Consider the following 72,089-nt stretch of genomic DNA (forward strand, 5'->3'; position numbering starts at 1 on the left):
AAAACCTTCTAACTTAGAAGACAAAGTAGAAATGAGCGTGTACCTCCTGGATAATGCATCTGCGACTACATTATCTTTACCTTTCTTGTACTTAACCGTGTAGGGAAAAGTCTCAATGAACTCCATCCATCTAGCATGTCTCTTGTTGAGCTTATGTTGTCCTTTGAGATGCTTCAGGGACTCGTGATCAGTGTGAATAACGAACTTCTTGGGCCACAAGTAATGCTGCCACGTTTGAAGAGCCCGAACTAATGCGTACAGCTCCTTGTCATATGTAGGATAGTTCAATGTCGATCCTCCTAGCTTCTCACTGAAGTAAGCTACTGGCTTCCTATCCTGCATCAAAACAGCACCTATACCCACTCCGGAAGCATCACATTCAATCTCAAAAGTTTTCATAAAATCAGGAAGTAAGAGAATAGGGGCAGAGATAAGCTTCTCTTTTAGGGTTGAAAACGCTTGCTCCTGTGCTTCCTCCCATCTGAATCCTACATCCTTCTTGACAACTTCTGTAAGTGGCGCTGCAATAGTACTGAAGTCTTGCACAAATCGCCTGTAGAACCCTGCTAGTCCATGAAAGCTCCTGACTTCTGCCACGTTTTTGGGTGTTAGCCACTCCTTGATAGCCTTGACCTTCTCATCGTCCACTCTAACTCCTTCTGCACTGACAACAAAACCTAGAAAAACAACCTCAGTAGTACAGAATGAACATTTAGAAAAATTAGCAAAGGGGGATTGAGAACGAAGAACATTTAGAACTTGGCGGATGTGTTCTAAGTGTTCTTCTAGACCTTTACTGTAGATGAGTATGTAGTCGAAATACACAACCACAAAGATGCCTATGAACGGTCTGAGGGCATGATTCATTAAGCGCATGAAGGTGCTAGGAGCATTGGTGAGACCAAACGGCATGACTAGCCATTCGTAGAGCCCTTGCTTGGTCTTGAAAGCTGTTTTCCATTCATCTCCTTCCTTCATTCTGATCTGATGATACCCACTCTTCAAATCTATCTCTGAGAAGACTGTTGATCCACATAACTCATCCAACATGTCATCTAATCTCGGAATTGGGTGTCTGTACTTCACTGTGATATTGTTAATAGCTCTGCAGTCAACACACATCCTCCATGAACCATCTTTCTTTGGCACAAGCAATACTGGTACTGCACATGGACTGAGACTCTCTCGGATATGTCCCTTACTCATCAGCTCTTCTACTTGCTTCTGAAGCTCTTTAGTTTCTACTGGATTAGTTCTGTAAGCTGGTCTGTTCGGTAAAGCTGAACCTGGTACCAAATCAATCTGATGCTCTATCCCACGAATTGGAGGTAAGCCTGGAGGTATCTCTTCTGGAAACACATCCTTATACTCCTCTATAATCTCTATCATCTCGCGTGGAAGCTCTCCTGCGGACTTAGTACTGGTGAGTGTTTCCTTGTACACAAACATGAATGTGGTCATCTCTGGATCAAATAGCTTGTTGAACTCGCTGTGATTGATGTACAGGCTGTGAGACACTTTCTCTGTATCCTTGCGGTTCATGTGAAGCTGGTCCTTGTAGATTTCACTGGGTGTAAGCGGTAGAAGAGTGACCTTGCGTCCTTTGAACTCAAACGTTTGCTTGTTGGTGTAACCATCATGGAACACTCTTCTGTCGAACTGCCATGGTCTTCCCAAAAGGATATGACTTGACTTCATTGGAATAACATCACAAAGCAGCTCATCCTCATACTTCCCAATCGCTAGTTTCACCATTACTTGCTGCGAAACTGTCAAAGCACCCTTGTTGTTCAACCACTGTAGCTGATAAGGTCTTGGATGTGAAGTAGTCTTAAGATTAAGCTTTTGTACCATCTCTTCACTAGCTGCATTAGTACAGCTTCCACCATTAACGATCAAGGTGCAGACCTTGTCTTGAACCATACACCGTGTGTGAAATAGGTTCTCACGCTGTCCTCTATCATCTGGGTGAACCTGAACACTTAAAGCTCTGCGAGCTACCAACATCTCTCCCATGACTGCTGGTTCACCTTCTTCACAGAGTTCAGACTCTGATTCACTCTCTGAACTGTCTACTGGCACAATCTCTCCTCCTTCTTGAAGAAGAAACATCTTCTTGTTTGGACAGTCTCTGGAATAATGCTCCATTCCTTGGTATTTGAAACACCTAATATGACTTGTAAAGGTACTACTCTTGGGCTTTAAGTCGACTTTAACCTCCTCTTTGACTGTGGCTGTCACGGGTTTGCTGTCCTTGGTGAAGGCGGGTTTGCTGAACTCCCTCGGCTTGGACATGTTAGGCGTGAATGTAGACCTTACTCCCTTTCTCTTGATCTGCGATTCAATCAGCTCTGCCTTATGTACCATTTCTTGCACATCCTCATAGTCCTGCAACTCTACCTTGTCTTGAATCTCTCTGTTTAAACCCCCAAGAAACCTCGACATAACCATGTCTTCACTTTCCCTTAGATCAGCCCTGATCATGAGTGTTTCCAGCTCCTGATAGTAGTCTCTAACAGACTTAGTGCCTTGAATGAGATGCCTAAGCTTGTTAAGAATCTCCCTCTGGTAATGAGTAGGCACAAACTTCTTTCTCATCTGCGTGACTAACTGTTCCCATGTAGTGATAGCAGGCTCTCTCTGTCGATGTCTAGTAAGCCCCAACTGCTCCCACCATAACAAAGCATAGCCATTGAATTCGGATATGGCTATCTTCACCTTGTTCAACTCAAAAGTACCTTGAACCTGAAAGTTGGACTCCATCTTTCTTTCCCAGTCTAGATAAGTTTCTGGATCATTGGTTCCATGGAAAGAAGGATACTGAATTTTAAGGTGCTTCAGCTGCTGCCTCAAAGGATCATAATCCCTGCCATGATCTCTGTTTCGGTTTCTCCTCATTGTCTCTTGACTATGATCTGAAACTTTTTCTTCTTCAGAATACTCCCTATCTGACTCAATGTAGATTCGATGCCCAGCTACTTGTTCAGCTCATCGTGGGCGTATATGTTCCCTGCCGGTTCTGCGTTGCTCTCTTTCTGTACCCTGAGTGCTTCTCCTCTGATTGAAACAAGTCTCTCTTCCCCCAGTAGGTGACTTAGCTGTTCTAATCCGTGTGTGCTTGGAAGAGGTTCCTACGTGAGCCTTTCCTTTAGCTAAACGAAGGGCTTCATTAGGACTAGGCGGTTCTGTAGAACTCTGTTCTGAAGCACTAGATGCTTGAGCTATGTCTTTGAACTGTTTCTCAAACTTGTTACTGAGCTGCTCCATCTGTTGCTGAAACTGAGTAGACATTAACTTGTTTGCTTCTGCTATTTGCTTAGACATGGCTTGATTCAAAGCTTCCATAGCTTCTGGAGATAGCTCCATTGTACCTGCAATCCAAAGAAGAAACTCGCAGTAACTTGTTCTTTGAATGAGTAAAACGGAAATAAACTCTAAGACTCTGAATTTTAAACAAGAAAGACACACGACTGCAGACCTAGTATCGAGCGACACCACAAGAGAATCGATCGACACCCAACCCTATAACGAACATACTCGAAATAATTAAACCCTAATTGCAGTCTAATTTCGAAACAACTCAAAACTAACTCCTAACTCAAACGAATCAACAAAAAAACTAAACCCTATTCGATCTAGACACAAACGAAACTCAAAAAATTCAAACCCTAAAACTAAACAAACGAAATTAAGAAAAAACTCAAGAGATTAGGGTTCTTAGAATCGCTTAGCCTTGGCACAGAGTTGGCTCTGATACCACATGATACGATTTCCCCTAGGATTGGACTCTGTTGAAGGCTGATAACCGAGTGACAGGTGATGTGGATGGAATGTGATGATGAACGGATGGTTTTGGGTGATGATGTGTGAAGATTGAAGTAAGAAAACAATGGTTTGATGGAGATAGATGTTTAGGTGGTTGTATGGAACGAAACAAGTGAAGAGTTTCTATGTCACAAAGTGTTTAGAAACCCAGAATTCAAGAACGCATTCAAGAAATCAAAGTGAGGAAGAAAGATCAACAATTCATGTTACAACATCATTCTTCGCTAAAGAATAAAAGAGGCGTAGCTTTGGGTTTTAAACACCCTAGGGCTCGACACTCCAAACAAAAAGAAGTGCAAAACCAAAACAACAAGACGTTTAAGGAAATAAGAAAAACAGCAAAACGTCTAGGCGACCTGTAGTACTACAGAAGTCGGCTGAACTAGTACAGAAGTACATTATTCCCCCTTTGGTAATGATTTCTAGATACCTCGACGTAGTGATCCATTTGCCTCATTGAAAACCATGCTGAGAAAACCCATTGGGACAAAACTCAGCTATGGGAAAAAGAGTACAAACTTCACACCTAAGTTACCTAGTCCTCATTACCGGGTGAAGTCTTCAAGGTGGATATGTTGAAGACTTGGATCCTTGGTAGGTTGAATGACCCGTCAACTATGAGTGAATGAGCTTCCTTGGCCATCTCCTTAGCTCTTGAACGAGTGATCCTTCCCACCACCTCCGGTTGCTCTGCAGCCTCTAGCTCCTTGCTTGCCACGATCATATCACTTGTGATCTGTAAACACCTGTACATTTGCACCATAAAGATAAGATCTCCAAATCTTCATAGCAAAAACTACAGCAGCCATCTCCAAATCATTAGTAGGATAGTTACCCTCATGCTTCCACAACTGCCGCGAAGCGTAGGCAATCACCTTCCCATGCTGCATCAACACACACCCCAAACCAACTCTAGATGCATCAGTATAAACCACATAGGGTTCTCCCTGCTCAAGCAAACCCAACAATGGCGTAGTAGTCAACATCTCCTTAAGGCTTGCAAAGCACTCCTCACACTCCTGTGACCAAACAAAAGGAACATATTTCCCTGTCAACTTAGTCATCGGGCGTGCCCTACTCCCAAAGCCCTACACAAATCTCATGTAGTAACCTGCCAAACCGAGGAAACTCCTGATCTCTGTGGCATTCTACAGTCTAGGTCAATCCCTGATAGCCTCAATCTTCTCCGGATCTACAGAAACAATATGACCAAGAAAACCCATCTCACGCTGCCAGAAACTGCACTTGCTCAACTTATCAAACAACTTCTACTCCTGCAGCTTCTCCAGAACTGCCCTCAAATGCACTGAATGCTCTTCAGGACTCTTAGAATATACCAGTATGTCGTCGATGAAAATAATGACAGACACGTCCAGAAACTCCTGAAACACGCTGTTCATCAATCTCATAAACGCTGTTGGCGCGTTAGTCAAACCAAAAGGCATCACTACAAACTCATAATTCCCATACCTCGTCCTGAATGCAGTCTTCCTCACATCTGCCTGATCTATCAGAATCTGATGATAACCCGACGCCAGATCTATCTTGGGAAACCAAGTAGCACCTCTCAACTGATCCAACAACTCATCGATCCTGGGAAGAGGGTACTTGTTCTTCACAGTGACCCGGTTCAAACCCCGATAATCAATGCACAAGCGGAAACTCCCATCCTTCTCCTTAACAAATAACACCGGCGCTCCCCACGGTGATACATTAGGACGGATAAATCTCTTGCTCAACAAATCCTCTGGTTACTTCCTCAGCTCTACTAGACTAATAATCAAGTATGCTGACATCAACTCACCACCACCCAAATATCAACCCCTCTTGTTCGACCAAGATTTTCTAGTAACTTGCCTCTAAGGGAAACTTCTACAATACAGCTTATTCCAACGTAGCTTCCCGCTTAGCAATTATCCACAGCAAATCATCAATACGAGCGTAATCAAACAAACAAGTACCATATGTTCGCATATTTTGGTTCACCGCATAAAAACAATATGCAGGCCGCCAACTCAAACCACTTGACTTATTTCCCCCAGCAAGCTTACCAAAACCTTAAATCTAGCAACCCTGTCCTTCTCCAATGAATTTCATCTAACATCGTCGCAACTATTAGTTTATCCTGCCATGAAGGTTTCTCCTGAACATATGTACCTGGCAACCATGCCCTTTCCGGCTCATAACTGCTGCAGCTCCCCTTCCTGGGACTCCAGCACCACCAGCCTCACAATCCTGGCGCATCAGCCACACATTCATGACCGCACCGGTCATAGAACCCTGGCCCACCGGCCAACACAACTAAAAATATAAGATTAAACCACCATCAACTCTCGAGGTCTACATTCCGTCATTATGTTTATACTCACGTCCTAGGCATTGCTTGCTCCCAACTCCTCCACTCTTAGGTTGCAACCTTCGAGCCATACCGATCTCACTCACAGACCGATCTCAATCAAACTTGATCACCCACCAATGGAGAAACATCCGCTCTAACTGCATCTGTCCACCTATCCGCCTCTCTAGGCTCGATACTTTTTGAGAAGAATCTCACATGTATCATCTAAAATTGCTCCATCCTCCTAAGATATGATGGAAACTGCTCAACATCCGCAGCCCTTGGTTGCACCCCGCTACATGCGGCACAACTGGAGCCTGCACTGGTACCTCTCTCGATAACCGCTCCAACAGCACGTCAACAGATCCGCCAAGCGATCATCTCGACTCTGGCCTCCACCTGCTGCAACCCTTCACTTGGGTTCCTAGCACCCCCGGCACGCTCACCGGCTAACCCTCTCTGGTCCCTCCTGACAAGCTTGCGACCCTCTAACGTACCTCCTTGTGGAACTCTGGGCCACCAACTTGCTGGCCTTGGGAACCTGCTCGACCTCGACCACGACTACGACCACGCCCACATCCACAACCAACAACTCAAACACCTTTAACCGCTGCTCTTCCAAGAACAAAGACTAACAAGCATAAAAACAAACCAAAACCACACAAAGAAACATAACATACCATGGAATCTCATTGAAGGCTCGAAGAGGATGTTCTAGGACTCAATGCCACATACAATTAACTAAATCAAATAATCAATCTAAGCATGCAAATCTCATACATCAGCAGCAGAAACACAATGAACCCATACCTAGAACCGTAAGGGCTCTGTACCAAACTGAAACGATCCGACCCGTTTTTTGTAATAAATAATAATAATATTAATAAATAATAATACATAATAAATAATAAATATATAACTCAAAAATATTTATTTAAATATTTAACCAATAAGCATCGGAAAATGCCAATAATAATAAACCAATAATTAACCAGAATCATAGACCAAAAACTAGCAACTTAAACCATGGTTTTAACTCCAACATTCCAATTCTAGCAACCTATAATACACCAAAACATAACAACTAAGTCCCTAGAACATCTTCCTCTTCATTTCCATGATCCCAATGTCACACTTTGCCTCTACCTGCACCACAAACACAATAAGATGCATGAGTATTACCAAAAATACCCAGTGAGGCGATTCTCCCATCTACGAGCAATACACACAAGCAAATCAAGAGTACAACTACAAATAAAATATAACAAACCAGCCATTAAACAGAACAACCAATAACACTTTCACCACACCTACACATCATCACACAAAACAAGTCATACAACTCAATCGCTTAGATAAGCTCATGGTCACGCACTCACCTTAACAAGTGATTCAAGAAACTAACTACAACCAAATGAGAGGCTCTCCAATATCGAAGAACAACCAAACTGGCTCCTACAACCAATAACAACAATAAACAAACACTGAAAACAAACTGCCAGAAAAAAACAGTAAAGAACAACCTCACAAGTGAAACTACGAAATCAAAACAAACCGTTAACTTTCTAATCCCTCCGGTGAAAAGCAAGATACGTCTAGACCCTTCCCACAAAATGTCAGCACGATCGGTTTTCAGATGAAACCGCTATCGATCCCGAAACACCCAATGGTCTCAATCCGCGAATGAGAAGAAATGCCCCACGAAACTGCCAATATCTCCTAGAATATTAATTCAAATTCACTTCTGTAAAAAGGAGAGTGTACGAACATCTCTTAGCTATATCCATACCAAAACTCAATACCTTTATAAACGATTTGACCAGTCGGATCCTCCTTCTCCCAAACTCTAACAATTATGTTTCTCTCTTTACTCTAAGGAAAAAGCTTGATCTCATTTTATTTCTCCTTTACACCCAATAACCAAGAGTTATCTCTCTTTCTCTCCCTCTCTCTGTTAACAATGTCGTCGGTAGTACAAAAAATAGAGGAGGCGTGACTTTTAGAAGGAGCTTAAGAGTTTTTGCTTTAATTAGATTAAAGCAGGATTTAATTAAACCAAAATTAATTAAAATCTACTTTTTAGGTTTACTTAACATATCACAAACACTATTCCTGAAACACGGATGTTACAATGTGTTAACAACTTAACATGTCTTATACACTTAAAATAAATTTGAATTTTTAAAACAAAAATATTTTAATTTATTAATTGAATGGGTAAACTTTATTGAAAGAGATTATAGTTTTTATTTACTTTAAACCTATAAAATCATCTAGTAGAACTTTTTAATAGTTTTTAGAAAAACAATTTTTTCTAAATAATGTTAATTTAATGTTTTAGAAAAAAAATCTTTTGGATTAATGAAGATCGTGTTGCTAAAGCAAAGAGGTGAAAAGATCAATGAAAGATTCCTTATGAGATATGGAAACTTAAGGTAAAACAAAGAGGAAACAATATCGAAATATGGAAACGTAGTCCTAAGTCATATCGACACTAGGACGTGAGTGTAACTCACTATATATAAAGAAATACTCAAAGCTTGTATATCATCACTAGATGAGGATCCGCTCGATGTGCGGATAAATTAAATTAAATATAACAAAAATTTACTAAAATTTATTTTACGTTATTTACAAATTTTATTTTTGTTATAATACACTGATTTATATCCATTTACAAATTTTTATGTATGTTATTATTAAAAGTGTATTTTTAACACCTAAATATATTCTATGTTACAAATATATCTTTATCACCACCTAGAAAATGTCTATATGAACACATTAAGCTAACTATTTTGACTTTCACTTTTACTTAGTTTTTTAATTACTAAAATTGTTGGCTCAAAAAATATTTTGAATAAAAAATATATAATATAATCTACTGATCAATGATGTATCATCACAATAATGTAATCACCATGGAGAAAACCTCGGCTCCACCCTCATCTCTTATGGAGAGAACCTTGCGTCCAACCTCCTCCACCATGGAGAGAACCTTGGTTCCGCCTTCCTCCCATGGAGAGATAACCTTTCGTCTAACCTCCTCCACCTTCCTTCCTTATGGAGATAACTTTTTGTCCAACCTTCTTCACAATAGAGAGAACCTCGGCTATGCTCTCCTCATGTGTGGAGAGAACATTTTCACATCTTTTTGCTATCTCAAAATGACTTGTTTCAACAACCAATGAAAGTAAAAACATTTTTCTAACGTCCCAAAATCTTTTGATATGTTCAATTTCTCAATGTATTCGTGGAAATGTCTTTCACACACCATGATGTAGCCTCTTTCTCTGTAACGCCTCAACCACCACCTTGCTTAGTTAGGTCATGTCCACTCTCAGTCCATGGGACCACCTTCCTAAGTGGGTCCAACATCTATTCCCATCCCGTGGACCCATACATATTTGATTGCTTTAAAAACTTGTTACCGACTCTACAAATCAACAATGATATTTTCCTGAGTTTTGTCCACACTTGCACAGTTTCGACAATCACTTCCAGGAAGGTCACTCATCATGAAGTTCCCTCAGGACCCTTGACCGAAAAATAAGTACATTTTGGTGACATATGTGGCCAAATTAATTCTTTTAAACCTTTCCGCAAACCATGGTGTCACAGTCTTTGAGCTCATATGGATCTATCAACAACGATTTTTTTTTCCAATCTATCTAGCTACATTTGTTGTAAGCTTGTGTTTGATTAGCCTATTTTATCCATCCATTAGGTTGATGAGCTTCTACTCGTTATCTCCCTTTGGGATTGAACGGATAATGGTAACAATTATGTTTGCAAAAAAAAAAAAAGTTTATGACCAACCAAATAACCAATCAAGGTTAGAGAAATTAGAAGAAAATTAACTTGACATAATTAAAGAAACAATAGAAAATTATAAGCACAATAATATATGAATCCCAAATAATAAAAAGATGAAAATATAAATTAAATAAAATAATAAAAAAATACTACATTAAATTTTAAAATACAGTATTAGGAAAAGAAGAGGCATATATTAATCTTTTTTTTTTTTTGGGTCAACATATTAATCTTACCTATTACCAACTGAAAAGGGATAAAATAGGAGAAAAATTTTGTTTAGAAAAATAAGAAAAATTTACCTTCCCTAAACCTTAAACCCTAAACTTCTATGTTTATAGAGAAGTGAGTATTTACAAAAATTTAGAATAAAAAATTAACTGTATATTTTCCTTAATCCTTTTTTCTATTTTTGTAGAATTAATAACTTAAAAATAAAATAAGTAAATAATATTATAATTTGGGCAATTCTCAAAAATAGCACAAAGTTAAGTTTTTCTTCCAAGCTTAGCACACACTCTCATATTTTCCAAAACTAGCACACATACTCTAATTAAATATTAAATACTAAAATTATTAATTCATCATCAATATTCTACGCGCTTTCTTAGCCCAAGTGAAAATCACATACCTCTTCTCCACATATCTCCGCCGTCTCATTGTTGAGTGCTTACATGAGATCGGAGCTTCGACAAAATCGCCGGCGATCAATTGAAGCATTCATGTCTGCTGACATCCGCAGTTCCAAGCTGTCGCATGTGATCAAATTGGAAGATAAATCTGATTTTGAGAAGCTTCTCTCATCGGATAATTGGATCTCCATAACAGGCTGTCTCTTTTAACCTGAAGAACTCCACAGTTTCCTGATTCAATCTACGCTCAATCTGCTTCTGATGCAGATGTTGCTTCCTCTCTTCCTTCAATTCGTAATTTTCTCCCTCTAATGGTGATAACAACGGAGAGAGTGAGAGGGAGATGATACTTATGACGTTTGAGATTAGGAGAAATTTGACAAAGGAGATTATCAAAAATATTTTAGAGAGGAAAGGCAGATTTGGGATTAAGTATACAAGTAATGTGACTGATAGTTTGGGTAATTTTGTTGTTCATGTGATGATTGAAGCTGTAGCGTTGAAGTGGTTGCCGGAATTTTCAGATTCAAAGGTTTATGAAAATTTAGGAAGGATTCCGCAAAATTCAGGAAAGCTTTCTTAAACTTCAAGGTAACTTTCATAAAAAGTTAGGATTTCATGAGGACACTAAAGAAAGCTTTCCTAAACTTCAAGGTGACTTTCATGTTAACGGAAGCAGGAAATTGGAGTCACCACCATGCTGGAGACTTTGAAAATCTCATCACCATGCTTAGGTTTAATTTTAGTAGTGTAATCCTCTAACTTATTGTTATGTAGTATCTCTTATGTTCATAACATTAGATTTGTTTTAAGTGCTATTAACAAGGATTTTTATTCTGTTTTTTCTTCTTGTTTAAGTTCTATGTATTTTTTAGAATCCTTTCTGATTTCTTGCATCTTGAAAAACCAGCATCCAACAACACTTTCCACGAAATTTAGGAAAGATTTTACGAAATTCAGGAAAGCGTCATTAAACTTTAGGATGACCTTCATTAAAAAATTGGAACTTAAGGATTACCTTCATAAAAAGTCTGGATATTGTTAAGTGATATCATTACCTCTCACTAATAGAGTAATCTTTCACATATTGAGGCAAAACACCAAAAACACATTTATTTAAATTTTAGGAAGGATTCAATAATATTTAGGAAGAAAACCTTAAACTTCATGATAGCCTTCCTAAAATATTTAGGAAGAAACAAAATCAAAATTTTTAATCTTTCATATATAGATAAAATATCATGATGTGCACAAAATAAAATCAAATATCACTCACCAAATAGAGTAATATGTGGTACATTATGGCAAAACATAAACTAAAAGATCCAAAAACTCATTTCTTTAGATTTAGGAAGGATTTCACGATGTCTAGGAAGACATTCTTGCAATTTAGGAAGATTTTCCTAAATAATCAGAAATCCCAAAAATGAAGATGATCATAACCAGAAGATGCTCCCCCGCTGTACTCTGCATCATCAACACTACTAGCCAACTCCATCATCGACGAAGTACAAGCCGAAGACGATGACAAACTTTTGTACTCTTTACCAACTGCTTTGTTATCAATGACATTATATCAAACACTTGGTATGCAACAACTTTGGTATCCACATAGGAGAGAGTAGCACTCAAATACACATTTCAGCTTCAAGATTACCCATGATTTTCCATTTCATTCACAGTTCAGATTCCAATACCCAACATTCAAGCCACCACTCATAATCAGATTTTATTCATTACCCAACATTTCCTAACAATTTCAATACCCAAACATTGGTTTAGCTCTGAGACCACCACTCTTAATCAAACGTACATATCGTAGAAGAATTTATTCTAGAATCTCAAAGAAGGTTCTGGCTGAGAACAGAGTAACGAGGACCTCGCGTCTCCGTTACACGGCAACGACGTGGCGTCTCCGACCAATCTTCGTTCTTCTCAAAACTCTTCCATCTTCATTCTTCATTTTTCTTCTTCTTCCATCTTTGTTCCTCCTTTATTTCTTCTTCCATCTTCGTTCTGCTTCTTCTTCTTCATCTTCTTCCAATAATCATCAGATCAGATTGACTGCAAATTTGTCTAATTTTTTAATTAAAAGCCATAAGAATCACGTCAGAAATCTCAAAATCTAAGATCAAAACTGATATATGAAGAAGAAGAAGAAGATCGGAAGCTTCACGTCAAACATCATTGGAAGCTTTACTTAAGCTTTCAAAATTGTAAGTAACAAAATAATAATTAATTTTATTATTTAAGAAAAAATCATAATAATGCTACTTTTGGAATATTTGAACTTGTGTGCTAACTTTGGAAGAAAAACATAAATTAGTGCTAGTTTAGGGTATTTCTCTTATAATTTCGAATTTTATGAAATATATATATATATATATATATCCTTATAATTATTTAAAAAACTTTGTAATTTTTTATATTTTTTTGTAATTTTTGATAATTATCTTTTTATATTATTAATATGTAAACAAATATTTTGTTTTTGTTGTAATCAAATTCCTCCTATTAAATATTAAATTTTACACATGTCAAAATCTCAGATTGATAACTTGGCACATGTCAAAATCTTGTTAAAGACTAATTTTAAAACCCAACTTTATATAATAAGATAATCTCTTCTTCCGAAATCTTAACCAAGTTCGTGTTCTCCGATAAAATAAAATAAAAATTACTCAGATATTATAGAAAAATAGGAATATTGCTGGTGTATTATACATTTTTAAAAATTATTCATATATTTAGTGTTATGGGTGTAATTACAATTATCATCCTGGATTAAATTTTCATTTTTAATTTTAAAAATATTAAGAAAATACACATTAGCAAACTATTCTACGTCATACAACAGCTGAGATATAATGTTTTGTCGCTGACTTATAACAAAAATAAACTGAAAGTAAACAGCTGAATTTTATTACTCTACGGCTGGGTTATAATACTCAAGTGAAAACGAAAGGTCTCGTAGATTCATATGACGGCTGAGTTATAATGTTTTGTGGCTGACTTATAACAAGAAATAAACTGAAAGTAAACAACTGAATTTTAGTACTTGACGGCTGAGTTATAATACTCAAAGGAAAATGAAAGGTGTCGTAACAAGAAATAAACTGAAAGTACACGACTGATTTATATTACTTCACGGTTGATTTATAATACTTAAGAGAAAACGAAAGGTCTCGTAGATTCATATGACGGCAGAGTTATAATGCTTTGTGGCTGACTTATAACAAGAAATAAACTGGAAGTAAACTGCTGAATTTTATTACTTGACGGCTGAGTTATAATACTTAAGGGAAACGAAAGGTCTCGTAGATTCATATGATGGCTGAGTTATATTGCTACTCGGCTGTATATAAATCACTCAGCCAACACAAACCTTGTTCGAGAACATATAGCTCAGCTTTAGCTGATGGCTCAATGCGTTCAATCCGTAGTCATCGAGAACCAACTTCACAATTTTGTCGTGCGTTGTTTCCGCATCTATCTACAAAACTCTACACCCTCTATCATTGGTGTTAAATATATTTATTTGTTTCTTTACCCAATTATTGGAAACAACAATTACCGGAACTGGATTCATGAACGAAATTGAAGAAGAATGAAGAAAATGAAGTTATGGATATCTCTGTTGATGTGAAGAACAAGTTGATGAACATGTAAATCCTTCACTTTTGAACCAGGTGTAGAAGAAGAGTCGAAAAAAGACATTTCATATTTCCTTAGAAGATGATGACATGGAATGATGACATGTAAATATGTGTGCGGCAAGTCAGCCACCAAATGAACATGTAAATCAGCCTAATTAAATCAGCCATCAAACAAAATTATAACTCAGCCGCAACATGAATACTATTACAATAATTAAAAAAACAAAAAAACGGCTGCCAAACTCAGCCGCTTAATGTCATAACTCAACTGAAAATCTGTAACTCAGCCGTAACGTTTAATAAGTCGGCCATAACTGAATGGTATTCTAGTAATTAATCTTTTGCTACTAAGTCAGCCGTAAAATGGCTGAGTTTTCCAATAAGTCAGCTAATGACGGCTGAGTTATAGTATTTAATCATAACTCAGCAGTAACGACATCTCATAAGTAAAAGCCATTGTTAATAACTCAGCCAGCCGGAGAAAGTTAATTCAGCCGTGTCGAAGTATTAACTCAGTAAAAATTTTGACGACTCAACCATCGAATAAAAACTTAGTCGTACTTATGGCTGAGTTATGCTCTTAAGTCAGTCATTTTCTCATAACTCAGACAGATTTCATTAAGTCAACCGTAACTACATGCTGATTTATGCTCTTAAGTCAGCCGTCCTTTCATAACTCGGCCATTTTCCATAAACGAGTCTAACACCGGAAGATCCGTGCAAGAGCTAAAGATCGCATACACCACAATTATATGTGCAATTGCAACCTTTGCGATTGTGATGATGGAGATTTTACAGCTCAAGAATAGATGGGATAGCTTGTTTGGAAAGAAAGCGAAAGATCTAAAAGCTTATTCAACAAATTCTATTGATGTGGTCTAGTTTTTATTTTGCTTTTAATGTCTTAGTTAATTATTATCATTTGTCCACTCTTCTTCTTCAGTAAAATTCTAGGCTTGTTAGTCATTTTCCCTTTTCTTTTACATAAGTCATTCTTTGGTTTTACTTGTAGAAGATGAGTTAAGTTCTTTTATTCATTAATTAATTTTCTCAATGGAACTAACTGAACATATAACTGGCCATTATTCGTTTCTTCCCCTTATGCGAGTTTGTAACGGTGTAAATTTTCTGTAGGAAGCTTACACTGTTTGTATATCCTTCAAAGTCCTCAGTAGATATACTAAAAAAAAAAAAATGATGTGAGAAATAAGATTCGGACATACTCAAAGAAAACATGTGAATTCCTTTGCATTAATTTTTATTTTAATGCAAAAACAATAAAGAATGTGTTTTCATAATATACATCTCTCTTTATATTATGAATAAATTACAACTCTATCTTTAATAAACAAAAACAATGGCTTACTTAAAATTAACATCTTTCATAAATTAAAATATATATATGAATAAATTACAACTATATCTTTTCTTTGTTCTTTGAGTTTATCTTCTCAGATAATAATTACCACTAGGCTTTTGGATATACATGAAACTAAAAAGAATTCCTAGTTCCAGAGTCGGTAGGAGAAGCCAATGTTTATATATATATATTGGAGGCAGAGAGAGATCATAAGAAGATCATTGAAGACACGAAGAAGGCGAATATTACTTGGTCTTCGTACGTTGTCGTTAGAAAGAGAAAGCAAAAAGTAGTACTTAGAAAAAGAAGCGTTAACACACATCGGATCTCGGAGGATAATCTTTATCATCGATGGAGGGGAGGAAGAGCCACGAAAGTGGAAAGATAGCGTCGTGTTCAGAGAGAGGAAGGAGAAGAAGTGAAGAAGAGAGACTGTCTCAAAGATGGAGGAAGAAGATAAGAGATGAATACTACGATGGTACATCATCATGGAAGAGGGACAGAAAACACAACATCTCTTGGTCGTCGTTGTCACAAAGAGGAAGAAGAATTGAAGACAAAAGTTGGAGATCAGATGATCTATCATCCATGGAAAAGGGAAAGATTGCACCGTCTTCATGGAGAGGAAGGAGAAGAAGAGATGAATATGACGGTGCATCATCATGGAAGAGGAAGAGCAACGGAAAAGACAAAATCTCTTGGTCTTTGTGGTCACGAAGAGAAAGAAGAACTGAAGAGTTACATCGGAGAAGAAGTGAAGACAGGCGAGATGATGCAACATCATGGAAGAGGAAGAGCAACGGGGAAGACAAATTCTCTTGGTCTTTGTGGTCATCACGAAGAGAAAGAAAAACTGAAGACTTACATCGGAGAAGAAGTGAAGACAGGAGAGATGATGCAACATCATGGAAGATAATTGAAAGAGCAAGCAAAAGAAAAAGAAGAAGGGAGGGAACTGATGAGATACTTAACCACGATGTGTTAGAACAAGTTATGTTGCGACTACCAGTGAAATCCCTGTTGAGATTCCAAACCGTGTCTAAACACTGGAGAGGTACGATAAGGTCCAAATCTTTTAAGGAAAGACACATGTTGCATCAGAAAACCCAGGAACCCAAAGTTGTGTGTTTATATTCTTATACAAGGTATAGAAGCTGGTATAGGAAAGTTGCTCTAAAGACTATGAGGTTGGAGTGGTCTTCCGCTTGTCTAGTAGAAGAAGAAGAAGAAGGATATCATATTAGCGATGATAAAGGGATACCTACTAGCGACGAATATGGGAGTCCTTCTGATAGTATCGATGGTCTTGTCTGCTTGTATGCCTCCACAAGAGAAATTACAGTGATAAACCCAGCCACGAGATGGTCCTACAAGCTTCCTCTTGCCAACTTTCAAATAGACAACAATGACTCAGAGGTCCCTTTGCCAGGATTTGGAAAAGACTACGTTACTGGAACACACAAAATAGTGTGGTTACATAATATTAACAAGTACAATACCACCTTATCATGCGATATATTCGATTTTGAAGTCAAGCAATGGAGGCAGGTGCCTCCACCTCTTCCTGAACATCGCTTAAACAACACCAACTTACCAACTTTTGCAAACGGATGGCTTTATTGGTTCCACCTAGACTTGACCAAATTGATTGCTTTTGATCTTCACACGGACATGTTTCAAGTCATTCCAAATCCTATTATTGAGACATTATCATCATCCGTTGTTGATATGAGCTTCGGTAGCATAGACGACGACCGTCGTCTTGTGTGGGCTTTAGAGACAAATGGAGATGGCATGCAACACGTTTGGAGGCTCACTAACCACAACACTGGTGGGGCATTATTGAAAATGGACAAGTTGTTCTCCATTGACTTGAACAAGATTAACCCCACTTGCTATACGCCTCATGATGAGACTTCACTCTTCCACCCTGCGGCAATTTCCAAGAATGGTAACAAGGTGATGCTCTTTAAGCAATTCCTGGAGCCCCTCCTATTTCAACCCCCAAACTCTACATATCACATCTTGTCTTGTTCTCCTCTTCGTGACAGTCTCCTTGTTCCTTTTTTTCCAAGTTTAGTCTCTCCCTTTATGAGTTAATTTCAAGTTCTTAAAATGGATTTTAATTAGTGTCACATTATATGACATCTTGTTGAACGTTGTCATATTTTTCAGTGCAAGTTTCAGACTTAATTTGGATTATTTTTGATCATCTATTAGTTCACCATGATGCTTCTTCAAAGGATATTAAGAAGAAGTGCTTGGATCTCATCCTACTTGTGTGGTTTTTCATTCTATTTTCCTTATCTTTTATTTATTTAAGTATTCCGTATTCGGTTTCTATTTGGAGTTTCCTAATATTGTTATAGTAGTGCATGGTTAGAGTTCTACGTCAAAGTGGATTTCACATATATATTCTGGAGGATAATTTCCTTGTAGCCATAGAATAATACAATTATCGATAATTAGTAAAATTACGATTTAGCAAATCTCTTTGTGTTCTAATTTGTTTGACGAGGATGGAATTGGAATACAACCACTACTTAACTTGTTCAAACCTGCTTAAGAGAGAATAGACCTCATGAACGACGACGATATCAAACATTGACGGTAACTTGTTTGATTCGCGGTCGTCAAAAAAAAATTCAGTCTTAGAAAAAAGTATTCTGCAGCTCAGAATCTTCGATAGTACAAGTGAGTATAATCTCGTATAAGGGGTTGTCCTTTTTATATCTAATATGAACTAGATAAAAAGCTGCGCTAGGCCACAGAAATATTTTTATAATTTGTATTAATTTATTCTTAGTCTAATACATTTTTATTTAGAATTATTTTTACTTTAGCTTATTACAAATGATTAATTTATTTACTTTAATAAAAGTTTTAAAACTATTACTGAGAAATTCATTTTAAAAAAGATTTATTTATTAGATAAATATATGCATTTATAAGAAAGTTTGAAGGATAACTAAGATCATGTTATTTCAACTTTATCATTTTTGGAAACTAAATATCAAACATTGCAGCTAAATGATATTTATATGTTTGCAAAAAAAAAAAAAAAAATGGAGCAAAATCTTATATCTCTCGACAGTAGTTTTCTAATATGTTAGGTAAATTAAAGGTAAAAGCTAGAAGATTGATCGTGAAGCTTGTATCATCATGTAGTTCCCTCATGAAACTGCTTTTTTTCCATGGATGCAAATGTGCTCATGTTCTTTATCTTCTCCCAAACCCAAATTATGTCACATATTGAGATAAATGACTAAAAATGATGATAAATTTTTTAAAAGGATAGAGACGCTTCATTCTTATTAGGCAATATCTTCTTCCTAAGGATGGATTAATCTAGTAAAAGGCTAAAATTGTCGGTAACACATAAATTGCTTAGAACCTTTTGATCCTCTCGTTTTTATATTCTTTATCTCCAAACTCAACATGATTACATTCTTTTTCGCTTGAGGTTCATAAATCACCTTCTAGCTGGTTATGAATATTTACAAATCAGACTTTATTACTCGGATGGACAAGTCAATTACATTCTGATTCCAACGATGACTGTTTTCGGTGGAAAGTCGATGGTAAGGATGTTCGAGTCCGACTTCAATTCAGAAATTTCATCATCCATCTGATTCTAAATCTTCACCTATCAGAAAAAAAAAATTAAATTGAAAATTGTTATCACATCTCAAATATGAGTATATGTAACGGAGGAAAGACTTTGGGGCCGGGTTTGGTTTTATCAGTTTATTCGGTTTTTTGGGTTATTTATTTATCAAACATTTTTCAAGAACTAATATTCTCCTCTCGAACTGATAAGGGTGAGATGCGTACACACAAAACGTATGCCGTAACATACACATGTACGTGTACATACATGCAATGGTGTGTAACGTGTTCGAAATGACTTGATCGAGAGCCCTTGAGATGCGGAAATAATAACTAATGAAAGTTCCCACTTCTTCCCCAAACATATTGTCCTTCTTTCTCTTTGGACAACTTCTCGTTATACCAATGATCAACTCGCTCAAATTATATTTTTTTATTCTTCTTCTTTTTTGTACAACCCGCGATTTGAAATTCGAACTAAGTCGGATGTATTAGATTTGAAGGAAACAATTATCTATAATAAATAAATAAAAAAGTGGAAGATAAGGTAACGTTTTGGTGCTTAATAATCGAAGGATAAGAAAAAAAAGATTAAAATAAAAATTTATATATAAAAAAAAAGAATGTCATCTCTGTTCAGAATTTGTATTAAGACACCAAAAACCCCACGCCAATCATATTACATCAACACATATACTTTTTGTGAGTATGTTTTTTTTTTTTTTTTTTTTTTGTCGAGTGTGAGAATGTGTTTATTATTATATATAATCACATCACAAGTATTTCCTTTTTTTTTTTTTTTTTTTTTTCGCTCTCTCTCTCTCTCTTTACCTCCTCTGTTTTTATTTTCTTGCTCTGTTCCAATGGCGGAACAAAGCTGGATAAGAGGACCAATCATTGGGCGAGGCTCAACAGAAACGCTATCAATTGCAATGGAAAACTCCGGTGACTTCTTCGCCGTCAAGTCCTTTGAGTTTTCTTCAACGGAGTTTTTTCATAGAGAAGAACCGGATCCTCTCAAAGTAGAGCTCTCTTCACATATTCAAGTACACTGGGTCTCATGTAACGGTGGAGTCCGAAATTTTCGGTGGAGAAGGTGAGAAGATGGAGAATAAAAAAAACTTAGTAAACGTTTTGGGTTTCGTTTACTACCTGTTCGACGAAATGCCTCTGAGGAGGTATGTATGGTTCCTTAGAAATTTTTGTTTTCAAAATTCGTCTTTTTATTTCGTGTTTTATTTTTTATTTTTAGAGTCATATATAATAGAGGATTCTAAATAGAATACCCCATACAATCTTAACTCAAAGGCAGGCACCAAGATTCAAAGAAGAAAACGAAGAGTTCAAGAAGGAGTTCAGAAGAAGCTAGAGAATATGGCTCCACGATGGTCCAAGAAGGAGATTGAAGAACTACTAAAGGGTTATAATGATGGATCCTCATTCGTATCTCTGAGTTATTCGACATTCTCCTGCAAACGCACTCCTTCCGAGTGCAAAGCCAAGATTGATGAGCTCTCAAGAAACGTATGTAATGCATCGTTTTCATGTTCAAGACTTTGGACTTGTTTGTTAAGTTTCCAGACTTTTAGCGTCTCTTTCTTTATCTTCTTTTCCAGCCATGGTCGAGTAAAGAACTTGATCAGGTCCGAAGGTCAGGGGACCTCATTTGCTGTAACCCTTATCAAGCCTCACTTCGGTTCCAGAGACCAATCTGTGTTCTTCAAAGGAAATACAAGTTGTTGGCTCTAGCTAGACGGAAGCCTCTGCTTCATTTACAACATACACCCATGGAGCAACGACAGGTTAGTTCTCGAGTAGAAACTCTCGATTGATCATGTGATTAGGTAGGATTTGAAATAAGAATGGAACCCTTCTGTGGATTAGGTCAATAAGATGTGTCCTGGGAGTGATGTTGAGAAGATGGCTCTGAGTGATGTGGATAATTTACTATTATCCGGCTTAGAGAAGGAGAGAAAGAAACTTAGGGAGCTACTCGGTCTACGAGGTTGCATAGCAATTGTGGGTCCTGAGCAGTCTGGGAAGAAGGTTCTTCTCCGATCTGTGTGTGAGGAATTAAATATCCAGATAAATGTTGTTCCTCACAAGGTAAACCAATATACCTTTTTGAAACACGGTATATATTAATATACAGTACAGTGCCTCACAGTAGTTTATCTCTCATAGTTTTCGTCTTGTCTTTTCTATCAGAACATGAACCTCAAGACTCCTACTTGGTTCATCATGCTTTTTCACAAAAAAGCATGAACTCGCTTCTCTTTTTTGATGATGAAACGCTCTGTAAATGGGGTGCTGCCCTTGTTGATTTTCTTTCTTACCCTCGGAGTAAGAAGGATATATTTGTCGTGCTTTGTTTAAGTAGGCCGTATGTGCTTGACAAGATGGTTATAAGATTATTTGGGCAGAGGTACAGTAAAGACTCCCTTAATAGGTTTTTTTCTAGTTTTACAAGGTCTCAAGTTGTGATCCAAACTAACTACAATCTCATTTGATCTTTATACAGATTGATACTCGTGAATCCACCTGCTGCTTTGATAAGGACGTTAATTTTGAAGAAGATTCTTCAGGAAAAGGATATTGAAGTCAGTGATAGTATCGATCTTCAAATGTTCGGTACCCTCACGTATGGCTATAATCCGAAGGAGCTTGAGGTATGCTTTAATTTTTTTTCTACAAGTCGAAGTACTGTACTATTCTATGTTTGCAAGTTTTACATGACTTTTGTTTTTTTTGCTTATGGTAGCGGTTGTGTGACCTGGCGAGCTCTGCTCGGTTAACTAGAGAGGTACATGACGAACCTAGCTCACATTCCAGCTTGTTAAAAGTCTCTCAGGGAGACCTTATTGAAGCCTTTCAAAGAGTAAGTGGTAAAAATATAATGAAAATGGGTGTAAGTAAAAGTTGTGCGTGTGTGTGTTACTGATTTTACTATTTTCTTCTGTTTGCAGATAGAGCCCTTGTCAAGTTTGCCACTGTTGCAAAGTATGAAAGACTGGTGTGAGAGTGTTGCCAGTGTCAAGAACGACCGAGGAGAATGTTTTTAAACTAGTGTAGTGGTTTATAAAACTAGCTTCGAGTTTCCACATTTAACTCTTTCATGGTTTTTCCAAAATTTCATTCTGTTTTCTATACTTTTGTTTTCTCTCACTATTTCTCTCAATTCGAAAATCCACCACATTTAACTCTTTCATGGTTTTTCCAAAATTTCATTCTGTTTTCTATACTTTTGTTTTCACTCTCTTTTATGGTTCAAATACAATTAAATAAAAAAACACATTGATTTCATTAGCCTCTCGATTAATTTCATTATTATATACATTGCTGGGATCACTTATTTAGCTATGTCATGTGTACACATTTATTTGACTAAAAATATTAATGTGATGTAGGATCAAGTATATAATCTTCGATTGTATAGAATTAAATCGTAAGCAATCTTTCATAATTCATTTTTTTTTTTTTTTTCTGGTTTTAGTATTTACCTGACCAACTAGGAATTGAAATCACACATTTGCATTACAGAAGGAATAGCGAACCAAAAGAGAAAGAAAAAAAGTAGCGAACCGGTGAATGAACCGGTTTGGTTCAATAAATGGTTTATAGGGATTGAGAAGACAAGACAGAGTAATGGGTAAAATAGATGCATGAATAATGTGAACTGTTAAGGTTGATTTTCACCTAAGCGTTTATAATATCTTTAAATACACACATGTACAGAGAATTATAATCTGTATAGAATCGAGATTTGGTAATTTCTTCTTGTCATAAATTAACAATGCTTAATCAGACTAATCAAAAATATATGTTTGATTATATATTTTAACAACAAACACATATAGGATAATATGGTTAACTTTTTTGTAAACCAAAAATTATTCTCAATTATTAGATGAAACGTGAATTAGCTATATATATTACCCTTCAATCATTGGCCTAAAACAAATTTCCTTAAATTTTATCACAAATTTCCATCAATTTATGTGGAATAAATTTATCTACCTAAAATTTTCATGTTCAAAACTGATATTTTTAATATATTTTAGAGTAAATTTTAATAAGTTATCCATTAGGTCTCATACAGCTATAAATATTTTAACTAGGGAAGTACCCGCGCTTAAAGCGCGGTATTAAGATATTAATAACAACAGTTTTGTTACTTCATGATATATTACTTTTCTGAAATAATATGTAATAATTGACATATTTAAATTTAGTGTTTTATCTTTTGAAAAAGTTTAAAATGTTTTATTGGATTGTTAAGAAAGTTTTGTATTTGCATATATAGACAAATAATACTCTCAATGTGAAATATTAATTGAGTCTTTTAAATAAACAACTAAACTGTGGTAAACAAATATTAAGATTCAATAATGTATTCTCAATTACAAACTAAAGATGAGAGTAATGCAAAGTTGGATTTCAAGTAGCGGTTAATACAAACATACTAAATTTTATATACATTCAAAAATAGACAAGTAAACGACCAACACCTCATTCTTTACATTTGATTGCCTGATCTTTCACCTTGTTGCTTCGTCACATGGTTTATGTAATAACGCCCAGCAAATTCAGACCTGTAAATATATAAAGTGTTTAAAGAAATTTTACTTTTAACATCATACAGGACTTGATTTCATATACATAATTACACCTTACATAGTCTAGTGATGTTCTAGTCCTTTGAACTCTGGTTTAGTTGTAGTTCGGACCAAAATATAGTAAATCTCTGTATATGTGTGAAACGATCCGACCCATTTTTTTGTAATAAATAAGAATAATAATAATAAATTATTACATAATAAATAATAAATAAATAATTCAAAAATATTTATTTAAATATACAGAACTCAAATCACCAAATAAGCAACGGAAAATGCCAATAATAATAAACTAATAATTAACCAGAATCATAGATCATAAACTAGCAACCTAAACCATGGTTATAACTCCAACATTCCAATTCTAGCAACCTAGCATACACCAAAACATAAAAACTAGGTCCCTAAAACATCCTCCTCTTCATTGCCATGATGATCTCACGGTCACACTTTGCCTCTACCTGCACCACAAACACAATGAGATGCGTGAATATTACCAAAAAAACCCAGTGAGGCGATGCTCCCATCTACGAGCTATACACACAAGAAAATCAAGAGTACAACTACAAATAAAATATAACAAACCAGCCATTAAACAGAACAACCAATAACACTTTCACCACGCCTACACATCATCACACAAAACAAGTCATACAACCCAATCGCTTATATAAGCTCATGGTCACGCACTCACCTTAACAAGTGATTCACAAAACTAACTACAACCAAATGAGAGGCTCTCCAATATCTAAGAACAACCAAACTCGCTCCTACAACCAATCACAACAACAAACAAACATTTAAATCAAACTGCAAGAAAAAAACAGTAAAGAACAACCTCACAAGTGAAACCATGAAATCCAAACGAACCGTTAACTTTCTAATCCCTCTGGTGAAAAGCAATGTCTATACGTTCAGAAGCTTCCCAAAAAATGTCAGCACGATCGGTTCTCAGATGAAACCGCTATCGATCCCAAAACACTCGTTGGTCTCAATCCGCGAATGAGAAGAAACGCCCCACGAAAATGCTAATATCTCCTAGAATATTAACTCAAATTCACTTCTGTAAAAAGGAGAGTAAACGAAGATCTCTTAGCTACATCCATAACAAAAATCAATACCTTTCGAAACGATTTGACCAGTCGGATCCTCCTTCTTCCAATAACCAAGTGTTATCTCTCTTTCTCTCCCTCTCTCTGTTAACAATGTCGACAGAGGCGTGAATTTTAGGCGTGAATTTTAGGAGATGAGGCGTGAATTTTAGAAGGAGCTGGGTTTTTGGTTTAATTAGATTAAACTAGAATTTAATTAAACTAAAATCAATTAAAATCCACTCTTTTAGTTTACTTAACATATCCCAAACACTATTCCCGGAACACGGATGTTACAATTCTCCCCCACCAACATAGATTCGTCCTTGAATCTTGAATAACTGTCCGCCAAGAACTACAGTGCAACCGTCTCCACGGCCCACAGTTCCTCCAATCGATCTACGAAGGTTACCTCTAGGCGATAGACTCACGCTCCAGGCGTTATTTGCTCTCGACTTTTGGACTTTCCTTTACTCATAGGTCTCGACCTTGAGTTTTTATTGGCTCCTCATCAGGCCGAAACCTGCATGCCATAATATTGGCTCCTCATTGGGCCTAAGTCCGCATGCCATAATATATAAAGGAAGTTCAATATTTGTCTCTCGGGTTGCCACCCTACAGCGCTCCCCGGATTGTCATCCGAAGTCGATATACCAACCATACTCCCAAGCCACAAAGTCTCAGAATATGGCAGTACTAGGAGAACTAAAGTCCCCCAAGAGTCGCGAGCAAACAATTCTGAACACGTCTGAGTCCTATCCCTAACCAATTTTGCTTCCCGTGGCTCGCGTAAAACATCACAATGTCCTTCCAACCACATATCCCCTCACTGGAATACCTCATGACCGCACAAGGATCATATACAAGCCACAAGAGCCGCCAAAAAGGCCAAACAAATGTCCTAAACAGGACCGCCACCAAGGCCAAACAAATTGTCCTAAACAGGACCGCCACCAAGGCCAAACAAATGTCCTTAAAAGGACCGTCACAAAGACCACTTGTCCCGAAGGACCGTCACGAATACCACTTGTCCCGAAGGACCGTCACGAATACCACTTGTTTCGAAGGACTGTCACGAAGACCATACATCCCGAAGGATCGCCTCAACAGGCCACACGTCCCGAAGGACCGTCACGAAGAGTCCTAATCAAAAAAGGAAAACGAATTAAGCCCTCTCTATATATATAACAATAATTGGAAACAGTACTATTGAATCTCATCAACAACAACAACATGGTATCATCCTCTCTGTTCTCGTCTCCTTCGTCTATAAGGAAATCTAGAAAAACAAGAATTTGCGTCGATTCTTTACCGGAAGATCTTCTTGTGGAGATTTTGTCATGTATCTCTAGAATCTCACAAAGTAGAACTCAAAGATCAAAAGAAAGAACTCTTCTTATTATTAAGGAAAATAACTCAAAACCTTAATCTCTCAAATCTCATAAGTTGTGTTACACCTTAGCACCTCCTTATATATAAATTATATTTCCAAAACACTTTTGGACAACTAACTTTAGATAACTCCTAAAGAAAGTAAAACTAACAAATTTGATATATATTTAGATCCTCCTCATGCATCATCAATTTTTCAGCTTCGTGTGTATCTTCTTCCTCTTTGTCAACTACTTCTTGAAGCTTGAGCAGCCTGTCAGGACAATTCGAGGCATAGTGGCCCTGTTTATCACATCGATAACATGTTATTGTTCCTTCTCTCTCTTTATCTCGTTCCTGTTTGTATGATCCGTTCTAGTTGTAACTGAAGCGACCACGACCTCTTCCTCGCCAATAAGATCGTCCTCCTCTTCCTCTGTTATTCCCAAAGAACTCTTGTCGAGGATTCATGTTTGCATACATAAGCTTGCCATGATCTTCTTGTTGTTCTTCCTCTTCTTCATTGATTCTTTCTTCGTATGCCTTTAATCTTTCGACGATATCCTCAAAAGTTGTAGTATTTAGGTTGAGAACTTGTTCAAGAGATGCAACAATGTGTATAAACTTCTTTCGCGAAAGGGTTTTAAGAAATTTCTTCACGAGTTTTGATTCATCAATCGTTTCTCCAAGAGCTGCAGATTTTGAAGAAATTTCAGAGAGTTTGCCAGAGAAAGCATCAATCGTGTCTCCATCCTTCATCTTAAGCTTATTTAGTCATAAGTGTTTGTAATCTAGCTTCCTTTACTCTTTCAGCACCAAGATGTCTCGCCTGTATTGCATCCCAAACGCCTTTCGAAGTATCATGCTCTCCAACTTGTAGTATCAATGATTCTGGTATCGATTGAAATAACAGAGCAATTGCCATATCGTTTTTCTCCTCATATTTGATCCCCGGATCTATTGTTTCCCATACCTTGTTAACCTTGAGAGCTATCCTCATTCGCATAGTTCAAACTGTGTAATTTGTAGAGTTTAGCATAGGAACTTAACAGAGGAAGGTCCGACATCCTTGGTCTTGATCGTCTCGTCTTTCTCGTCGTCACTCATCTCCTTCTTAAGGGTTATTTTCTCCAACGATGGTGATCAAGCACAAATCGTGCTCTGATACAAAATCTAAAATCTCACAAAGTATAACTCAAAGATCAAAAGAAATAATTCTTCTTATTATTAAGGAAAATAACTCAAAACCTTAATCTCTCAAATCTCATAAGTTGTGCAACACCTTAGCACCTCCTTATATATAAATTATATTTCCAAAACACTTTTGGAAAACTAACTTTAGATAACTCCTAAAGAAAGTAAAACTAACAAATTTGATATATATTTCGATCCTCCTAAATATACTTAAGCTTGATCTCCAAGCTACTTCAAGCTTATAGCAACAATATTGTAACATCCCCAATTTTATAATTGGGAGTTGGGCCAATTTTCGCTAATAAGTTGCAGCCAAATAAGGTCCAATATTCTTTAAAGAAGAAAACGAAAAGGGTTTGTGTATTCGTGTGTTATAAACACTCGCCCTCTTCGTTCAACATAGAGGGGGAGAGAGAGATGTTGTGTTGAACCGTAACATGGCCGCAAGAAGGAGAGAGGGGAAGAGAGGTAGACGTGAGGAGAAGAGAGAGAGAAGGAGACGTCGCGGAGGTGGTAGACCTGGTAGTCATTACTGTGACTGTGACAAGCCACGGTGGTGGTGGTGGTCTGGTGGAAGAGAGAAGTCGGAGTAGATCAAAGAAAAAGAAAGAAATAAGAAAGAGGAAGAAGGGAGGGAAAACAGTTTGGAGGAGGCATCTTTGGAGGTTCGTCGGCGCCGGAGGTGACATCGGTTTGGGAATCTAAAAAAATCAGCGTGATAAACATCAAGCCATGAGCTCGTAGCAAGTGACGGAAGTCCGATCGGAGTTATATTCAAGAAGTTATGTTCCTTGCTTCCTGCGCAAGGAATATCTGAAACAGTCCGAACCTTAGAAATTAGATTCGAGGTTGTCTCTTTGGATCGGCGTTTGGTGGTCCAAATATTACCTGATCGAGCTGAGATTTTGTGGGGAGCTTCACGGTACTGTAACATAAATATTCAACGGTGGGATCGGAGTTTTAACGGTTAGTTACGGTTTTACCCGTGTATTTATGAGGCTCATTTGTATAGAATAAATGGTGACATTGTAATGTTTGGTTTGGCAACGAGGTTGGATGGAGCTGGTGTTCTTGAATATTGGTTCTGACATGGAAAAGGAGAAATGAGTTTCAAAATTTAAGTGGCAAAGGTGAGGGTGGTAATCACGGAAACACAATGATTATTTTCTAAGCATGTTCTTCATGAATTTGCTTGTATAGGCTTGGAAACTATTTGATTGGATATGTCCATTGTTTGATATTGCGTGATATGATTATAATGTATGATGACATGGTATGATAATATGACTCATGATAGAATGAGTTGAAGTATTGTTGAATGATGATATGAAATGAGATTATGTGATGTGGGCGTGAACATGAGATTCGCGTCTCGTGAGGGTGCGAACATGAGATTTGTTTCGTGACTCGTGATGGGCAAACCTGAGATTGGTTTTGTACATGGTAATTGGATTGGACGAACATGAGATTTGTTTCTTGCCATGCTAAGCTGATGAGATTTCGGTTTAGCGTAGTTTATGAATGTGTGTATTGATGAATGTGTGTAGCATAGAATTTGTTGGTGTTTAAATATGGTTTAAGAAATATTATGAATATGCTAGGTTGAGTATTATGTGAAACCGTTATGTTTGTTGGATGTATGTCAAGAATGTGGAGTCTGATTATATGCTACACATTGATTGTTGAATGTGATTAGAACGTCGTCATTGTGTTCACCTTTTATCTTTTCCCTTAGGTTAAAGGCTTTGTGAGTTGTGAAGAGTTTTATGATTGAAGAATTTTATTTTTAAGAAAGAAGCATTTTGGCGGAACCATTTGAATAACACATTGTCTTGGCCGATAAGGCGGGACGGGTGTTATAAGTATCGCAGCTTCTTCCTTGTACAGAGGTTCGTAATCTCAGATTAGTTTCGAAACCATTTCGACATATTTGCGATGATGGATATGTTCTCCGGCGACTTTCACTCCAAGAAACCCCTCTATTGCCATGGCATCACGACCATGAAACGTTCTCCAATTTTTTCATAAGATGTCTCAAGAATGGAAACCCCGAAGCTTTGTATCGCAAAGGATTCATCTACTACTTTCTACAGAACCGTGAGCACAAAGGACTCAAATATTTAGCTAAAGTTGCAGAAAAAGGACACAAAGAGGCTAAATATGTCTATGGGCTGATTCTGATCTGTCTTGGAGGCCAAACAAAACAAAAGGGTTTTAAGATCTTGTCTTCTGTTACAAAGCCGTTGGTTTCAACTACGATGGATGAGCTGCTGGAACTTCGATACAAGTTTGAAAAGATTAGAGACAGCGAATGGGATCGTGCCAACCCGGTGATGGAACAACTCAAAACAGCGTACCTTCGAGAGAAGTGCAAGTGCGATGGTAAAACCATGATGTTCTTAGCAAGGAACCGTGGTTGGCATCCATTCGATGAGGTCAACGACATGAATACTTCTTCTGCTTGTCAGTTTTGTCTGTGGCATCACGAAGTTGAACTTTTCTGTTGGAGGATGTAGTGATCGATCAATAATGTTAGAAGTTGACCGGGGAAAAAGGTTAAAATACTTTTCCATTGCGAAAGTACTATTCCAAGTAAACACAAACAAAACAAAATGATTTGATTTTGACTTTCTCGTGGCAACGTGTATCTAACCAAATTGTCCACATGAACCAAAAATAAAATAAAATAAAAGATAATACTTGTACGTTAGCAATCGGTTAGTTGTAGTTCCGACCAAAATACAGTAAATATCTGTATATGTGTGAAACGACCCGTTTTTTTGTAATAAATAAGAATAACTAGGAGAGTTACCCGTACGCTTGTGCGGGCAGGAACTGAATAGAAAAAAACTAATTTAATTCTATAAAATGTTGAATCAAAATTTTATTATATTTTAAAAACCTGTTTAATTTTTTTAATTTTTATAGTAGTTTGTATGTTCAAATATAAATTATTTTTTTAAGTTTCGTATTAAATATTATTTTTTCACTTTTTAAAATAATAAAATGAATAGTTAATAAAATGTTTATAGTATTAATCTACATATGCAAAATATAAATTGAAATTTTAAAGTCCATTTTTAAAGTTTAATTGAAATTTTAAAGTCCATTTTCAAAGTTTAAACCCAAATTTACCGTAACAAAGTTTTAAATGAGCCAAATACAATTGTTACGGTCAATTTTAATTACCTTGATATAATAATTTGGGACAATATAATATGTAATTTCGTTTAGACCATTAAAATAATATTTTAAGTAACCCATAAATGTACTTCTATTTAGACAATTGTATTTGGTACTATATACATTCAAAATTATACTAAAGTTTGCATATACAAAAAGTTCATTAAGCCACCGTATCTTCATTTCTGAGTCCATTCTTTATGACTGAGTCCCTGAACTCTCACTTTGATGCTCCATCACATGGTTTATGTAATAACGTCCAGCAGACTCAGACCTTTAAATATATAAAGTGTATGAAATAAAATTATTTTAACATCATACATAATCATATATAAAGTATATAAAGTTATTTTTACATATTCAAATCTTACATAGCCTGGTGATGCTCTAGTCCTTCGAACTGTGGTTTTATAAAGATCTTCGAATAGGCCAATGTGTTTTCGATACATGGTGCACCTATAAACATTTGCAGTTTAAAGTGAATATATTGGTTACCTTATGAAGATTATATCAGAACTATTTTATGTTACACACCTTTATATTCTCCGACTTTCACAAACCGTATTACACAAAACAAAGGTTCGGATTTGTATATGAGATGAAACCCGTTTGATTGCCATTTAGACATGAATTGAGAAGCGTAGTTGTCTTTAACACGACATTTCACAGTTTCATTCCTACATGTTTATCAAATTCATAAAAAAATTTAACAGAGACAACTTTAAAACGTAACTGTCCTAAAGGTAGAGTAAATGTCTTTTACCTACCATTCAACAACGTGAGAACATCATTACTATTATTGGCACTCTCAGGTCTTCTTTTATCTCCCACATCTACTATACACTCACATACATCTAATTTGGAAAAAGACAGAATTTAGCTTTCCAAAGTATTGCAAATCTATATTTAGTAAAATTTTGATTCATACTTTTCTAAGGAAGGGACCAATACACAAAGTTACAACAAATCCTATAAAGATTCTAGATTCCCGAACACATTACAATTAACTATACTCACATATTGTACCATATCAATATTAAATTAATTAACAAAACACTTACCGAAAGAGATGGGATGATTTATTTTTCAACGATATATATCATCCAAATCCTTGAATCAAAAGTAATTCTTTGGACTCAATTGTTGGGCCAGCGTCATAGTGGTATCGTCCGTGAATTTTATTTGATAAGGATGATAAGTATTCCTCTCATTCAGGGTTGGATTGATTACTTTGAAAGTTCTAATATCATATCATTCACCATCGTCGATATATTTCCGGAGTTTAGCGAGTGTATTTGGTAAAAAATTAGTTTCGATTGTGTTACTCTTTACAGTTCAATAACAATTGTGTAGGAAGTCGTATATATAAGAATTGTTAAAAATTGAACTTTAAATAAGAATGATGTTCAATTAGCGACACTAACCTCTACTTCCACAAGAAGCAGTACTATTTTTGTAAAGAACTCGCTGATACTCCAAGAATATAAGACCTTGGCGTGTATACGTCAATTAGTTCTTCCGGGAAGAAGATCAATTAGACTTTGACCTTGGCGCTAATCATAATCTCATGATTTTCTCCAATTAGGGTTTTTCCTGTTTCTTCTCTGTTATTGAAACCGAAAAGGGGATTCCAGATTTGTAAGAATACAAACAGTCACGATTAAACGTTGCGTCTTAATCGTTTTAGTGTCTCACATTTTGTTTGACTATTAAATATTTTTAATATTTATTATTATTATATATAATTACAGATTAAAGGTAAAGTTTGTAGTTAATAGAAATGATGTAAAATTATATATACATTTTATGACACAGCTAACAATTATATGTTTTTAAACAACATTGTTGAAACCAAATAAAATATAATCATGTGAAATTTTTTAATAAAATGTTCTTAGACCATCTACAATGTATTTATCTATTATTTTATAATATAGAATAAGTCAAAATTAGAAAATAGTTTTCTCCAATATGAAAGTCTATATCTGACTATAAAATAGAGGTAGTGTTAAAGATATTAAAAATCACTTTATTTAAGAGAAAAAATATAATTCAAGTCTAAATATCCAAAACAATTATCCAACTACACAACATAATTATACAGTCTCAAATACCTCTTTGAAAACAACATTAAGTGTTTTATTCTGGCATTTCCCATCTTTATCTGTAATTAATACCTTTAAGTATTTTCTGGTTGTGACTTGAGAGAAGGCAACATAAAGCTGTCCCTGTGTAAAAACCAGTTTCGGTAGAAACAATCCAACATGTTCTAGCGTCTGACTTTGACTTTTGTTTATAGTAATTGCAAACGCCACGGTAACAGTAAACTTTCGTCGCCTCATACGAAAGGGAAACTTTGCATCAGGTGGACTAACATACATCCTAGGGATAAGTACTTTATGACCAACCTTTTTCCTCTCACAATTCTTGCTTCGATTACATGATTGGTCATCTGAGTAATAATTAACCTCGAACCGTTACGCAAACCTCCCTTAGGATCTATATTCCTTAGCAACATGACAGGTGCTCCTATTTTCAACGTTAAAGCATGACTTGGCAATCAAGAAACTTATATACTGTTTAGGAAATCTTGAGTGTAGATCATATTATCATGAACACTTTTATCTGACGTTTCAATACTATCAGAGTTAAGATATCGTCTCTCCTCACCTGTAAATAAAAAAATAAAGATGGAATTTTAGATATGTGATATCTTGTTTTTTGTTGGGTTTTAAGCCTTGTTTTTGGTTAGTTTTGTTGCATAATCTTAACATTCTAGGTTGTTTTAGGAGCATATGCATCTAGTGTGCTACCTCTCAGGTTCTTGGAGTAAAATCATCACATTTGGAGCATTTGGACTTGTTTCGATGCAAAGAAGCAGAGAAGAGTGAAGTGGAGAAGAGGCACTTGATCACCACCATCAGCGGCCAAGACCACCGGCCAAACGGTGACCGAGTGAAGCAAGTGCTCAAGACCAGCAGCCAAACACAAGCCGATGGAACAGGAGACGCACTTGATCGCCACCATCAGCGGCCACCTCCCGCGGCCAAACCTTTTCCGCGTGAAGCCAGCGGCCACATCCCGCGGCCAAACCATGCCTGCGTGAAGCCATCAACCACCTCCCACCGGCCAAACGATGGCCGAGTGAAGTAAGCGGTCAAGACCAGCAGCCAAACACAAGCCGATGGAACAGGAGACACACTTGATCGCCACCATCAGCGGCCACCTCCCGCGGACAAACCTTTTCCGCGTGAAGCCAGCGGCCACCTCTCGCGGCCAAACCATGCCTGCGTGAAGCCATCGGCCACCTCCCACCGGCCAAATAGTGGCCGAGTGAAGCAGGCGGTCAAGACCAGCAGCCAAACACAAGCCGATGGAATAGGAGATGCACTTGATTACCACCATCAGCGGCCACCTCCCGCGGCCAAACCTTTTCCGCGTGAAGCCAGCGGCCACCTCCCGCGGCCAAACCATGCCTGCGTGAAGCCATTGGCCACCTCCCACTGGCCAAACCGTAGCCGAGTGAAGCAAGCGGTCAAGACCAGCAGCCAAACACAAGCCGATGGAACAGGAGACGCACTTGATCGCCACCATCAGCGGCCACCTCCCGCGGCCAAACCTTTTCCGCGTGAAGACAGCGCCCACCTCCCGCGGCCAAACCATGCCTGCGTGAAGCCATCGGCCACCTCTCATCAGCCAAACCTTGCCCGCGTGAAGCAAGCGGTAAAGACCAGCAGCCAAACACAAGCCGATGGAACATGAGACAAACTTGATCGCCACCATCAGCGGCCACCTCCCGCGGCCAAACCTTTTCCGCGTGACGCCAGCGGCCACCTCCCGCGGCCAAACCTTTTCCGCGTGACGCCAGCGGCCACCTCCCGCGGCCAAACCATGCCTGCGTGAAGCCATTGGCCACCTCCCACTGGCCAAACGGTGGCCGAGTGAAGCAAGCGGTCAAGACCAGCAGCCAAACACAAGCCGATGGAATAGGAGATGCACTTGATCGCCACCATCAGCAGCCACCTCCCGCGGCCAAACCTTTTCCGCGTGAAGCAAGCGGCCACCTCCCGCGGCCAAACCATGCTTGCGTGAAGCCATCGGCCACCTCCCACCGGCCAAACGGTGGCAGAGTGAAGCAAGCGGTCAAGACCAGCAACCAAACACAAGCCGATGGAACAGGAGACGCACTTGGTCGCCACGATCAGTGGCCACCTCCTGCGGCCAAACCTTTTCCGCGTGAAGACAGCGCCCACCTCCTGCGGCCAAACCATGCCTGCGTGAAGCCATCGGCCACCTCCCATTGGCCAAACCATGCTCGCGTGAAGCAAGCGGTCAAGACCAGCAGCCAAACACAAGCCGATGGAACATGAGACACACTTGATCGCCACCATCAGCGGCCACCTCCCGCGGCCAAACCTTTTCCGCGTGAAGCCAGCGGCCACCTCCCGCAGCCAAACCATGCCTGCGTGAAGCCATCGGCCACCTCCCACCGGCCAAACGGTGGCCGAGTGAAGCAAGCGGTCAAGACCAGCAGCCAAACACAAGCCGATGGAACAGGAGACGCACTTGATCGCCACCATCAGCGGCCACCTCCCGCGGCCAAACCTTTTCCGCGTGAAGACAGCGCCCACCTCCCGCGGCCAAACCATGCCTGCGTGAAGCCATCGGCCACCTCCCATTGGCCAAACCTTGCCCGCGTGAAGCAAGCGTTCAAGACCAGCAGCCAAACACAAGCCGATGGAACATGAGACAAACTTGATCGCCACCATCAGCGGCCACCTCCCGCGGCCAAACCTTTTCCGCGTGAAGCCAGCGGCCACCTCCCGCGGCCAAACCATGCCCACGTGAAGCCATCGGCCACCTCCCATCGGCCAAACCTTGCCCGCGTGAAGCCATCCGCCACCTCCCATCGGCCAAACCCTGCCCGCGTGGAGCCGCCAGGCTCCTCACTTTTTTTAGTTTTGATCCGGGTTTAAACCGGTTTGAACTGGATTGTTCCGGCTCCCTTTTATCCTTTATCTTATATTTTGTTTAGCAGCCACTTAGGGTTCTTAAGCTTATCTACTCTTGGTTTGTTGAATGATTTAGTACTTCTAAGTTTTTAATAGCAATTTCTCCTTTAAATCTCTTAATCTATAATCTCTTATTATGATTTTACAAAGATCAAACTCTTTCCTTTGTGTGATCATGATGATGAGTGAGTAGATCCTTAGAACTTTGGGGTAGGTAGATTAAGGAGATAGATGATTGATCTTTGATATCTAAGGCTTTATTTATGTGTTAATTATCTAGATTAGTGTTAATAATGCTAGATAGCCTTGATCATGCTTGAATCTAGACATTAGGATTTCCATGCCCATAAGATGTTTGATGAAATTCCTGACCAAATTAATCAAGAGCTTTGTATTCCTAGCCAATGGAAATTGATGATTAGGGTGCTTAGTGGTATTTAGACTTGTTCTTAATGCATGTTTGCCTTGTGATTGCCTTTGGAAATTGTTGATTATCACTTGATTAGCATAGGAATCTCTATAACGGAAATGAATTGATTTGCATAAGTGTTCTTAGCCATAGGATTGTTCTTGATTGTTGCTTAGACATCTAGGATTGGTTAGCTATCTCCCAAGTCAATTACCTTGCCTAAGGTTCACTTGTTTAATCTTGACTTAAAGTTTGTTGCTAGTTGTGTTTTGTTTCTTTGAGTTTGCATTGTTTGAATTGTCTTGTTTTCTTTCTTTGAATCAGTTTGTTAGTTAAGATTATTACAAAAGAACCTTTTCCTTTTTAAGAATAGATTAAGCCTATTTGTGTATTCTTAGTGAGTTGATTAATGCAAATTGTAGATTGATAATTTAATTGATAGAAAAATACTATATCAATATGTATTTAATATTAGTATTTTTAAAAATTATTACTTCAATATGCATATTCCATATCCTATTTAATTTGCATACCTGGTAGCTTGCTAAGCATAAATTGATTTATCTTATCAACATCATCATTTCTTGGACTTAGAATAGCTCTTTCCCTATAGAACGTTGGATCAGTTCTGCTTGCAAAATTTTCACCTTAGTTTTCTTTAACTATTGCTTGAATAGGATTTCCACTTGTATTCATTAATAAATCATCCGGAATTTCTATCTCCATATCTCCACTTTGTTTTGTTGCTTTTGCCATCCCCGATATCAAGAAGCCATTTTGAAAAAGTGGCGAGAGCACCCGCATCCATACTATTATGTGCCTTGCCAAGTCTCAAATTTTCGGTAAGTTTAAGAACCTTACAACTATTCCAAAGAACAGATGAGTTGATAGATGCTAAAACTGTCGTTACTCTTCCTCCTTCTGTAATAACATGTAGAATCTGTCTAAAATCACCTCCTACCACAACAACTTTACCTCCAAAAATCTGGTCACATCTTATGATATCTCGCAAACTCCTATCCAAATTTTCGTAACAAAGTTTGTTCATCATTGGAGCCTCGTCCCATATTATGAGCTTTGCTTCTCTAATTAAGTACCAGCAAGATCAGATTCAGCATCGATCGTACACACAGAATATTCATTAAGATTGATTGGAATACCAAATCTTGAGTAATCCGTTCTACCACCTTTCAAAAGCAAAACAGCTATACCACTTGAAGCAACATTCAGAACAATATTACCTTTAGACCTTATATCAGCACCAAGAATAGTCCACAATAAAGTTTTCCCAGTACCACCAAATCCATGAATAAAAAACATACCACCTTTGTCGTGATTCACAGAGTGAATGATTTCTTCATAAACATGTCTTTGTTCCTCAGTTAGCATAGGTAACAACTCATTGTACAATTCCTGTTGTTTATGAGGCTTATATATTCTCTTATCTGCGATAAGCCTATTTACACCTGTGTTCATCATACTATTATCTGGTTTAGGCATTTTCTCGAAGGTCGTAAGATACGTCCCATTCGATTGCAACATCAGTTCTATTTCAATTAAACATATATTTTCTATCTAAGCTCATGTCAACATTAGACCTACAACAGTAAAGTTAAACACTTATTTATAATTTTGTTTTGCGGAAAAATAAATTACATTCAATTAACAAAATAACAATTTGATGTACCTGGATCGTTCATGCGTTTTCTCAATATTTCTCATGATTTAAATTACCCTTTTCAAACTGTCAAATTTGTTATAGTTATCTCAATATTGCATACAATTCTTTATTAGAACTAAATTAACACCCAAAAAAATCAAAATTATATGTTTAGCTTAATGAATCTGACTTCTACTGTTTTGGCTCGGCATGAATTTATAGTTTAGATATATTTCAATTTTTATTTTTAGATGTATAGCTTTCTTGTAAGATCCAAATTTGCATGCTTCAGTCACGTAATTGTTCCACACATACATGGAAGTGTCGGTTCTAAGCATGTAATTAGGGTGCAAAGGCATAACGTCTACTTTGTTTTTGATAAATTTGTACATAACTTAAGGTACATTTAATAAAACAATTGTTTTTTATATATACTTGTGAAATTAAATTATTTATAGTTTTGTACAGGATAAATAATATTAATGAGACAGGATTGAATCCTAGTTAAACACCATTAATATATATATATATATATATATATATATGAAAAATTTGAATCTAAATAAATCGAGCTCTGATAAAGATAGCTACTTAGGAGGCACATGAATAGTTGGGATGGATTGATCATAGAAAAGGAAAAAGATTGAGGGAAGCTTGAGTTGAAGGAGGCGAGATGGAGACAGCGTTGAACTACTGCAACATAGTCCATCACCACATGCAGTTTTCGAGAGGATGTCCAATGTTATTTATCTTCCTTGATGGCCAACTTGAGATATCATTTTCAGCCCTTTTCTTGCGTTTTCAGCTCTCCCGAGAGGAAGAAGAAGAAAATAAAAGCGACTTTCCCTTCGGCTCTGAAGGTTGTTTCTTGGTTGCAATAAAAAGGTCTTTCAGCTATTTTTTGGCCTTGAGTAGATGGGGCTCTGAACAGGCGGCCAGGTAGCAGGGGATGTCTTGGTCAGCAAATAAGAGGCGGAGATTAGAGCCAGAAGACAGGATGAGTCATGCCTTGGAGATTTTAGGCCACTATGTGAAGGTCATTCGTGTGCGGCTGAGGAAAAAAGGACACCACTGAGAGATTAATATTTGAGAGAATGTCCAACTGAATTAAGATAAGGGACTTGAAGAACTGACCTTGAGAAGGGCTAAGGAACGATGGAGGGGGTTGGTAAAGTCTGGAGATCGAAGGCAGAGTCACGACGTAAGCATCTTTATTAAAAGTCGATTGATGGAGAGCTTTGGTTTTATCAAATTTGTGACTCTAATTTGGTCTTGTTTATTCAAAGTAACGTAAGCAACGGATGTTGACCATTGAAGCTCTCCAAATGCTGCTTACGTCAACCAAAACCGCGTAATCCCATCCTTAACCAATAACAATGATCCAAATGATTAAATATCGCAAGGTGTATGAGATCAAGTGATCAACTATACATATATGTAGACTGCATCTTCATATATATATATATATATATATTTTAAAAATATTAGTTTGTAATATACATAAAAAGGTCAATACTTTAACTTTAATCTAATTAATATAATAGATAAGTCACACAATCAATTCATTTTTAGTTTTGACATTAAATACATCTGACATGAGCATTAGATGGTAATTTTTGTTTGTTATTTTTGTAAATAAGTCACACACAAATAAAAAAGAGTTAGCAAAAAAAGAAGAAGCACATCTATACACAAAGGGAATTAAAAAAAAGAGTTGCAACCGTGATAGATAAGTGGTAAATAACATACCTTTTACCTTCACATGTGAGATCACAAACCGGCTAGAAGATGGATTGTTAGGGTTTAGGAAAACCAAATTGAAAAAGAGAAACCTTATTGATAAAAAATTAAAAAATTAGATTATTTTACTTAATCGTCCGAAAGATTCAAACTATCATTCCAATATCAAAACTATTGTCCCATCAACCATGCACCTCAAATACTATAGTACTTGGAAATTTTGAATTCATATAAAATTCCAAAAAAGAAGAAAAAATACAAAAGGAACCAAAAATTAAACCTAATAATACCTTTTTAATATTATTTTTATCTCTTTGTATATAGATATCTTCTCAAACACATCAAGAACCACGATGATTTGTAGTTCCAAAATCCCACGGTAAACCCTAAAACAAATTTAAAAAAAAATCAAGTCAGTAAGATAATATTGATCTATAATCGAATCAAAAGTTTTTGAAAACTAAATCAGAAAATCATTAGCACCTTAATAGAAAGAAAAAACAACAATAATAATCCTGTGATATAAACAAACAACCACTACATAGAGAACTAAAAATTAAAATAAGATGCAATCAAATCAAGGACCAAAATTATAATACAAATATAAATATAAATTTGAGAACATGATAAAAGATTAGGGTTTTTTCTTGTTTTGGAGTTATGGAGAATGATTAGAGAATCAAGTATTTATAATAGTAAACCGCTTATGATTTTAGGGTTTTGAGTAAGGAGGTGTATATTACGGATTTTATTTACAAAAGCCCATTTACATATATTCAGATTATATTGTCGATTATATTTAGAATCCAATGAAAATCGTCATAATTATCTTTACCTATTTTAACATTTAAAATAATAGAAATTTTCTTTAAACGGATATTCATAATATATTCTAATATTTATCTTCTATTTTTTTAAAGAGAGATATTGCATATAAATATATTAGATTCCCATTTTTATTTTTAATTTTCGTTTTTTCTAATTTAAAAAAAATTAAAACTTAGAAAAAGGTAAAAACGTCCAGTTTTGAATCTCATTAATGGTAAATTAGTAATCTTAAGTCTGAGGATGAATGTGGTGCGTTTCAGCAACCTAAATAAAGAGAAAAAGCTTCTCCGAAATATTTTTAGGGGTATTTTTCATTAAGGGCAAAGGAGGTCAAATTTTGTGAGATTGGCTGTGAGCCATCTCGACTTCTCCTTTAATATATTAGATAAAAATAATAATAATAAATTATTACATAATAAATAATAAAAAATAACTTAAAAATATTTATTTAAATATACAGAACTCAAATCACCAAATAAGCAACGGAAAATGCCAATAATAATAAACCAATAATTAATCAGAATCATAGACCAAAAACTAGCAACTTAAACCATGGTTATAACTCCAACATTCCAATTCTAGCAACCTAGCATACACCAAAACATAACAACTAGGTCCCTAAAACATGCGCCTCTTCATTGTCATGATGATCTCACGGTCACACTTTGCCTCTACCTGCACCATAAACACAATGAGATGCGTGAATATTACCAAAAATACCCAGTGTGAGGCGATGCTTTCTTCTACTAGCTATACACACAAGAAAATCAAGAGTACAACTACAAATAAAATATAACAAACCAGCCATTAAACAGAACAACCAATAACACTTTCACCACGGCTACACATCATCACACAAAACAAGTCATACAATCCAATCGCTTATATAAGCTCATGGTCACGCACTCATCTTAACAAGTGATTCACGAAACTAACTACAACCAAATGAGAGGCTCTCTAATATCCAAGAACAACCAAACTCGCTCCTACAACTAGGGCTGGGAAAAATAACTGGTAACCAAATAACCGACCGAACCAAACCAAAAAAAATCAAACCGAAACCGAACTGAAGTTCTTCAAATAACCAAATGGTTAGTAATATCCTATATCCAAACTAACCGAAACCAAACCGAACCAAACCGACAATTAAATGGTTAACCGAAATATCCAAAAACCTAGAATATACCCAAAATAATATACTTAATATTATGTAAAGCTATAAAATAAACTTAAAATATTAATTATTTCTATATTCAAAATAATTAAGTACTTTAAATAATCAATATATTTAAATGTTATTATTATGAATTTACAAAGTTAAATACTATGTTGTAAAATCGGATCAATATTTCCCCCTTTTTATATTTTTGTAATGTAATTTTGGTTAATTTCAGTTATACTTGATTATCTTTGGTTACTTTTGGTTTTATTAGGTTTATTTGGTTAGTTTCAATATAATTTATGTTAGTTATAGTTATCTCTTCAACTAACCGAAACAAAATCGAACTGAAAGAAACCAAACCGAACCAAACCAAAATTTCTAAAATATCCAAATGGTTATTATATTACTATATCCAAATTAACCGAAACCAAACACAACCGAACCAAAACCGAACGGTTAACCGAATGCCCAGGCCTACCAAACACCACCTCATCTTGTTACTTAGTCCTACAACCAACCAACCCTAAGCGACCAAGTAAACAAGAGAGATGGGCTGGAATACTCTATTCCCGGTCCAGCCACATACTACATATGGGACCAGGCTAGACAAGCTCAAGTCGCGGCTTGCTTCTCATACCACTCCTTAAACCTAGCCTTCATCCTCGCCGCTGGCTCCCAAGTCGGCTCCTCAACACCAACACAGTCCCAAAGGACTCTCATCAAAGGAATCTTCTTCTTCTGAAGTTCCTTGATCCTCCTCTCGAGAACACTCACTCGTCTCGCCTCCAAAGTCATGTTAGGCTGAAGATCCTCAGGAATCTTAGCCAACAACTGATCATCCTCACGGAGACACTTCCACAACATAGACACATGGAAAACCTTGTGGAACGCACGCATAACCTTAGGCAACTCTAGCCTATATGCTACCGGTCCCACCCGCGCTCAATCACTCTGAATGGACCCATATACCTCGAACTCAACTTAGTCTCTATCAATGACCTGTTCGGACCCTGCAACATGGCCATCTTGAGGTACACTCTGTCTCCTACCTGAAACTCAAGATATCTCCTCCTCTTATCAGCATAAGTCCTTTGCCGATCCTGAGCTTCCTTCATGTCTAGCTTGAGAACATGGATCTTCTCTGAGGTCTCCTGAACAAAATCCACCCCAAACATGCTCCTCTCCCCCACCTAAGTCCAGCATAATGTTGTACGACATGGCCTCCCATACAAAGCCTCATAAGGAGCCATCTTAATACTCGCCTGATAACTGTTGTTGTAAGCAAACTCTACGAGGTTCAGGTGATCTGCCCAATGGCCACCCCAATCCAACACACACATCCTCAGCAAATCCTCCAGCGTGTGGATCGTCCTCTCTGACTCTCCATCGGTCTGGGGATGATAAGCTGTACTCATATGCACCTTAGTGCCCATCTCTGCATGAAATGCCTTCCAGAACACTGAAGTGAACTTAGAGTCCTGATCAGACACAATACTCACTGGCACCCCCATGCAACTTGACTATCTCTTTCACATACTTCTTAGCCAAGACCGCTGCTCCATCAGTCTTCTTAATGGCTATAAAATGTGCTGACTTAGTTAACCGGTTCACAATGACCCAAATAGCATCAAAGGTCCGAGACACGGGCAATCCTACCAAAAAAATCAATCGTGATCATATCCCACTTCCACTCAGGAATGGGTAGACCCTTTAGTAACCCGCGTGGAACCTGATGCTCAGCCTTCACTAGCTGACACACAACGCACCTCGCGACCCAACTAGCTACATCCTTCTTCATCCTGATCCAGTGATAGTATCTCTTGAGATCACGATACATCTTAGTCGCTCCTGGATGAATAGAAAACTTGCTCGCATTAGCCTCTCTCAGGATCTCCTGCCTCAACTCCTCATCCTTTGGCACACAAATCCGACCGTGCACCAAGATAGAACTATTAGCTGAGACCTGATACTCTGAATCAACATTCTTAGAGGCATTCACCAGCCCCAAATCCTTCTCCTAAGCCAACCGCACCCTGCTCAGAAGATCTGCTTCCAAACCCAACGGTTCTTGAGAAACATCACACAACCTCAAAGCACTGATCTCTCCTACCAGAGACTCCATCTCTTGCTCCTGAGCTGAAGCTACCCTCTTCCGACTCAGAGCATTCGCAACCAATTTAGCCTTACCAGGGTGATAAGCTATCTCCAGATCATAATCTGCCACAAGCTCCATCCACCGCCTCTGTCTCAAATTCAGCTCAGGCTGAGTAAATATGTACTTAAGGCTCTTGTGATCTGTAAACACCTGTACCTTTGCACCATAAAGATAAGATCTCCAAATCATGAGTAGGATAGTTGCCCTCATGCTTCCACAACTGCCGCAAAGCGTAGTCAATCACCTTCTCATGCTGCATCAACACACACCCCAAACCAACTCTAGATGCATCAGTATAAACCACATAAGGTTCTCCCTGCTAAAGCAAAACCAACATTGGCATAGTAGTCAACATCTCCTTAAGGTTTGCAAAGCACTCCTCACACTCCTGTGACCAAACAAAAGGAACATCCTTCTCTGTAACTTAGTCATCGGGCGTGCCCTACTCCCAAAGCCCTACACAAATCTCCTGTAGTAACCTGCTAAACCGAGGAAACTCCTGATCTCTGTGGCATTCTACGGTCTAGGTCAATCCCTGATAGCCTGAATCTTCTCCGGATCTACAGAAACTCTATCTGTAGAAACAATATAACCCAGAAAACCCATCTCACGCTGCCAGAAACTGCACTTGTTCAACTTAGCAAACAACTTCTACTCCTGCAGCTTCTCCAGAACTACCCTCAAATGCACTACATGCTCTTCAGGACTCTTAGAATATACGAGTATGTTGTCGATGAAAATGATGACAGACACGTCCAGAAACTCCTGAAACACGCTGTTCATCAATCTCATAAATGCTGCTGGCGCGTTAGTCAAACCAAAAGGCATCACTACAAACTCATAATTCCCATATCCTGTCCTGAATGCAGTCTTCCTCACATCTGCCTCATCTATCAGAATCTGATGATAACCCGACGCCAGATCTATCTTGGGAAACCAAGTAGCCCCTCTCAACTGATCCAACAACTCATTGATCCTGGGAAGAGGGTACTTGTTCTTCACAGTGACCCGGTTCAAACCCCGATAATCAATGCACAAGCAGAAACTCCCATCCTTCTTCTTAACAAATAACACCGGCGCTCCCCACGGTGATACATTAGGACGGATAAATCCCTTGCTCAACAAATCCTCTGGTTACTTCCTCAGATCTACTAGACTAATAATCAAGTATGCTGACATCAACTCACCACCACCCAAATATCAACCCCTCTTGTTCGACCAAGATTCACTAGTAACTTGCCTCTAAGGGAAACTTCTACAAGACAGCTTATTCCAACGTAGCTTCCCGCTTAGCAATTATCCACATCAAATCATCAATACGAGCGTAATCAAACAAACAAGTACCATATGTTCGCATATTTTGGTTCCCCGCATCAAAACAATATGCAGGCCGCCAACTCAAACCACTTGACTTATTTCCCCCAGCAAGCTTACCAAAACATTAAATCTAGCAACCCTGTCCTTCTCCAATGAACTTCATCCAACATCGTCGCAACGATTAGTTTATCTTGCCATGAAGGTTTCTCCTGAACTTATGTACCTGGCAATCATGCCCTTGCCGGCTCATAACTGCTGCAGCTCCCCTTCCTGGGACTCCAGCACCACCGGCCACACAATCTTGGCGCATCAGCCACACATTCATGACCGCACCGGTCATAGAACCCTGGCCCACAGGCCAACACAACAAAAAATATAAGATTAAACCACCATCAACTCTCGAGGTCTACATTTCGTCGTTATGTTTATACTCACGTCCTTGGCATTGCTTGCTCCCAACTCCTCCACTCTTAGGTCGCAACCTTCGAGCCATACCGATCTCACTCACAGACCAGCGTCTTCGAGTGATACCGTTTCACTCTTGGACCACAATCCTCGAGATCTCGGTATCAGGGGAACTATTCATCCCCTCAGGGGAAAACCATCCCCTCTACCACTCTCTGGGCTCACAGCCATCGAGCTATCAGTATCTAGGCGAATCACCATCCCCTCAGGAGCAACAAGCCGTAACGTCTACAAACATCTCTCGACCCTTAGTACCTCCCGTGGCCTGATTATAACATTACAATGTCACACCTGTCCACTAAAGTTCCAATTTCAAACTTGATCACCCACCAACGGAGAAACATCTGCTCTAACTGCATCTGTCCACCTATCCGCCTCTCTAGGCTTGATACTTTTGAGAAGAATCTCACATGTATCATCTACAATTGCTCCATCCTCCTAAGATATGATGGAAACTCCTCAACATCCGCAGCCCTTGGCCGCACCCTGCTACATGCGGCACAACTGGAGCATGCACTGGTACCTCTCTCGATAACCGCTCCAACAGCACGTCAACAGATCCGCCAAGAGATCATCTCGACCCTGGCCTCCACCTGCTGCAACCCTTCACTTGGGTTCCTAGCACCCTCGGCACGCTCACCGGCTAACCCTCTCTGGTCCCTCCTGATAAGCTTGCGACCCTCTAATGTACCTCCTTGTGGAACTCTGGGCCACCAACTTGCTGGCCTTGGGAACCTGCCAGACCACGACCACGACTACGACCACGCTCACATCCACAACCAACAACACAAACACCTTTAACCGCTGCTCTTCCAAGAACAAAGGCTAACCGCTGCTCTCATTGAAGGCTCGAAGTGGATGTTCTAGGACTCCATGCCACATACAATTAACTAACTCAAATAATCAATCTAAGCATGCAAATCTCATACATCAGCAACAGAAACACAATGAACCCATACCTAGAGTCGTAAGGGCTCTGTACCAAACTGAAACGATCCAACCCGTTTTTTGTAATAAATAATAATAATATTAATAAATAATAATACATAATAAATAATAAATAAATAACTCAAAAATATTATTTAAATATTTAACCAATAAGCATCGGAAAATGCCAATAATAATAAACCAATAATTAACCAGAATCATAGACCAAAAACTAGCAACTTAAACCATGGTTTTAACTCCAACATTCCAATTCTAGCAACCTATCATACACCAAAACATAACAACTAAGTCCCTAGAACATCCTCCTCTTCATTTCCATGATCCCACTGTCACACCTTGCCTCTACCTGCACCACAAACACAATGAGATGCATGAGTATTACCAAAAATACCCAGTGAGGCGATTCTCCCATCTACGAGCAATACACACAAGCAAATCAAGAGTACAACTACAAATAAAATATAACAAACCAGCCATTAAACAGAACAACCAATAACACTTTCACCACACCTACACATCATCACACAAAACAAGTCATACAACTTAATCGCTTAGATAAACTCATGGTCATGCACTCACCTTAACAAGTAATTCAAGAAACTAACTACAACCAAATGAGAGGCTCTCCAATATCCAAGAACAACCAAACTCGCTCCTACAACCAATCACAAAAATAAACAAACATTGAAAACAAACTGCCAGAAAAAAACAGTAAAGAACAACCTCACAAGTGAAACTACGAAATCAAAACGAACTGTTAACTTTCTAATCACTCCGGTGAAAAGCAAGATACGTCTAGACCCTTCCCACAAAATGTCAGCACGATCGGTTCTCAGATGAAACCGCTATCGATCCCGAAACACCCGATGGTCTCAATCCGCGAATGAGAAGAAACGCCCCACGAAATTGCCAATATCTCCTAGAATATTAACTCAAATTCACTTCTGTAAAAAGGAGAGTGTACGAACATCTCTTAGCTACATCTATTCCTTTCGAAACAATTTGATCAGTCGGATCCTCCTTCTTCCAAACTCTGACAATTATGTTTCTCTCTTTATTCTAAAGAAAAAGCTTGATCTCATTTTCTTTCTTCTTTACACCCAATAACCATGAGTTATCTCTCTTCCTCTCCCTCTCTCTGTTAACAATGTCGACAGTAGCACAAAAAGGAGAGGAGGCGTGACTTTTAGAAGGAGCTTAGGAGTTTTTCCTTTAATTAGATTAAACCAGGATTTAATTAAACAAAAATTAATTAAAATCCACTTTTTAGGTTTACTTAACATATCTCCAACACTATTCCCGGAACACGAATGTTACAATGTGTTAACAACTTAACATGTCCTATACACTTGAAATAAACTTGAATTTTTAAAACTAAAATATTTTAATTTATTAATTGAATGGGTAAACTTTATTTAAAGAGATTATAGTTTTTATTTACTTTAAACCTATAAGATCATCTAGTAGAACTTTTTAATAGTTTTTAGAAAATCAATTTTTTCTAAATAATATTAATTTAATGTTTTAGAAAAAAAATCTTTTGGATTAATGAAGATCGTGTTGCTAAAGCAAAGAGGTGAAAAGATTAATGAAAGATTCCTTATGAGATATGGAAACTTAAGGTAAAACAAAGAGGAAACAATATCGAAATATGGAAACGTAGTCCTAAGTCATATCGACACTAGGACGTGAATGTAACTCACTCACTATATATAAATAGTGCGGAAATACTCAAAGCTTGTATATCATCATAATCTCTTCTTCCAAAATCTTAACCAAGTTTGTGTTCTCCGATAAAAAAAATAAAATTACTCAGATAATATAGAAAAATAGGAATATTGACAAACTTCACAATTTTGTCGTGCGTTGTTTCTGCATCTATGTACAAAACTCTACACCCTTTATCGTCGGTGTTAAATATATATTTGTGTTTTTTTACCCAATTATTGGAAACAACAATAACCGGAACTGGATTTATGAACGAAATTGAAGAAGAATGAGGAAAATGAAGTTATGGATATCTCTGTTGATGTGAAGAACAAGCTGATGATCATGTAAATCCTTCACTTTTGAACCAGGTGTAGAAGAAGAGTGGAAAAAAGACATTTCGTATTTCCTTAGAAGATGATGACATGGAATGATGACATGTAAATATGTGTGTGGCAAGTCAGCCACCAAACGAACATGTAAATCAGCCTAATTAAATCAGCCATCAAACAAAATTATAACTCAACCGCAACATGAATACTATTACAATAATTAAAAAAAAACAAAAAAACGGCTGCCAAACTCAGCCGCTTAATGTCATAACTCAACTGAAAATCTGTAACTCAGCCGTAACGTTTAATAAGTCGGCCATAACTGAAGGATATTCTAGTAATTAATCTTTTGCTACTAAGTCAGCCGTAAAATGGCTGAGTTTTCCAATAAGTCAGCTCATGACGGCTAAGTTATAGTATTTAATCATAACTCAGCCGTAACGACATCTCATAAGTAAGCCATTGTTAATAACTCAGCCAGCCGGAGAAAGTTAATTCAGCCGTGTCGAAGTATTAACTCAGCCAAATTTTTGATGACTCAACCATCGGGTAAAAACTCAGCCGTACTTATGGCTGAGTTATGCTCTTAACTCAGTCATTTTCTCATAACTCAGACAGATTTTATTAAGTCAACCAGAACTACATGCTGAGTTATGCTCTTAATTCAGCCGTCCTCTCATAACTCGGTCATTTTCCATAAATCAGCCGCAACATACCGTAACGCAGCCGCCATTACCGCTGTAGCACTTTACGGCTGAGTTATTTAATACACGTCAGCGATTTATAACGTGCAATAATGATACTGTGGGTATAGAAAAAGACCTAAAATATGATAGTAATAAAAAAAATTGTATGGTTCTAGTAATATTACCTAAAATGTATGACACGTGAGTAAATCTTCCCAAAAAGAACCACAACCATAATCATCATCATCATCATCATCACGTCTTTGTTTTCAAGAGCCGCTTTAGTTGTTTTGTATTGCATGTTCGTGTTGATTCCAGCTTTTATTACAGCAGCAACAGATCAAGGACTTCATGCTAGATGTGAATCTCACAGCTTTAAAAACGGAAAGACCTTTAGCTCTTGCACGGATCTTCCGGTGTTAGACTCGTTTCTACACATCAACTATGTTCGAGAAACCGGAGCTCTTGAAGTTGCTTACCGTCACACCAATCTCTAGAGTCTTCTAGTTGGATCGCTTGGACCATAAACCCGACGAAAAAGGCATGTTAGGTGCTCAAGCTATTGTAGCATACCGTAACTCAACTTCTGGCGTTATGCATGCATATACTTCCTCCATTGATAGCTACGCGCTATGCTTCAAAAAACTTCTCTTAGCATCCGCTTGACACAAGTATCTGCTGAATATATTGATGGGGAGATGACGATATTTGCAAATTTATTTTTGTCTCCTAACACAACCGTCGTGAATCACTTATGGCAAGACGGCCCGTTAAAGGAAGGAGATACACTTGGAATGCATCCAATGAGTGGAGATCATCTCAAAGGGCGGATCTAGAGTGTTGGGAGGTGGGGCACGTGCCCCATGCTCTTTAATAATAATCGTTCAGTTGTTAAGCTTGATATAAAGATTATTTAGTACATTTTGTGTGACGTGCCCCATGCTAAACCCTACGACCAGGGTTCGATGCCCCATTTCTGTAGTTTTTGTATTCATTTCATTATTTTCCTCTCAATATTTTAAATAGTGCCCCATACCATTTTTTCTTCTAGATCCGCCTATGGCTTCTTTGGATTTGCTCTCGGGACAAGTCAGATCCACAAAATCAGTTAACAGAAACATATTGTTGGTAAAGAAAATCCATGGAGTTGTAAATGCAACTAGTTGGGGAACACTCATGCCAATTGGAGTTATGGCCGCAAGGTATATGAAGACATACGAAGAATTAGATCCAACATGGTTCTATGTACACATAATTTGTCAAACCATCGGTTATTTTTCCGGTTTAATTGGAGGATTAGGAACAGCAATCTACATGGCCAAACATACCGGAATGAAGAGTACGGTGTAATGACCCTCACCATGAGGTAAATTACAAACATGAAACTCTAAGGTCGAAGGACAAAATTAAGAAGCCAGGAAGGAGCTTAGAAGAATTGCTGAAGAGAAGTCCGAGGAAATTTCATCCGATCGACCAATGACCGCAGTGGCCGTATCGCATCGACCGATCGACCGAAGGATCGACCAATGCCGATGATGTCCGACTAACGAACCGCGAACGATCAAAGACCGCGGATCGACCCAACAAGCAAATTTGGGAGATAAGAGCTTTGTCTCATCAAGGAATTAATCAAGGATTAATTTCTCAAAGTAAAGATTAAATAATTCTTAGTGGAGGATTATTTTAATCAGAAAAAGTTAGTGGAGATTAAGAAGTGGTGATTAAGGTGGCCAAGTCTTATGATTTTTCACCAAATAAATCATAAGGAAGAATAGGTGTTTAAGAAGGCCAAGTCACACCATTCTACACCATAGAAGAGAAGTGAAGAAGAAGTGAGCCAAGTCTTATGATTTTTCACCAAGTAAATCATAAGGAAGAAGTGGTGTATAAAAAGGCCAAGTCACACCATTCTACACCATAGAAGAGGAGTGAAGGAGAAATGAGCCAAGTCTCATTGTTTTTCGCCAAGTGATTTAAGGAGAAAGAAGTGGACCATATTGAGACAAGTCATGAGCGCCTATGCCTTACAAAATTTTGTGGCAAGTAGAGGACCACTCGCTCAACGTCTATTGGAGAGTTCCACCGCCCAGTTTCTCTATAAATATCACTCTCAACTCTCTCATTTTCGGAAAATCATAAGGGGGTAAGGAGAGAAAGTCTAAGAGAAAAAAAAGAGAGAGTGAAAGAAGAGAAGAAGAAGCGAAGTGCTGCGCGAGCGAAGAGAAGAAAGAAGTGAGGACGCAAGACTAAGACTATCGACTACTGACCAAGGTTGAATCGAGAAGGAACTCGATCCCAACCAAAGGAGGGAGCCAAAGGTGCCGCGACTGGAGCTTCATCAAAGGAGATCATTCGTCGACGGTTTACTGTGAGTTCAGGCACATGATTGCATCGGCTTAGATGGAGAGTTAAAACATCCATCTAGTGCGCGGTTTTGCATGTTGCATGTAGATGCATTTACTTGAAGTTCTTTTATGATTTCTTGTTTAAATGCATGCGTGGTGAGGTTGCGCTAGTTGCTAGATTGAAAAGATCTAGTAACAGAAGGCGAGAATTGGTTGAGTTATTGGTAATTTATGTTTAAAACCATATAAACTCAAGTATAAACTTCGGTGAGATCTTAAAGCGTTGAAGTCCGCAAGAAATTCCGGCTAAACTTTATAAGATTTGGTGTTGCTATCCTTCCCATTCCGTGCCACATGCAGCCGCGACATGCAACCCATGTTCGTGTGTGTGCAGGGTTGGTCACGAAGAGCTCGGAAGTTACTGGGTTCGCTACCCTGGCCGAGGCTATTTTACACGACGGTGTAACTTTGGCTGATATCCAAACGCTTGCCTTTGTGGTTGCGTTTTGGAGAAATCATAAGGGGTTAGGGAAAGGGATGCATGCCGGGCCCAAATAAATTAAAACTTGTTAAAACTTATGGTTTTATTTTCAAGTTTTGTGGTTGCATGTTGTTTTGTGTTGTTGCATGTTGTTGCGCTTATTGGTAGAGTGATCTTGTTAGCTTGTTAGCTTCCGCATGTCCTCTCTGATGGTTTTTAAGTTGTTCTGCTTGCTTGCATGTGCTTATTTATGTCCGCATGTTGTTGTGTTTGCGTGCATGTTGATTGTTAATGGGGAATTGGGGTTTGGGATTTATTTCTCTGCAGGAACCCTGAGCTCACTAAGTAATCTTAGATTACTTATGATAATATTGTTGTTCTGCAGGTGACCCTAGAGGGAACTAGAGGGCGTGGTGAACGATAGGACTCCGGAGTAGTTTTCTTTTTGGTGTCTATTGTAAAATCCAAAGTATGTTTATTTGCGATCCAAACTTTGGCTCTAAGCCTTGCGAACCTTTTGTGTATTCGGTTGTAGTAACTTTTTAAAAGTTTTAATGCATTCGGATTTTCTTTTAAATCGAGCGATGTCGTACTGATATAGACTTAGTCCGAGTCGACGCAACACACGGTGAGTCTGTAAGGTTGCAAAGCCGTAAGGACGTGCCGTGTGGTCGGGAACCTCGCCGAGGGACTGGCCGAAGGGCTTGATTTGTTCTCGCACCCGGCCGGACCTTTGATGAATGTTCCCATAGTAGCGTCCCGGCGCCGTCTGATGGCCTGGGTGGTCATAGTACGGTTCGGGGGCGTTACAAGGGTGGTATCAGAGCATGGTTATGATGCTGTATAGGACTCGCGTTTTCAAATGATTTATCGAGTCAAATGGTCGCAATAGACACTTAGGATAATCCGGATCGTTCATCACTTAGGGTTAGATGGGATTAAGTAAACCCTTTGTTGATCATGGATGCAGATGTCTCGTCAAGGATCTGAAAGGTCGAGGTCGACGTACCGTTCGCCGGGCACAGGGAGGGGTTCAAGTCAACAGTTTGGTCCGGAGGAATGGGATTCGCAGTTTGATGATGCGCAAAGGGAAGAGTCATTCCCAGACATGTATGGGCCGGACATGTTTATGCCGGATTGGAATGTACCTGGCGCGACGCCAAGTTACACACCATTAAACTCAAATCGTTTCAGTACACCGGAGAGTATGTACCCGCCGGGGTTTTCACCGTTTGGACCGTATGCCGCCTATCCAACGCAGAACATGCCAAGGGGAGACCAGGCGCATGGAGAGGGACCAAGTGAGCAGCAGGTGCCGGAGTCCCAACAGACACTTAAGATGGTTCAAGACCTCTTGAATCACATGATCCAACAACAGCAGCAAGACCAAGCAAATCGGGCAGCAGAAGATCCATCCGACCAGTTTTTAAAACGAGTGATGTTGTTGCGGAACTTAGGTTTTCGTAAGTTCAAAGGAGACCCGAATGTGGTGTTAGCAGATGCATGGATAAAAGACTTGGAGACTAACTTGGAGTTGACAAGGTGCCCAGAGGAGTTTAGGAGACCAGTAGCAGTTTCGTTCTTGGAGGAAGATGCGAAGGCATGGTGGGATATCGTGGTATCTCGTTACCAATTCCAGACCATAACATGGGGAATCTTTAAGCGGGAATTTGAGTTAAAGTACTTCCCACCAGAGTCACGTGACCGACTGGAGAGTCAATTCTTGCACTTACAACAAGGTGAAATGACTGTTCGAGCGTATGGGAGGATTTTCACAAGACTTCGAAGGTATTTGTACCAGGAGAATGATGATGAGCTAGCTATGGCCCGGAGATTCTTTAATGGACTCAGGCCAGAAATTAGCGGAAGGTTGCATGCTGTGACGTACCGCAGTGTCGCGGAAGTGGAGGAAAGAGCGGTAAGTGTTGAGGAGGCTATCGAGACGGAAAAGGAAATCGCCGCTCGAGACAAAAAAGGAGGAACCCGTCCAGCAGACGAAGATCGTAAACACCCAGAAGGTGAATCAAATAGCAGGACGGAATTGGGGCGCAGGCCGCGGGAAGGTTAAGATGAACGTTAGCCAAGGTGGTAACAAGGTGAGCAACATGGATCCGAGGGGATGCTATGTGTGCGGGCAAGTTGGGCATTTCGCTCGCGCTTGTCCGACTGTTGAGGAAACGAAAAGCAACAATCTGTCTACCGTCACGTGTTTCTACTGTGGCGAGTTAGGACACTATGCGAGCTCGTGTCCGTCGAAGCCGGCCAAACCGAACGCCCAAACTGTGAACCGTGCCCAGGCAGCGAACCAAGTGAAGGAACCCCCAGCGAAGAAGCAAGCAACCTCAGCAAATGTTTTTGCTTTAGGATTAGAGCCACATAAACCTCAGCAGGCCGCGAAGGGCCCTATAACAGGTTTGAATGGGTTCTAACTCTCTTGTGATTGATTGCGTGTTTGTGTGTTTGTGTGATTAGTTAGCATTGCATTTTGTTATATTTGCTGTGCATTTAGGAACATTACTTGTTGGTGGTAACCCCACACATGTACTGTTCGATTCGGGAGCGTCCAATAGTTTTGTGACTCCCGAAGTGGTTGACAAGTTTGGAGACTTGTGTGAGGAGGAAGAGGTGAACATCAACGTCTACACTGCTGGTAATCAACCGCCTTTGAAGACAAGAAGATGGGTCAAGGAAGTGTCGATAGTCTTGCAAGAAACGAACCTCCCGGTAAATCCTTTGGTGATGCCATTGGATAGGTTCGATGCTATTCTGGGAATGGATTGGTTATCGGAACACCAAGCCCATATAGACTGCAGTAGAAGCAGGGTCATATTTGAAAATGGAGGGAGGACCCCTCTAGTTTTCAACGGGATCAGCCCGAGTAAAACGGCATACTTTGCATCGGCAGCAAGGATTGGAAGACCAGTTGAAGAGGATGAGGTCTATTTAGTCACTCTGACCGCCATGGGAGGAGATGACAAGGAAGGCATGGAAGTTGAGGACATTGCTATAGTCAAAGACTTTGAAGACGTCTTTAGACCATTGGAAGGATTGCCTCCACCTAGGAGCCATCCGTTTACCATAAATTTGGAGCCCGGAGCTACCCCAATTGCTAAGGCACCATATCGCATGGCACCAGCCGAGTTGGCTGAACTCAAGACTCAGTTAGAGGACTTGTTGGAGAAGGGTTTTATACGACCAAGTTCGTCGCCATGGGGAGCCCCAGTGTTGTTCGTCAAGAAGAAGGACGGAAGCATGCGGTTATGTATTGATTACCGAGGTATCAACAACATAACTATAAAGGACAAGTATCCTTTGCCAAGGATCGATGAGTTGTTAGACCAGCTGAGAGGAGCAAGTTGGTTTTCGAAGATTGATTTAGCCTCCGGCTATCATCAGATCTCAATTGCGGAACAGGATGTGATGAAGACGGCGTTTCAAACAGGATATGGCCAGTACGAGTTCGTGGTGATGCCATTTGGACTTACCAATGCACCGGCAGCATTCATGCGATTGATGAATGAGGTTTTCCACGACTATTTGGATCGATTCGTGATCATATTTATCGATGACATCCTAATATATTCAAGAAGTGCGGAGGAGCACGCGGAGCATTTGAAGAAGGTGTTGGAAAGGCTAAGGGAGATGAAACTGTTCGCCAAGTTTAGCAAGTGCAAGTTCTGGCAGAGGGAGATTGGGTTTCTAGGGCACCGAGTTTCAGAGCAAGGTGTGTCCGCCGACCCAGAGAAGATCGCCGCAATACAGGATTGGCCGAAGCCAATGACCGCATCAGAAGTTAGGAGTTTCTTAGGCCTGGCAGGCTATTACCGGAAGTTTGTAAAGGGGTTTTCGTCCATCGCGAAACCTTTGACACAACTTACCGGGAAAGGAGTACCATTTATATGGAGTGAGGAGGTAGAAGAGGCTTTCAGGAAGTTAAAGGGAGCACTAACGACAGCACCAGTGTTAGCCCTACCCGAGCCAAATCAACCGTATTCGGTGTTTACAGACGCGTCAAGAGTTGGAGTTGGATGTGTTTTGATGCAAGGAGATAAGGTGATTGCTTATGCCTCTAGACAACTAAGGAAGCATGAGGAGAATTACCCCACACATGACTTGGAGATGGCAGCCGTGGTGTTTGCATTAAGAATATGGAGATCATATTTGTATGGAGAAGCTGTTCAGGTATTTACAGACCACCAAAGTCTTAAGTACTTGTTCACGCAACCAGACCTTAATTTGCGCCAGAGGAGATGGATGGAGTTCGTAGCCGACTACGATTTGAAGATTCAATATCACCCAGGCAAGGCGAATGTGGTAGCAGATGCGCTAAGCCGAAGAAGAGCTCAAGTTGATGTCGAGAAGGACGTGGAGTCGTTAGCCGAAGAATTGAAGAAGGTAAGGCTTTTAGCCTTGGAAGGAGAGTCTAGTGAGCCGTTGGGTTTACAAGCCGTAACTCAAGCGAGCCGGTTACATCGAATTCGTGAAGAGCAGCATCAGGACGAGAACCTGAAGAAGATCACTGAGGAGTTGAAAAGTTCAGAAGGACCGAATGCTAGTGGTTATCATCTAGCTGACGATGACACTTTACTTCTCAATGGGAGAGTAACCGTACCAGACCGGAACGGATTACGCGAGGAAATATTAGGAGCCGCCCATAGCTCAGCGTTGAGTATACACCCAGGAAGCACCAAGATGTACAAAGATGTGCGTAAGTACTATCATTGGCCTGGACTGAAGAGAGCAGTAGCGAAATGGGTAAGCCAATGTGATTCATGTCAACGGATCAAGGTAGAGCATCAAGTGCCAGCAGGATTGCTTCGCAACTTGCCCATACCAACTTGGAAGTGGGACTCTATCTCTATGGATTTCATAACCGGTCTACCAATAAGAAAAGGGCGAACCAATGACGCAGTATGGGTAGTGGTTGATCGTTTAACCAAGGTAGCCCATTTAATTCCCGTAAGGAGTACGGACCAAGCACCCGTGTTGGCAGAGAAGTACGTAGACGAAATTTTGAAGCTGCATGGAGTGCCAGCCAACATTGTTTCTGATCGCGACCCGAAATTCGCATCACTATTTTGGCAAGATTTGCAGAGAGCGTTAGGAACGGATGTTCATATGAGCACCTCTTTTCACCCAGAGACAGACGGGCAGACGGAGAGGACTATTCGAACCATAGAGGACATGATCCGACTATGTGCTTTGGAATGGTCATCAGATTGGGAGAAGAATCTACCGTTAGTTGAGTTCGCGTATAACAACAGCTATCACTCGAGCACCGGCATGTCACCGTTTGAAGCTATGTACGGAAGGCCGTGCAGAACACCTTTGTGTTGGACGGAAGTTGGAGAACGGACAAGTTTCAATCACAAGCTGATTGATGAGACAACGGAGAAGATCAGGTTCCTACAGGAGAGTATGAAGAAGGCACAGGACCGCCAGAAGAAGTACGCAGACCGTAAGAGACGGGAAGTGGAGTTTGAAGTCGGGGACATGGTATATTTGAAGGTTGCACCACAAAAAGGAAAGGATCGTTTTGGTAAAGTGGGAAAGCTCGCAGTAAGATTCATCGGACCGTACCGAATTGAGCAAAGAGTTGGCGAAGTAGCCTATCGGTTATCGATGCCTGAAGTTATGCGATTGCATAAAGTCTTCCATGTTTCACAGCTACGGAAGCATGTGCCAGATCCTAGAATGATTGTGCCCGAGTCTATCGAAGAATTGGAGCCAAATCTCACATACCCCGAAGGACCATTTGGAATAGGGCAAAGGAGAACTCGGAAGTTGAAGAACAGGAGTATCCCTCAAATCCAAGTATTTTGGGGAAAGCAGAACCGTAAGGTCACTACTTGGGAAGACGAGGATAGAATAAGGGCCAAGTACCCTCAACTATTTGCAGAAGAAGATGAGGCAGGACCATCGGAACCTTATGGAATTCGGGACGAATTCTATTAAGGGGGGGAGAATGTAATGACCCTCACCATGAGGTAAATTACAAACATGAAACTCTAAGGTCGAAGGACAAAATTAAGAAGCCAGGAAGGAGCTTAGAAGAATTGCTGAAGAAAAGTCCGAGGAAATTTCATCCGATCGACCAATGACCGCAGTGGCCGTATCGCATCGACCGATCGACCGAAGGATCGACCAATGCCGATGATGTCCGACTAACGAACCGCGAACGATCAAAGACCGCGGATCGACCCAACAAGCAAATTTGGGAGATAAGAGCTTTGTCTCATCAAGGAATTAATCAAGGATTAATTTCTCAAAGTAAAGATTAAATAATTCTTAGTGGAGGATTATTTTAATCAGAAAAAGTTAGTGGAGATTAAGAAGTGGTGATTAAGGTGGCCAAGTCTTATGATTTTTCACCAAATAAATCATAAGGAAGAATAGGTGTTTAAGAAGGCCAAGTCACACCATTCTACACCATAGAAGAGAAGTGAAGAAGAAGTGAGCCAAGTCTTATGATTTTTCACCAAGTAAATCATAAGGAAGAAGTGGTGTATAAAAAGGCCAAGTCACACCATTCTACACCATAGAAGAGGAGTGAAGGAGAAATGAGCCAAGTCTCATTGTTTTTCGCCAAGTGATTTAAGGAGAAAGAAGTGGACCATATTGAGACAAGTCATGAGCGCCTATGCCTTACAAAATTTTGTGGCAAGTAGAGGACCACTCGCTCAACGTCTATTGGAGAGTTCCACCGCCCAGTTTCTCTATAAATATCACTCTCAACTCTCTCATTTTCGGAAAATCATAAGGGGGTAAGGAGAGAAAGTCTAAGAGAAAAAAAAGAGAGAGTGAAAGAAGAGAAGAAGAAGCGAAGTGCTGCGCGAGCGAAGAGAAGAAAGAAGTGAGGACGCAAGACTAAGACTATCGACTACTGACCAAGGTTGAATCGAGAAGGAACTCGATCCCAACCAAAGGAGGGAGCCAAAGGTGCCGCGACTGGAGCTTCATCAAAGGAGATCATTCGTCGACGGTTTACTGTGAGTTCAGGCACATGATTGCATCGGCTTAGATGGAGAGTTAAAACATCCATCTAGTGCGCGGTTTTGCATGTTGCATGTAGATGCATTTACTTGAAGTTCTTTTATGATTTCTTGTTTAAATGCATGCGTGGTGAGGTTGCGCTAGTTGCTAGATTGAAAAGATCTAGTAACAGAAGGCGAGAATTGGTTGAGTTATTGGTAATTTATGTTTAAAACCATATAAACTCAAGTATAAACTTCAGTGAGATCTTAAAGCGTTGAAGTCCGCGAGAAATTCCGGCTAAACGTTATAAGATTTGGTGTTGCTATCCTTCCCATTCCGTGCCACATGCAGCCGCGACATGCAACCCATGTTCGTGTGTGTGCAGGGTTGGTCACGAAGAGCTCGGAGGTTACTGGGTTCGCTACCCTGGCCGAGGCTATTTTACACGACGGTGTAACTTTGGCTGATATCCAAACGCTTGCCTTTGTGGTTGCGTTTTGGAGAAATCATAAGGGGTTAGGGAAAGGGATGCATGCCGGGCCCAAATAAATTAAAACTTGTTAAAACTTATGGTTTTATTTTCAAGTTTTGTGGTTGCATGTTGTTTTGTGTTGTTGCATGTTGTTGCGCTTATTGGTAGAGTGATCTTGTTAGCTTGTTAGCTTCCGTATGTCCTCTCTGATGGTTGTTAAGTTGTTCTGCTTGCTTGCATGTGCTTATTTATGTCCGCATGTTGTTGTGTTTGCGTGCATGTTGATTGTTAATGGGGAATTGGGGTTTGGGATTTATTTCTCTGCAGGAACCCTGAGCTCACTAAGTAATCTTAGATTACTTATGATAATATTGTTGTTCTGCAGGTGACCCTAAAGGGAACTAGAGGGCGTGGTGAACGATAGGACTCCGGAGTAGTTTTCTTTTTGGTGTCTATTGTAAAATCCAAAGTATGTTTATTTGCGATCCAAACTTTGGCTCTAAGCCTTGCGAACCTTTTGTGTATTCGGTTGTAGTAACTTTTTAAAAGTTTTAATGCATTCGGATTTTCTTTTAAATCGAGCGATGTCGTACTGATATAGACTTAGTCCGAGTCGACGCAACACACGGTGAGTCTGTAAGGTTGCAAAGCTGTAAGGACGTGCCGTGTGGTCGGGAACCTCGCCGAGGGACTGGCCGAAGGGCTTGATTTGTTCTCGCACCCGGCCGGACCTTTGATGAACGTTCCCATAGTAGCGTCCCGGCGCCGTCTGATGGCCTGGGTGGTCATAGTACGGTTCGGGGGCGTTACATACGGCGCTGCGCATACATTGATTGGGTCACTTCTCTTTGCTTTAGGGTTTCTACAGATACTTGCACTCAAAGCAAGACCAAACAAGGATCGTAGGTTCCGAAAAATTGGAACTGGTATCATCACACTGGGGGGTACATTGTGGTTATATTGAGCGTGTATAACATTTTCAAAGGCTTGTCCATTCTACAACCCGGAAGCGGCTGGAAGATCGCATACACCACAATTATATGTGCAATTGCAACCTTTGCGATTGTGATGATGGAGATTTTACAGCTCAAGAATAGATGGGATAGCTTGTTTGGAAAGAAAGCGAAAGATCTAAAAGCTTATTCAACAAATTCTATTGATGTGGTCTAGTTTTTATTTTGCTTTTAATGTCTTAGTTAATTATTATCATTTGTCCACTCTTCTTCTTCAGTAAAATTCTAGGCTTGTTAGTCATTTTCCCTTTTCTTTTACATAAGTCATTCTTTGGTTTTACTTGTAGAAGATGAGTTAAGTTCTTTTATTCATTAATTAATTTTCTCAATGGAACTAACTGAACATATAACTGGCCATTATTCGTTTCTTCCCCTTATGCGAGTTTGTAACGGTGTAAATTTTCTGTAGGAAGCTTACACTGTTTGTATATCCTTCAAAGTCCTCAGTAGATATACTAAAAAAAAAAAAATGATGTGAGAAATAAGATTCGGACATACTCAAAGAAAACATGTGAATTCCTTTGCATTAATTTTTATTTTAATGCAAAAACAATAAAGAATGTGTTTTCATAATATACATCTCTCTTTATATTATGAATAAATTACAACTCTATCTTTAATAAACAAAAACAATGGCTTACTTAAAATTAACATCTTTCATAAATTAAAATATATATATGAATAAATTACAACTATATCTTTTCTTTGTTCTTTGAGTTTATCTTCTCAGATAATAATTACCACTAGGCTTTTGGATATACATGAAACTAGAAAGAATTCCTAGTTCCAGAGTCGGTAGGAGAAGCCAATGTTTATATATATATATTGGAGGCAGAGAGAGATCATAAGAAGGTCATTGAAGACACGAAGAAGGCGAATATTACTTGGTCTTCGTACGTTGTCGTTAGAAAGAGAAAGCAAAAAGTAGTACTTAGAAAAAGAAGCGTTAACACACATCGGATCTCGGAGGATAATCTTTATCATCGATGGAGGGGAGGAAGAGCCACGAAAGTGGAAAGATAGCGTCGTGTTCAGAGAGAGGAAGGAGAAGAAGTGAAGAAGAGAGACTGTCTCAAAGATGGAGGAAGAAGATAAGAGATGAATACTACGATGGTACATCATCATGGAAGAGGGACAGAAAACACAACATCTCTTGGTCGTCGTTGTCACAAAGAGGAAGAAGAATTGAAGACAAAAGTTGGAGATCAGATGATCTATCATCCATGGAAAAGGGAAAGATTGCACCGTCTTCATGGAGAGGAAGGAGAAGAAGAGATGAATATGACGGTGCATCATCATGGAAGAGGAAGAGCAACGGAAAAGACAAAATCTCTTGGTCTTTGTGGTCACGAAGAGAAAGAAGAACTGAAGAGTTACATCGGAGAAGAAGTGAAGACAGGCGAGATGATGCAACATCATGGAAGAGGAAGAGCAACGGGGAAGACAAATTCTCTTGGTCTTTGTGGTCATCACGAAGAGAAAGAAAAACTGAAGACTTACATCGGAGAAGAAGTGAAGACAGGAGAGATGATGCAACATCATGGAAGATAATTGAAAGAGCAAGCAAAAGAAAAAGAAGAAGGGAGGGAACTGATGAGATACTTAACCACGATGTGTTAGAACAAGTTATGTTGCGACTACCAGTGAAATCCCTGTTGAGATTCCAAACCGTGTCTAAACACTGGAGAGGTACGATAAGGTCCAAATCTTTTAAGGAAAGACACATGTTGCATCAGAAAACCCAGGAACCCAAAGTTGTGTGTTTATATTCTTATACAAGGTATAGAAGCTGGTATAGGAAAGTTGCTCTAAAGACTATGAGGTTGGAGTGGTCTTCCGCTTGTCTAGTAGAAGAAGAAGAAGAAGGATATCATATTAGCGATGATAAAGGGATACCTACTAGCGACGAATATGGGAGTCCTTCTGATAGTATCGATGGTCTTGTCTGCTTGTATGCCTCCACAAGAGAAATTACAGTGATAAACCCAGCCACGAGATGGTCCTACAAGCTTCCTCTTGCCAACTTTCAAATAGACAACAATGACTCAGAGGTCCCTTTGCCAGGATTTGGAAAAGACTACGTTACTGGAACACACAAAATAGTGTGGTTACATAATATTAACAAGTACAATACCACCTTATCATGCGATATATTCGATTTTGAAGTCAAGCAATGGAGGCAGGTGCCTCCACCTCTTCCTGAACATCGCTTAAACAACACCAACTTACCAACTTTTGCAAACGGATGGCTTTATTGGTTCCACCTAGACTTGACCAAATTGATTGCTTTTGATCTTCACACGGACATGTTTCAAGTCATTCCAAATCCTATTATTGAGACATTATCATCATCCGTTGTTGATATGAGCTTCGGTAGCATAGACGACGACCGTCGTCTTGTGTGGGCTTTAGAGACAAATGGAGATGGCATGCAACACGTTTGGAGGCTCACTAACCACAACACTGGTGGGGCATTATTGAAAATGGACAAGTTGTTCTCCATTGACTTGAACAAGATTAACCCCACTTGCTATACGCCTCATGATGAGACTTCACTCTTCCACCCTGCGGCAATTTCCAAGAATGGTAACAAGGTGATGCTCTTTAAGCAATTCCTGGAGCCCCTCCTATTTCAACCCCCAAACTCTACATATCACATCTTGTCTTGTTCTCCTCTTCGTGACAGTCTCCTTGTTCCTTTTTTTCCAAGTTTAGTCTCTCCCTTTATGAGTTAATTTCAAGTTCTTAAAATGGATTTTAATTAGTGTCACATTATATGACATCTTGTTGAACGTTGTCATATTTTTCAGTGCAAGTTTCAGACTTAATTTGGATTATTTTTGATCATCTATTAGTTCACCATGATGCTTCTTCAAAGGATATTAAGAAGAAGTGCTTGGATCTCATCCTACTTGTGTGGTTTTTCATTCTATTTTCCTTATCTTTTATTTATTTAAGTATTCCGTATTCGGTTTCTATTTGGAGTTTCCTAATATTGTTATAGTAGTGCATGGTTAGAGTTCTACGTCAAAGTGGATTTCACATATATATTCTGGAGGATAATTTCCTTGTAGCCATAGAATAATACAATTATCGATAATTAGTAAAATTACGATTTAGCAAATCTCTTTGTGTTCTAATTTGTTTGACGAGGATGGAATTGGAATACAACCACTACTTAACTTGTTCAAACCTGCTTAAGAGAGAATAGACCTCATGAACGACGACGATATCAAACATTGACGGTAACTTGTTTGATTCGCGGTCGTCAAAAAAAAATTCAGTCTTAGAAAAAAGTATTCTGCAGCTCAGAATCTTCGATAGTACAAGTGAGTATAATCTCGTATAAGGGGTTGTCCTTTTTATATCTAATATGAACTAGATAAAAAGCTGCGCTAGGCCACAGAAATATTTTTATAATTTGTATTAATTTATTCTTAGTCTAATACATTTTTATTTAGAATTATTTTTACTTTAGCTTATTACAAATGATTAATTTATTTACTTTAATAAAAGTTTTAAAACTATTACTGAGAAATTCATTTTAAAAAAGATTTATTTATTAGATAAATATATGCATTTATAAGAAAGTTTGAAGGATAACTAAGATCATGTTATTTCAACTTTATCATTCTTGGAAACTAAATATCAAACATTGCAGCAAAATGATATTTATATGTTTAGCAAAAAAAAAAAAAAAAAAAATGGAGCAAAATCTTATATCTCTCGACAGTAGTTTTCTAATATGCTAGGTAAATTAAAGGTAAAAGCTAGAAGATTGATCGTGAAGCTTGTATCATCATGTAGTTCCCTCATGAAACTGCTTTTTTTCCATGGATGCAAATGTGCTCAAGTTCTTTATCTTCTCCCAAACCCAAATTATGTCACATATTGAGATAAATGACTAAAAATGATGATAAATTTTTTAAAAGGATAGAGACGCTTCATTCTTATTAGGCAATATCTTCTTCCTAAGGATGGATTAATCTAGTAAAAGGCTAAAATTGTCGGTAACACATAAATTGCTTAGAACCTTTTGATACTCTCGTTTTTATATTCTTTATCTCCAAACTCAACACGATTACATTCTTTTTCGCTTGAGGTTCATAAATCACCTTTTAGCTGGTTATGAATATTTACAAATCAGACTTTATTACTCGGATGGACAAGTCAATTACATTCTGATTCCAACGATGACTGTTTTCGGTGGAAAGTTGATGGTAAGGATGTTCCAGTCCGACTTCAATTCAGAAATTTCATCATCCATCTGATTCTAAATCTTCACCTATCAGAAAAAAAAATTAAATTGAAAATTGTTATCACATCTCAAATATGAGTATATGTAACGGAGGAAAGACTTTGGGGCGGGGTTTGGTTTTATCAGTTTATTCGGTTTTTTGGGTTATTTATTTATCAAACATTTTTCAAGAACTAATATTCTCCTCTCGAACTGATAAGGGTGAGATGCGTACACACAAAACGTATGCCGTAACATACACATGTACATGTACATACATGCAATGGTGTGTAACTTGTTCGAAATGACTTGATCGAGAGCCCTTGAGATGCGGAAATAATAACTAATGAAAGTTCCCACTTCTTCCCCAAACATATTGTCCTTCTTTCTCTTTGGACAACTTCTCGTTATACCAATGATCAACTCGCTCAAATCATATTCTTTTATTCTTCTTCTTTTTTGTACAACCCGCGATTTGAAATTCGAACTAAGTCGGATGTATTAGATTTGAAGAAAACAATCATCTATAATAAATTATACTAAATAGGAGCTATAAACTTCTTACGACGTCCACATATGATTTAGAACGACCAATCGGGATCGGACAATTCACTATTTAACATTTTTTACCATATCATTGATCAATATTGTTAAATTTAATACGTTTAATACAAAGTTATTAATAAAAAGAAAAATATTTTATAAAATATACATTTTTAACTCTTAAAATATACTGCCAATATACATTTTTAACTCTTAAAATATACTGCGAGTTTGTTTAGAGAAATTTTCCAATTTTACATAGTAAATTTTTATCAAAGAATTATGATGGTTTACCCTAAATATTTGTAGCTATAAATATAGATCCTTGGTCACATTATTATCAATTCGCCAAATAAATAGTTTTGATCATATGAGTTTTTTGATATTCCATTGTTATATTTTGGCTCGATAGTTCTATAAAAATATTAATGGTGTTTTGCAGGTTAGGGTTTGTTGAAACAACAACGTAAATTGGTGCATTAAAATATGGAGATTTCTTTGTATTTTAATTGTTTCTTCATCGTTACACTGAAGAAGCTGCCACAAATCTCTTCACCTTTGAAGCCATCACCGGAAACTGATACATCAAATCTTACTTCCCCTACAAGTAAGCTAATGTTAATTGGTATAGTCTCTTCCAAGAAAGATTTGATAAATACAAGTAAGCATGTATTTACAATATTTTTATATTTTATGTCTCTGATTTTTTTTTTTAAATATATAAAAATTTACTAATTTTTTAAAAATTTCTTAATCTGTATTACAATGCAGGACATATCAAATTTTCATTAGGTTAATTAGATAGTGTTGATATTATGGTTTTTTATATTGTTTTTGGTTCTTTTATAGTTTAATTTCTTATTATGTGTTATGATTTATTATTATTTTATGTCGATGTTGTATTCTTTGTCTTATTTAATTTTTCAAGAGCTCTTATTATTTTACTATGAATCAATCTAGATATATTTTAATTGATTTTTCTTATTTTGATTTATGTTTAGGTTTCAGATCATGTGAGTTTTAGCCAAAACCAATGATGTTAATTCTGTGAATAAGACTGAATCTACGAGTCGACATATATAATTTAAAATTTTGATATTGTGTGAACAATAATATAAAGGAACCAAACAAAAAATCGATAAGGTATTGATGATTCTGTTTTTGTTTTGGTGTGTTTATACATTTGTTTATTTCAATAGGGTTTACATTTTGTATATTTTTTTGGTATTAACGAATCATACTTGCTAATCATGTGATTATGATTATTTTTTGTATTAACCAAGAACGACGAGGAGGAACAAAGGATGAGAACATGTTTGCTTATCATCCCCATTATGACATGACCTTGAACTGGTCACCATATACGCACTAAACCATTAAAACAATGTTCGACAGAAGAAACTGAGGTATTTTAATTTGTTTATTATTTTGGTGAGACCATAGCCAAAAGAGTCCGTCTAAGTTTGTGAATGGTAGATGTGCTAGCTAATGGGAATAGAGAATAGAGAGTAAAACAATGAGTGTTTGCAAAAATAAATAAAGAATGACAGATCTCAAGAAAAAAATTGTGAAAGTTAGTGAAAGTTAGTCCTCATACAAAAAAAATTAATTTATGACAAAATATCTTCACCGGTTATCCAAAGTATTTAAAACTATGGAGAGCTGTGAAACAAAAGATGTTATTTTGATCAATGTTGTAAAAATCTAAAAGTTGTGTTAGAGTTTCTTCTAATTGTGTATTTGAACTGAACTATTTGCCATGTTAATTTTAAAATTCAAGGAATTCAAATTATTAACAATAAGTAGACATATAAACATAAATTTTAAATTTTCAATAAATATTATTAATCACACAAAACATATTATCATTTAAAATATTCAAAATAATTTAAAGACCAAAAAACATAAATAAATGGTACAGAGATGACAAGATAATATGTGTATGATTAATAAGGTTTAAAAATTATGTATAATATTTTATACAAATATAAATGTAGTTTTTGTATATTTTTATGAGGTTACAGTATTTGGTTAGATCTTAGAATTTTTAAAGGCATTTTCAAATTTTTTGTTTTTAAGGAAGAGACTGTTCTGAAAAGAGAAATGGGGAAAGAGACATTTTTCAAAAAATCTTGAATAATTATCTGAAATATTTGAAACTAAAAATGTTTCTTCGCCATTTGTAAAAAACTTATTATTATTACCAACATATTTATAAAACAATTTTTTACTAATATAATTTTTACTTTTTATTTCTTTTTTAAATAACAGAAATGATATTCAAAATATTAAAAAAAATTTGAGTTAAGAAAATAAAATAAAATCATTATAGAACTTTTGTGAGAATGTATCCCGACCCAAAAATATTTTGAATCAATTCTTATAGATATATCCGCGTTATGCGCGGGTTAATAACCTAGTAAATAAAAAAGTGGAAGATAAGGTAACGTCATCTCTTTTCAGAATTTGCATAATCGAAGGATAAGAAAAAAAAAAGATTAAAATAAAAATTTATATATAAAAAAAAGAATGTAATCTCTGTTCAGAATTTGTATTAAGACACCAAAAACCCCACGCCAATCATATTACATCAACACATATACTTTTGTGAGTATGTGTCTTTTTTTTTTTTGGTTAAGGGTTATAATGATGGATCCTCATTCGTATGTCTGAGTTATTCGACATTCTCCTGCAAACGCACTCCTTCCGAGTGCAAAGCCAAGATTGATGAGCTCTCAAGAAACGTATGTGATGCATCGTTTTCATGTTCAAGACTTTGGACTTGTTTGTTAAGTTTCCAGACTTTTAGCGTCTCTTTCTTTATCTTCTTTTCCAGCCATGGTCGAGTAAAGAACTTGATCAGGTCCGAAGGTCAGGGGACCTCATTTGCTGTAACCCTTATCAAGCCTCACTTCGGTTCCAGAGGCCAATCTGTGTTCTTCAAAGGAAATACAAGTTGTTGGCTCAAGCTAGACGGAAGCCTCTGCTTCATTTACAACATACACCCATGGTGTAAGGATATGTATATAATAAGGGTATGAATGTAATTAGTATAAGCTAAAACCCTACTACATTGTTGTATATATACTCTGTAACATTGTTACCATAATATTTTTTCAGCTTCCCTCTATATGGTATCAGAGAGGAAAAAGATCTCAAAGACCTAATTTTTTTTTTTTTTTTTTACAGCCGCCATCTTCTTCTTCTTCTTCTTCTTCTTTTTCTTACCTTCCTCTCCTTATCAATCATGGCTGCTCCCAATGAGGTTGTTGTTTCTTCGGTGGAAACCTCTCTCGTGAATGTCAACATGTCAAATGTGACTAAACTCACCGCAACCAATTTTCTGATGTGAAGTCGTCAGATCCACGCTCTACTCGATGGCTATGATGTTGCTGGCTATCTTGATGGCTCGGTTTCTTCCCCCGATGCTACTCTTACCACGGCTGGTGTCTCGACGCCAAATCCTGCCTTCAAACATTGGAAGCGACAGGACCGGCTCATCTACTCTGGTCTCCTAGGTACGATCACCGTATCTGTTCAACCCCTCTTGTCAAAAGCCTCGACCTCTCATGACATTTGGGTTACACTTAAAGACACCTACGCCAAGCCTAGTCGTACTCATATCAAACAGATTCGTGATCAACTCACACACTGGAAGAAAGGTAACAAATCTATTGAAGAATATGTCCAAGGCTTCACCATTCGTTTCAGTAAGCTTGCGCTGCTTGAAAGTCCGATCGCTCATGAGGACCAGATCGACTACATCCTCGGTGGTCTCTCTGAAGACTACAAACGTGTCATCGACCAAATTGAGGGACGTGATACGGCTCCGACGATCACGGAGGTGAACGAGAAACTCATCAATGAGGAGCTCAAACTCCAGTCTGCGGTTCCCTCGTCCTCGGTTCCAACCACCGCCAACACCGTCTCCTACAAACCTTCGCAGTCACGCAACCAGAACCGTCATAACTCTCGTGGCCAACAAAATCATTACTCACGTAATGACTCTCGTGGCATGGGCCGTGGCTACCAAGGGAGATGTCAGTTGTGTGGCGTTTTTGGACACAGCGCCCGTCGTTGTTCACAGCTTCCCGCTGGTGGTGGCTATCCGATGGCACCAGGCATGTCTCCCGCGTACTCTGGTGGTCCTCCACAGTCTCCGATGCAACCATGGCAGCCTCGTGCGAATGTTGCGATGACTCCCTCTTACAATCCGGCTAACTGGATCATGGACTCCGGTGCGACACACCATCTTACATCTGACTTAGCAAATCTCTCCATGCATCAGCCTTACACCGGTGGGGAAGAGGTTACTATCGCCGATGGCTCCGGTATTCCTATCTCGCAAACTGGTTCAGCGTTACTTCCTACACCCTCTCGTGCACTTAAGCTTATTGATGTTTTTATATGTGCCGAATGTTTGTAAGAATCTCATTTCTGTATACCGGTTGTGTAACGCTAATAATGTCTCGGTGTACTTCTATCCTGCTTATTTTCAGGTGAAGGATCTCAAAACGGGGCTCGGTTACTCCAAGGCAGAACTAAGAATGAGCTATATGAGTGGCCGGTCATCGATAATGTCATCACCAGTTTCACCACTTCACCGCAACCACGAACCGATATCTCATCTTGGCACTACCGTCTCGGCCACCCTTCTTTACCAGTTTTAAAGACTATTGTGTCTCAGTTTTCATTGCCTCTTTCTTCAAAAACACCACAACAGTTTTCTTGTTCAGACTGTTTTATCAATAAAAGATAAATTGCCTTTTCTAATAAACACAATTACATCTACTCGCCCTCTTGAGTATATTTATTCAGATGTTTGGACATCTCCTCTTCTTTCCACTGAAAATTTCAAATATTATCTTGTGTTGGTTGACCATTTTACAAGATATACCTGGCTTTATCCGTTAAAACAGAAATCTCAAGTGAAAGAAGTGTTTGTGGCTTTCAAAGCTTTGGTTGAAAAGAGGTTTCAATGTCATATCACCACCTTGTATACCGACAATGGCGGAGAGTATGTTGCACTACGTTCATTCCTAGCTGAACACGCCATCACACATCTCACCACTCCGCCACATACTCCAGAACACAATGGCATCTCCGAACGCAAGCACCGTCACATCGTTGAAACCGCTCTTGCCTTACTCAGTCATGCCGCTGTTCCAAAGTCCTATTGGTCGTACGCCTTTGCTACTGCAGTATACTTGATCAATCGCATGCCTTCCGATGTACTGCATGGAGTTTCACCGTATGTTAAACTTTTTGACCAGAAGCCAAACTACTTGAAGCTCCGAATGTTTCGATGCTTGTGCTTCCCATGGCTTCGCCCCTATACCTCCAACAAGCTTGATGATCGATCAATACCGTGTGTGTTCTTGGGATATTCTCTTACCCAAAGTGCATATCTCTGTTATGATGTTCCTAACCGGAGGATGTACACCTCGCGTCATGTTCAATTTGATGAGCACCAGTTCCCGTTTCTGGTTCCTCCTTCGTTACCCGTTCACAACAAGTCTGATAGTGTGATGACCTCGCCCAATGTGGTCATTCCGGTTCTGCCGCCACCTATAGCTCATTCGCAACAGCCCCCGTCACCGGTCCTTCACCCGTCACCACTGCCGGTTCCACCGTCTTCGTCTGGCAACACATCATCTCCGTCTCCTGCACCAGGATCTCCAGTTAATCGTGCTCAGTCACCGTCATCATCCTCCTCTGTTTCACGACAGTCATCACCACACCAAACTCCACCACCAAGTCCAAACTCAATAAACCCAAGACCACAAACACAACCTACACCACCCTCATCACCCTCGTCTACTACAAATCACGAACCATCACCCTCGTCTACACCACCCGATCCTAGTCCGGATCTGCCACAACAATTCCATGTTCCTCAACCACAACCTCCACCACAGCCTCTACAACAAAACACGCACACCATGCAAACCCGGTCGAAAAATCACATTGTCAAACCCAAACAGAAGTTTAACCTCACTACCAACGTATCCTCTCCTTCCCATGATATACCTTTGACGGTGGCTGAGGCACTTAAGGATCCGCGTTGGAGATAGGAAATGTGTGACGAGTATAATGCTCAGCTACAACATCGAACATGGGACTCTGTTCCTCCTGCACCGCATCAGAATGTAATCTCTTGTAAGTGGATTTTTACAATTAAATATCATGCTGATGGTTCGATTGACAGATATAAGGCGAGACTGGTTGCACGAGGTTTCAATCAACAGTACGGGTTGGATTATTCTGTAACCTTCAGTCCGGTGATTAAATCAACAATGGTGCGGATGGTTCTTGAAGTCGCGGTGAAGAAAAACTGGCAGATTCATCAGGTTGATATCAACAATGCTTTTTTGCAAGGCACTTTAACTGATGAGGTGTATGTAACGCAACCTCCGGGGTTTGTTGACAAAGATCATCCTCACAATGTCTGTCGTCTCAACAAGGCACTATATGGTCTCAAACAAGCACCGCGCGCATGGTACCAAGAACTTAAAACCTTCCTTTTACAAGCTGGTTTTAAAAATTCTCTTGCAGATACCTCTTTGTTTGTTTACCACCGCGGCTGTGATTTTATTTATGTCTTGGTGTATGTGGATGATATCATCATTGCCGGAGCTCCTGCACTTGTCAAAGCATTCAACGTTGCACTTGCGGCTCAATTCTCGCTGAAAGACCTTGGTCCTCTCAAGTACTTCTTAGGCATTGAAGCCATACGTTCCTTGCAAGGTCTACACTTGATGCAACGTAAGTACGTCATGGATCTTCTGCACAAGACAAACATGCTTCATGCGAAGCCTGTTTTCACTCCCATGGTCACATCTCCCAAGCTCACGCTGGAATCCGGCACACCATTACTTGATCCCAAAGACTATCGTGCGGTCATCGGCAGC

General features: G+C 38.6%; 3 protein-coding genes, 2 long non-coding RNA genes and 2 pseudogenes across 8 annotated transcripts; 5 read left to right on the top strand and 2 right to left on the bottom strand.

The window, feature by feature from the left end:
• Positions 1 to 7,078: 7,078 nt before the first annotated feature.
• On the bottom strand, positions 7,079 to 8,264 carry LOC147944923 (uncharacterized). Of its 2 annotated transcripts, XR_015598140.1 has the most exons (4): positions 7,966 to 8,264; positions 7,719 to 7,869; positions 7,543 to 7,618; positions 7,079 to 7,309 (listed from the first exon to the last, which is right to left on the bottom strand). It is a non-coding gene; the product is annotated as an uncharacterized LOC147944923 (long non-coding RNA). The 2 variants fall into 2 exon arrangements; XR_015598141.1 differs by lacking the exon at positions 7,543 to 7,618.
• A 7,582-nt stretch (positions 8,265 to 15,846) lies between these two features.
• On the top strand, positions 15,847 to 17,839 carry LOC147944924 (putative F-box/kelch-repeat protein At1g12870). The gene has a single exon (XM_087451399.1). The coding sequence runs from the start codon at positions 15,979 to 15,981 to the stop codon at positions 17,725 to 17,727; it is 1,749 nt and encodes a 582-aa protein (XP_087307525.1). The 5' UTR covers positions 15,847 to 15,978; the 3' UTR covers positions 17,728 to 17,839.
• A 2,175-nt stretch (positions 17,840 to 20,014) lies between these two features.
• LOC104774601 (uncharacterized) lies at positions 20,015 to 22,539 on the top strand. Of its 2 annotated transcripts, none has more exons than XM_087451400.1 (8): positions 20,015 to 20,414; positions 20,545 to 20,760; positions 20,853 to 21,038; positions 21,121 to 21,342; positions 21,445 to 21,661; positions 21,758 to 21,905; positions 21,998 to 22,114; positions 22,203 to 22,539. In XM_087451400.1, exons 2-5 carry the CDS (start codon positions 20,611 to 20,613, stop codon positions 21,499 to 21,501), a joined length of 615 nt encoding a protein of 204 aa, XP_087307526.1. In that variant the 5' UTR covers positions 20,015 to 20,414; positions 20,545 to 20,610; the 3' UTR covers positions 21,502 to 21,661; positions 21,758 to 21,905; positions 21,998 to 22,114; positions 22,203 to 22,539. The 2 variants fall into 2 exon arrangements, with proteins under 2 accessions (XP_087307526.1, XP_087307528.1); XM_087451402.1 differs by having other exon boundaries at positions 20,017 to 20,414; positions 20,549 to 20,760.
• A 3,637-nt stretch (positions 22,540 to 26,176) lies between these two features.
• On the top strand, positions 26,177 to 30,024 carry LOC147944925 (putative F-box protein At1g67623 pseudogene; annotated as a pseudogene). Its single transcript, XR_015598108.1, has 2 exons — positions 26,177 to 26,306; positions 29,396 to 30,024. The product of XR_015598108.1 is annotated as a putative F-box protein At1g67623 pseudogene (transcript).
• An 8,131-nt stretch (positions 30,025 to 38,155) lies between these two features.
• LOC147944926 (uncharacterized) lies at positions 38,156 to 39,050 on the bottom strand. Its single transcript, XR_015558580.1, has 2 exons — positions 38,907 to 39,050; positions 38,156 to 38,823 (listed from the first exon to the last, which is right to left on the bottom strand). It is a non-coding gene; the product is annotated as an uncharacterized LOC147944926 (long non-coding RNA).
• Positions 39,051 to 49,222: 10,172 nt separating this feature from the next.
• Positions 49,223 to 60,640, top strand: LOC109131582 (cytochrome b561 and DOMON domain-containing protein At3g59070-like; annotated as a pseudogene).
• Positions 60,641 to 61,259: 619 nt separating this feature from the next.
• On the top strand, positions 61,260 to 63,245 carry LOC147944927 (putative F-box/kelch-repeat protein At1g12870). Its single transcript, XM_087451403.1, has one exon. It carries the CDS (start codon positions 61,385 to 61,387, stop codon positions 63,131 to 63,133), a length of 1,749 nt encoding a protein of 582 aa, XP_087307529.1. The 5' UTR covers positions 61,260 to 61,384; the 3' UTR covers positions 63,134 to 63,245.
• Positions 63,246 to 72,089: the final 8,844 nt, after the last annotated feature.

Source organism: Camelina sativa, chromosome 5 (assembly GCF_030686135.1).
Source record: "Camelina sativa cultivar CO46 ecotype springtype chromosome 5, ASM3068613v1".
Classification (NCBI taxonomy): domain Eukaryota; kingdom Viridiplantae; phylum Streptophyta; class Magnoliopsida; order Brassicales; family Brassicaceae; genus Camelina; species Camelina sativa.

Bases quoted from the DNA above. Each gene is read 5' to 3' on its own strand.
- LOC104774601 (XM_087451400.1), top strand. From the start codon at position 20,611: ATGGCTCCACGATGGTCCAAGAAGGAGATTGAAGAACTACTAAAGGGT. The intron at 20,761-20,852 runs GTATGTAATGCA...CTTCTTTTCCAG, and splicing joins TTGATGAGCTCTCAAGAAAC to CCATGGTCGAGTAAAGAACT. The intron at 21,343-21,444 runs GTAAACCAATAT...CTTTTCTATCAG, and splicing joins TAAATGTTGTTCCTCACAAG to AACATGAACCTCAAGACTCC.
- LOC147944924 (XM_087451399.1), top strand. From the start codon at position 15,979: ATGGAGGGGAGGAAGAGCCACGAAAGTGGAAAGATAGCGTCGTGTTCA.
- LOC147944927 (XM_087451403.1), top strand. From the start codon at position 61,385: ATGGAGGGGAGGAAGAGCCACGAAAGTGGAAAGATAGCGTCGTGTTCA.